Below are 72,089 nucleotides of genomic sequence, written 5' to 3'. Positions count from 1 at the left end.
GATGCATTTACATACAATTTTTTTTATATTTTCGAGTTATTTTAGTATCAAATCAAGTGGAAAGAATATTGAAAAATTAATGTATTAAAATGAACTTAAAAACTCACATATTTGACCGCTTAACTTAATACTAAATAAATTCGAAAAGTTATAAATTTTGTATTTAAACGCACAACTAATGAAGTAGATCGGTTTGAACGGTTTGAATTTACTGTTTGAAATCGATTTGATAGGTTTTAGAATTGGTGTTATATAGATTGAAATGAAACTGATGTTATACTAGCCAAACTCAACTTTTTTTAATTCATTTGCATAAAATCAGAAGTCTATAAAATGACTGACGTTTTATTTTGTGGTTGATTTGACATAATGTTGTAAAATATATAATCCATTCATTTTTTTTTAAATTGCATGTTAGTGATCTTATGCAAAAGAAATTGAAGTAGTTAATATCGATAATTTGAATTTTTGAATATCTGAATTTTAAACTTATAATTGTAAAATAAATTGTAACAATTTATAAATCGTCATCCTAAAACATCCGAGATAATATTGATAATCAATATTTCAAGATAAATGTTACCTACAATATATAATATATCAAAACCGACCAAGTTCGGTTTAACATAATTTCTTTAATAAATTAAGATATGTGGTTGTAATCAAAACTATTAATATATCATTGGTTGTCACTACCAATTTTTCAAAATATATATATAGCAATACAACAGCAACATTTCCAATTCAGTTGTTGAACAGAATATTGATCAATTTGACAATTTCAGCTTTCTGTAGTTTGTATATACCCTCCAAAATTCAGTCAAGCTCAATGAAACCTCTCACACAAAAAAAAAATAAATAAAAGACTCAGAAGTCGGAACATAAAACAATAAGATCTTAGTGACATAAAATAATGCACTCTATATATTGTACCTGTGTTTTCGAAAATAGGAAATTTGCTGGTAGCAAGGTAAAATGAGTTTAAAAAAAAATTAAAATCACAGTAAGTTATGGGAACAGGGTTGTTAACAAAACAAGAGATCAAACCTTAATTAATAAAAACTAGCTCCGTTAAAGGTGAGAATTAAAGGACATAGCAAACACCTAGGTCATATACAAATATCTCGGTGGATAGTTCCTTAACATCAACAATCTATGAACAGCAATAACCAGAAAATGCTACCTGTTAGAAACTAAGCATTTTCATTGAGGCAAATCTGAATTGATAAAAAAATTATATTCAGCAAGCTGCCCAAACTGTTATTGTTCCAAACTACCAGCATATGCAGTTTCGGTGAAATTTAATTGCAGAATTACGTGATATGAACCAGAGGGAATGTGTTCACTGTTCACTCAAAATTTGGGTTCTTCTTAAAAAGCTAGGCATTCATTTCTCAATATAACAGAAGAGGGAATGTGTTCACTGTTCACTCAAAATTTGTAAAGATATTATACATTCATATCTCATTATAACAAATAATGATTGTTACTGCATGAAAATACTCAACTTCTGTAAATTGAGGTGCTAATGTAAATTAGATAGATATTTTACTTTCAGTGTTTTTTTTCCTGGTACACCGATGTAAATTGAGATATTGTACATAATTGTTTTCGATTTAATGTGTTAAGAGGGAATGAGTTCAGTCAAAACTGGTAGAGATATATCTTAACTATACATTCTAAATTATGCATGTTGCTTTTGATGAAACAATACATCACAATCCTAATTAATTAATTATTGACTTTGAAAATCCCAGATAGCATGGCACAAAAGCATTAAACACCAACAATCAAAAGTAACACAAATTCTGACATAACGGAGCAGTATCCATTAAACATCTAAGATAACAAATATAAAAGGATAAACACCAACATACTACAAACAACCTATATTATGGTAAAACATCACCAAAGCAGCACAAGGGACTCAAAAAACTGATCTGCTAGCTGCACTATTTCCTAACAATACTTAGCTTCACTTGAGAACCAAAAGAGACTAGAGTTTTTACCTAATTAAAAAGCTAGCTTGATTAGTATCATTTTCTGATGGCTAAACAAAGTTTGGCTGAAACCACATTGATGGTGGGGGCGGCCAAACTTGCGGCATCTTGCTAACACCCACAACCACCGGGTCAGACCGGCCTTCATCTAGCTTGGCAAAAAATATGCCATAACATGGTTCATGTACATTCCAATATTTGAAAACTAAATAATTCAGCATAATTTCATTATCAACGGATGACGAACACACATACTCCTTGTATATACCACCACCATCAAGTGAGCCCCAATCATCAGTACCAACAGCCAGGTAGTGGTAGTTATCTCCGTAGAAAATAGCAATGTCGCTTGTGTCATTAATCAGTTTGAACTCCATCCGCGACTCTATGACCTGATACAGCTCAATTTTTTGCACAGGAGGCTTCCCAGTGGCCCCCTCTGCTCCCACACATCCTCCATCTTCAGTATTATGAACAGCAACCATATAAAGTCCGGATTTCCCAACCAAAAAAAACTTGGGCACAGCTTGTAACTCAGGCTCGAAAAAACACATTCCCAGATTCTTGTGTTTGTTTAGGTTATATATGTAAATTGCTCCATTATCGAGCAAATAGAAACTCCCATTGTTGTATGCCGCATCTGCCAGCTCTGCGGTCGGAGCCGGAGGCTGGGCAACCTGTGTCCAGCAACAATCTCCGACCTTACAGAAGAATATTCCCTTGAATCTCTGAAAGAACACCATTATGACACAGTTCGGATCGGTCAGATCCGTAGAGAAAGTTACCTTGGTGATCACTTTATCTCCCATCATGGACTTAAACAAATAGTCAACTTTGCGGGGTGGAGGGACTCCCCAGCGCCTAATATCTTCCTCATCACCATCCCAGATATGTTTGACAGGAATAGTAAACGGAGGGAGCTCGACACGAGCCCGAGTTAACGGGTTCAGCAAGAAAAGCTCCGAACCACCACGGGCCACAAGCAGGAGCCAGCCACGGTAAGAGGCGCAGCACACCTTGTCGATGGTCTCCGGGAGGTGAATCTTGCGCATCTTCGCTTCCCAGAGGTCATAGAACAGCCGTATCCCGTCATCCTCTTGGAAGAGTTTTGGGGACGGAACCATCAGCCAAGGGAGTTGGTGAGGGAGGTGGCACGGCTTTGGAAGTGAAGCAGCGCTCCATGGAGAGCAAACAGCGCGAAATTGAACATAGTCAGTGATGCATTTAATCTTTTGTGAAATCAAACGCACCGCTGCTAATGGTAGATGGGCCCAGTAGGGAGATGTTGAATCTTCCATTTTAGAGTGCTTTGTAAAAATAGAAGGGGAAGGAAGAATCCAGAGGACGGGGATGGAGATGGGCCGATGGAGTGAAGAAGTAGAAAAGGAATTTAATAGTAGAGATTCTTGGGAACAGGAGAAGCTTTAAATTAAATATAGGTTCAAATTCAGGCTTACAGCTAGTAAGTAGTTACAGGTATATTCAGACCTTTTCATTTTTCCGAGGACTCGTTATTTCCCGGTATCTGAGAGGATATACAGAGACAGGGGATCGAATCTCCTGCCTCCTGGGGCAGGAATTTTCTATCCTCAGAGTCATTGTTAGTGGGCTTCATCCACCCCAAACTCTAAACCCGGCCCCACCCATTCTAAATCCGACCCCACCCCACAGTGACTGAGGGGGCAGGAAAATCCTGCACCCCGGGGGGCAGGTGATCTGCTCCCCAAAGACAGGGCTTTTCTTTGTTTCAAAAGACCAAAACGCACGCCCTCTCTTGCAGATAGGGGTGCAAACTAGGGGTGGCAACGAGCTAGGCTAGACTCGTACTTGGCTTGTTAGTGTATTAAGCTGAGCGAGCGAGTTTAGATTTTAAGTTCCGAGCTAAAACTATTGCTCAAGACCGACTCGTGATTTGTCCGAGCGAATCGAGCTAGCTCGTTATTAGCTTGACAGATTTATAAATTTATATATTTTCTTTCCTACTATATCTTAAATTTTCATAACACATTTTATCAATTATGGTAAAAACAAAATAATATTTATATGACTAATTACTAATGAATGCTCTTAATTCAATTGTAATTAAGCAAATCAACTATAAATTAAGTTTACATCTAAATTCATACATACAAATATATCAAAATCCTAAATTCATACAAATATATTCACAGAATAAATTCATGCATACCAAATCAAACAAATTCATACAAATTAACTTAATTGCTTATAATTAATTCACACATATTCCATATAAAATTACCAATCAACTTAAACACAGTCCAAAGTGCAATTGCCATAACACTGGCTATAACATGCATAGAACATAATATCCCCAATCTGAAGTGAACAGATCCGATTAAACTATTAAACTATGTATATTAAATAGCTCGTTAACGACCGAGTTAGCTCGTGCCGAGCCAGGCCAAACTCAAACTCATTAATTATGGCTCGAGTATGTAGCGAGTGAGCTAATTTTAACTTGATCCACTAATGAATGAGTTGTTACCGATCAAGTCACGAGCGAATACCAAGCAGGCCACGAGCCACGAGCTTTTTTGCCAGTCCTAGTGCAAACGCATCGGATACGGATTGGTAAAATAATATCTGTATCCATTTTTATTTTTCGAATACGTATACGGATCAGATATTAGACGGATATGGATCAGATATTAATCAGATACGAATACAAATATTCTCATTTTATAATAGTAAATAACATTAATTTTTTCATAATATATATTAAACTATAAAGTATGGTTACTATAACACCAGTGTCATTTCAGTCTATATAACACCAATTCTAAAACCTATCGAATCGACTTCAAATGATGAATTCAAACCGTTCAAACCGATCTACTTCATTAGTTGTGCGTTTACATGTAAAATTTATAACATTTTGAATTTATTTGATATCAAGTCAAGCGGTCAAATGAGTGAATTTTTAAGTTAATTTTAATACATTTATTTTTCAATTTTAAAACCGCTTAATTTGATTCCATTACTTGATATTCAATTCAATTTTAGCGACATATTTTTATTGAGCTTCATTTAAAATTCCATTACTTGATATTCGATTGAATATATTGTAATTGATTTGCATTCCTATATATAATTTGATTGTTAATATCAAACTGCGAGGATTTAATTTTATATATTAATTGATTGTAAGTCTATTGTCCTGAATTGGAATTTCGCAATAGATGTATTATTATTATTTCTTACCAATCACCCTTTTTTTTAATTTATTATACGAATGCGGAGAGACACTTATGAATTGTTTGTTGTGCTACATCGGATAAATCTTGTAAACAATAATGTAATGTTTTATTTCTTTTATAGCTACTTTACATCTATTATGTTTTCATTCGTCCGATTAAAATTTTTATCTCATTTGAAAGAAATAATTTTTACATTTTTTTAATATCCTCATCATTTAAAAATTATAATATATTTGATATCTTTAATATAAATTTTGACACTTCATAAATAAATTGGTAATTCTATAGAATATCATAAAAAATAGTTTAAAGTAGTCCAAAACGATAAGCAATTTTTAGACTATTTTCTGACACTGTTGTCCAATACACTACCAACTTGCATGACTTCACATTATGTTTTTTCGCTTCATGTCATTTCAACCTATTACATCACCTAATAAATGATGCAACCATACAAAACTCAAAAAGAGGCTACTGAAGGAAGGAGATCACTTGCTTTCTCCGTCACTGCGGATCGGGTCAGTCACTGTTAATTTTTAAATTGAGAATCCACTAACAGTGACTCTGAAGGTAGGAAATTCGTGCCTCCAGAGAGACAGAGGATTCAGTCTCGCTACTGAAACTCTATTGTATTTTTCTTAAGCCTATTTGAACTTTAAACATCTCCCACTTTAACTTCTTTTATCGGAATTTTTAAGTTTAAGCTTCTCTTCTCAGGTCTAAATTATAAATTCTAAACTCAATTTTGTTTTAATTAAATCTCCTTAGTCTAGAAAAAACAATTGTTTTTTTAGAACTGACTCCTTAGTCTTACTTAAAATTTAATTATGTATAGGTTGGTGAACAACGACAGACGAATTGGCTCGGACTATAATCAAACGATCCCGATCAAAACTCAAAATTCAAGTTACTTTACCGGCAATCATCCGATTTAAATCAAATTTTGAGTTTATATCAGAATCGTCTGATAATAATTCGAATCAATCTGATCCGGAATAAAATGAACAGAGCTCTTTAATATACGTGCCAAACCAGATCGGACGGTCCGCATGTAAACTCAAAATTTTAGTTAATTAGGTGAAATGAATTCGACAGGTATAGCAACTTGATGAACAGCCCTTGTGGCCTTTATGACAAATGGCTGATTTGCCTTTGCAGATAAATTTTTGTCATCATTTATGACTTTCTTTAATTTGCTTTCAAGTTTTTGTAAGAGAGTAGACGTGCCTTAAAAATGATGCCACGTCATCATTTATGACTTTCTTTAATATGCTTTCGATTTTTTAAAAGAGAGTGGACATCATTTAAGATATGATTGACATTTAGTTTGAAATTTAAATTTAGATGAAACATGACTATGGTTTTATTTTCTTAACAATAAAGATAAATAAAAAGTGGGTACATTTGACCGCAGGAGAACGTCAAAATTTTTGGTCCTGTTCGTGCGTATTATTGTTCGCGTGAGAAGAAAAATAAAACTATATCACTAACCCGTTTCCAATCTCATGTGTATTTTTTTTTTCTCACGAGAACAATAACAGATAGTTCATTTTGATTCATATCTCAAATTCGTTCTCAATTTCATGTGTCCGCCGAACATAGGAGTATTTTTGTTTAGATTTCGACGGTATGATCAGAATTTGCACAAATATTAAAGATGCTCAGTGTATTTTATGTTAGATTGAATTAGTCTGGATTCTGATTAGACGGTTTGGATTTAAACAAAATTATTTTGGACGAGGGTTCAAATGACTTCATTTTTTGTGCCTCCACCATGCCTTCATTTTTTAAAACTTTAATAACTCAAAATTTAAAACATAAAAGTCAAAATAAAACCGTTAGATGTGATCTAAGTTATTTTTTCTATGTGTTTATAAAAAATTATCACATTTCAATTTTGTTTTTATGTGAATTAATAAGTTTAAAAATCAACGTCTAGAAATCATTCACATTAGTGCGTTTTTTACAAGCTCTTGATGACAATCAAAATAAAATTGAAATGCCATAATTTTTTACACGTGCATAAATAAAATGATGTAGACCATATCCAATGGTTTTATTTTGAATTTTAAGTTTTAAATTTTGAATTATTAAAGTTATTAAAAACGAAGACATGAGGGAGGCACAAAAAAATGGAGGCATTTGAACCCTCCTCGTTATTTTGTTACCTAAGAAGATATGGATTCACGGTGTTATTGCTGGTTTTTTTGTTTCTTTGTTATTGTTTTGCATGTAGTTCTAATAATAGATACTTATTAAGGTATTATACTGTTTTGATGATAATAAATATTATTTATAATTTTTAGATTTGAATTTGCAAAATATAATATATGCTTTATTTAACTCTTACATGTAGCAGTAAAGTTTGTTTCAAAATTAAAATACAGATAAGTTATATATATCTCAATCACATCCTCACTAAGACATTTTTAGAATTGTATACACTAAAACGATTAGAAATTAACTTCCTGTTTTCACTTTATATTTCTGTATATAACTTTGAAAATTGTAAATTTCATATTCAGCATGCACATGAGTGATGAGTGATGAGTGGGGTGGATAAAGGAGTTCATATCTCCTCAGGTTACCGGATTGAGTACAATTGAATCGGATGGTCCAAAATTATTCTTTTAAATTTGACACAAATCTCAAAGCACAAATAATACTACCCTGCGCCATTTTGAACAAGTATCGGCTGAGAATAAATATGAGCCATCCGTTGCAATTGTGTTAAGTTAGGTACCTGGCAGGATACGGCTCCAGATAAAGGTACATGCTTAGTATAAGGAAAAAAATTTATCTATAGAAATTATTATATTAGAGTATTTCATTTCCAACAAATCTAGAAATATCTTGCTTAATGAGTCCAATCTAAATATATAGATTGGACTCAATAGTTCAGATCCATTGATATATTTTATTTAAAAAAAAGATGCTGATGGAAAAATCTAAAATATAGATGCCATAGAAAATTAGATTAGAAATGGATCGGTCTCAATAATAAAGATCTAATTCTAGATTGATTAACTGTAACAGCTACTATTTATCTTTTCTATCGAATTAAAATAAAATTATTTGAATCAAACTCATTGAATCAGATTCACTTAGGATTGATGAAATGTGACATACATTTTTTTTATTTTTACAGTTCAAAAATAAAAATATATATATTGATGAGGAGGGTTCAAATGCCTTCATTTTTTGTGCCTCCATCATGCCTCTATTTTTTAAAACTTTAATAACTCAAGATTTAAAACTTAAAAGTCAAAATAAAACCGTTAGATATGATCTATGTTATTTTCTCTATGTGCTCATAAAAAATTATCACATTTCAATTTTGTTTTTATGTGAATTAATAAGTTCAAAAATCAACGTATAGAAATCATCTAAATTAGTACATTTTTTACAAGCTCTTGATGACAATCAAAATAAAATTGAAATGTCATAATTTTTTTACATGTTTATAGGTAAAATGATATATATTATATCTAATGGTTTTATTTTGACTTTAAATTTTAAATTTTAAATTATTAAAATTTTAAAAAATGAAGGCATTTGAACCCTTCTCCTGTACTGATTAATCTAAATCATTGAATTTGATTCGTATATTTGAATAGATCTTTGATAAAAAATTTCGTATTACCAGAGCAGTCCGTCAGTTTGTACTGTTGCATTATATGAATTGATGTAACAGCTTGGGAAATGAAAAGACATGAAGTGAAAGAGCACAGTGTTAAGTAATGCTCTACTTACCCTTTCTGACACTCTGCTTTTTGTTTATCGCTTACGAGACCTGCAATGTGCCTTCACTTGCAAGGTCAGATAGAATTCGTATCCTCCGCATCAACTCAAAAAAGAATCTTTTGAATTAATGTATCTGGAGTTCTGGACTGTTCAATTAGTTTTAAGATTCGTGCTAATGTACATATGTACTAATATCAAGATTCTAAATAATATTTATAACAGCATAGCGGAGAGACAAAAAAAACTTTAGCGAATAGCATAACTATAGCAAAAATTATCATACATAGCGCTTTTTTATTTTTAAAAATTATATTTTATATTTCTTCTAATAATAAATATTTTCTAAAATCTCTTGAAGAAAAAAAAATACCAAATTGATTAAGAAGTTCTAATATTCATTTTTAACCAATACAAAGTTTAAATTTTCATTAAAAATATTCCTAATTCAAAAATATCGATATATTTTATACTCAAAATATCCTACTATCATATATTAAGTATCATTTTACTACATATTCAAATAAGTCGTTCTTTTGACTAGATTTTGATTTAATTTTTGAAGAGCTCAACGCACAATGCATGATACAAATAATTTAATTGATATAGTCCAATCCACAATGTTCAAATTTATTGATATAACTTCTTAATTTAAAAAAAAGCTCATGTAATTTAATTTCGGTTTGAAATTTAAAGCTAATTTATATTGCAAAATAATAATAATAAATTCATATAACATAGCAGACTACTATTACCGCTACGCGCTATAGCGGATTGCTATTATCATTATAGGCGGAGACCGAATGAACTACGTTTACAATCAAACTGCTGATATGCATTACTCAAAAATGCTCCTTTTGAGTTGATGCAGACAATGCGGACTCGGCCACATATATGTGCAAGGGGACGGAGACCGAATGAACTTCGTTTACAATCAAACTGCTGATATGCATTACTCAAAAGATGCTCTTTTTGAGTTAATGCAGACAATGCGGACTCGGCCACATATATGTGCAAGGGGTGTTATACTGTTTTTTTTTTTTTTTTTTTTTTGTCTGGTCTCAGGGACTCTTTGTATAATTATATGGTTGACTGGGGGTTATTAAAATATTTGGGGTGGGGGAGCTTTATGAATAAACCTCTGACATGGACTTAGATGTAACTTTCCTAATGTCAGGTGTCCCTCTCTCTTTAATTTGAGTTGAGGTGTGTGCTGTCAGGTGTCCCGCTCTCGGTGCGCAAGGAGGTGAGCCACTGTTTTTACCGACATTTTTATTTTTACTCAAATTTTAAAATATTTTAATAAAAATAACCAGCCTTTTGAAATTTTTTTAAAAATATCCAAAGTGCGGAAAAATTCCGCACCCCGGAATAAAAATTCAGAAGTGCCGAAAAATTCCGCACCCGGGAATAAAAATTCAGGAGTGCGGGAAAATTCTGCACCCGGGAATAAAAATTCGGAAGTGCGGAAAAATTCCGCATCGGGAATAAAGATTCGGGAGTGCGGAAAAATTCCGCACCCCGGAATAAAAAATTCGGGAGTGCGGATTTTTCTACGGCCCGGCCTTTTTTTTTTTGGTTTTTTGCAATAAATAGGAGTTTTTTTTTCTTGTAAACCCTACAGACCAATCAAATTCGGATAATTATAAAATTAATTTGGACTGGTTATGCATAAATTAAAAAATTAATTTGGACTGGTTAAAATTTCCAGTTAACCATTAACCGGGCATTTTCAACGGATCCAGGAACTGGAGCACCGAAAAGATTGGCTATTTCCTGTTATTGGAGCACCGGGTTGGGTAATTTTTGAAATCTTTTGCAAAAAAAGGTAGAATCCGTAATTTATTACTAATTTTGGGTATTTATAAAAATTTCGTTATGATATATGTACCGGAAACAATATAATTAAAATCGGAAGGTTTAAAGTTAGATTATAATATTTTTTTAATAAATAAAAAATGTGATCTAAGTTGTTGTAAACATTCAAAATTTTTTTTTTCTGTAATCAAACTAATGCCACCTTACGATGTTAAATAATAATGACAGTTTTTTTTTTTGGTAAGTCAATGTAGTGGTAATTTTTTTTATGATTTATTGAGATATTAGATTAAAGTGCCTTAAAGTATTTTACTTAAAACTTAACATACTTGGAGAGTTGGAGTAAAATTAAAACTTAACTTTTGACATTATTTATTCTTACTATTTTACTTAAGAACGTGCTTTATTAGTATAATTTATCTTCTTCTATTTGGTATGTGAACCGGAGGTGCAAAGTTGGGCTAAAAAAAAAAACTCAAAAAAAAAAATTCAAACCGTAAGGAATATTTACAGTTTGAATTTTTAATTGAAACCGTAAATATTCTGTACGGTTTGGGTAAAAATAAAATTTTGACAAAACTGTGGTTATTTATAATAAAATATATATAAATTTGGGTATTTTTAAAAAACTCGGATAGGAGGCACAAAAATTTAGAACCTCCTCATTTATTTGTTAGATTAATCAAAATTTAATCTATGCCTAACTAGTCCAAATTAATTTTATAATTATTCCAATTTGATTGGTCTGTAGGGTTTACAAGAAAAAAAAACACCTATTTATTGCAAAAGACCAAAAAAAAAAAGGCCGGGTCGTAGAAAAATTTCGCACTCCCGAATTTTTATTCTGGGGTGCGGAATTTTTCCGCACTCCTGAATTTTAATTCCGGGGTGCGGAATTTTTCCGAACTCCCGAATTTTTATTCCGGGATGCAGAATTTTTCCGCACTCCCGAATTTTAATTCCCGGGTGCGGAATTTTTCCGCACTCCCGAATTTTTATTCCGGGGTGTGGAATTTTTCCGCATTTTGGGCATTTTTAAATTTTTTTCAAAAATATGGTTATTTTTATTAAAATATTTTAAAATTTGGGTAAAAATAAAAATGTCGGCTGTTTTTAGCATTTTAGTTTTTTATTTCTTTACATACGATTAGGGTTCCAAAAAATAATCGTATTTCTTTACCCTAAATCCTAAACTCTAAACCCTAAACCTGGTATTCTGTGATAAGGGGATATGATATATCTATCCTCGAAAAAAGGAAAAAAAAAGGGATGTGATATTTCTGATCTGCTGTGAGCATCATGCTGTCATGGGGATTGGTGTTTTTTCTTCTACATGGCGCACCACACCAGCTCTTGGGGTATCCCCAACAATAATGATTTGGATGAAAGGTGCAGGTCTGATATCTTCCATCACACTGCAGACAATGTCACCTTAATTGCACCATCTAGGCTGTTCTTTCAAATGCATTCTGCATTGTTGTATTTAGGCCTAGGAAGGCCTCTATTCGCCCCCTTTTACTTTTGTACAAATTGTTCCTTATGAAATACATACTGCCTACGGGCTTCTTGCACAAAAAAAAATTGTTCCTTATATTATTCTATGTTAATAGAATTAGACGGATAGAAATATAGAAAATGTGACTGACGTGAATTAACTTGAGTCGGATTCAGATTCGGATTCAAACTCGCTTTGAAAAACATGCGATTGCTAATAAAGATGGGACCAATTTGAAGATGTTTACAAAGTCATAATGTGATGCATTTCCAAGATAGTCTTTGTTTTTTCATTTCCTAATGGATTAGCAATTTAGCATGCTATTCTACTAATTCAACCAAAAATTAAGTTAGCTCATTATCTCAAATTTGAATTAACTCACTATTTTCATAAATCTAAGCCTTCATGCAAATGCACCCTAAGTTATTTATGTTTACATATTTCTTATAATATTTATGTTTGCATATTTTTTATGTTGCAATTAATGTTTTAGTATTTTCAATGTTGAATGTAATATGTTATATAAGAAGAATGTTGTATGAGAAGAAAAGGAGTTTAAATATATGTTCTTCTAAGGTTTCTATTATTTGCTACTTAGTACAATATTTGTTTCTAATTTCACTAAATTATTTGAAATTAGCAGAGTTGAGATTTGAGATCGAGATTGCATCAAGTGGTATCAGACCAAGTTTTAATCTACAAAATTGTTCACTATTTCACTAAACAAAACAAAATATGTACACACGGAGTAGAATTTGGGACGAGTTTGTGTCGAGTGGTATCTTAGCGTTGATAGGGGTACGTGGACTCTTGGTTTTGTTTATTTTCCCTATGTTAGGTTTATTTAGGGTTTATTAAATGTTAATGTTAAGATGGTTTTGTGATTAGTAAACAATATTCCTTTTGAGTAGTTTACTGCTTCTTTGTTATTTTGTTAGTTATCTTTCTTGTTGACGAATCTCACTCATAAATATATCAAATGTCTTATTTTTTGGCATACATTCTAAACATAAAATTTTTTTTTTTCACAAAATTATTTAAATAAAAAATATTAAGATCTCTCTTAAAAAAATAATAAAAAAATAAGAGGACCGCCCCTGACAGGGGCGGTCTGGTTGGGGTGTGGCCCTTCCCAGGCCCAGGCGGTCCGCTTGATTTTTGGGCCGCCCCAGGCCCAGACGGTCGGGGCATTTTAAAAAAAAAAACCGCATGCATGATTATTTTTAAAATTTTGTTTTTTTTAGGTTATTAATAAAAATGGCCGTTCTATTTGGGTCTTATCTTTCTCGTTGAAGAATTGAATGACTTGTATAGTTGTATTGTTAGTTGCTAAAATCTTATTTCCTGTTCGTTTTGAGTCTTCTCTTTTTTGTGGGGCTTATCAATCCAATGACCGAAATTTGTGGGATACATACAACTACTAGAAAAGAAATTAATTGATTGCTTAGATGATGGATGCAAATGTTGGATAAAGAAGAGTTGGAAAAGGAACAGTACTGAAATGCAAACACCATGTTTTAGATTTCTCTATGCTTAATTGCAATGTTAATTTTGCAGCAAATCTCGAATTTCCATTATTGTACAGTGGCAACATTTGATGATTTTTAACTAAATGAATGGCTGGTTTCTCGCTGTACTTCTGTCACTGTTTAACTATTGCTGTTAATAAATCGTAGATGTTGGGGAATCCAAGATTTAGATCTTTACATGTTAGCTATGTTTTGGATATGATCACCTTAACATATCAGTACAATAATAATGCTTTCAATGAAAACAGAATTATGTATATACCAGAGTTCCTTGTGTATTCTTATGAGCACATGGATGTAATAACAAATTATAAAACAAGAGAAAATTTGAAACTAACAATTATTCGAACCAGGGGATTAACGGCATTAACTTTAATCAAGTTAATTATGGAAAAGTAGTTGTTACAATGATCCAAATAGACAAATCCTGAAGGCTTGCAACACTGCTATTCTTATAACGCCATATTAGACACCTTGCAATTAAAATACACAAGTTGTTTACCCAAAATGTTTCAGTTTATTACACAACTAAAATCTGAGCAATAATGTCTTACAAAGCACCTGATTAAAAATCCTTGAGGGGGCAAAAAAGAATAACAAATCTCTAAACTGGGACATATAAATATCATGTAAAAAAAAAACAAAAGAAATTTCTTATGCAACTAAAGGTGCAGCTTCAGGTTCACTCTCCTCCTGTGTTGCAAAAGGAATTGGTTTTGTTGGTGCAGGGAGACGACCTATGCTATCAACCTTATCTTTTTGTTTTGGAGGCGGCCGAGCTGCTTTTGGTAATAACCGTCCCTTCTTTTCGAACCACTCGGGTTTGAGCAATGCTTTGAACCCTAGTTTGTTGTAGTAGACCTTACGTACTGATCCACCTGCTGCTTCTACCGCTTCCTTTGCCCTAGTTGTGACACGTGAGACCTACATTTGATAGGGTTATTAGGTGAAACATTTTTCTTCTGTTTTAGTCATAGTTTGGCTTATATTCTTTTTGTTATTGGATTGAAAAATCGAGGTGTAATACCAAAATTCTGCCCAGTAACTAAATATAAGTTTGAACCAAAAGAGAAATTTCATATAAGGTATTTTGAATGAGGAATCCGATTATCACAATTCTGAGTTACCACAAAGTTACCACAATCATTTTTTACGTTTTCAAAGTCCAAATTGTCAATCCAAACCGTTCAACATGATCTCCACAATAAAATGTGCTTGCAGATCAAATTTTACATTTTTTTGAATTTTTTTACTATTTATTAAGTATTTTACAAAAACTAGTTAAATTCAAATCATTGAATTTTGTACCCACCTTAATAAATAGTAAAAAAAATTCAAAAAAATGTAAAATTTGATCTGCAAGCACATTTTATTGTGGAGATCTGTTGAACGGTTTGGATCGACGATTTGGACTTTGAAAACGTAAAAAATGGTTGTGGTAACTCAAAATTGTGGTAATCGGATCCCTCCTCATTTTGAATAGTAGCATGTGCTATTCAACACCATAAATTCAGCACCTTGCATTTGTTCACAATGAAAAAGAACCTTCTTACAATGAAGACAGAAATCCTGACTGATTGGACTACAATAAAGTGCATGCACAAGATACTACTACAGTCTACAGCCATGAATAACCATATTTTGAAACGATTCTTAACAAGGATAAAAGTTGATATTGTTAATGTCCAATGCAATGCATAGCTTGTATCTTAGTAAACAAGGGAAAGAGGAGGAATTGCTTGACTCAAAAAATTATGACATTAATATATTCAGAATGAATTTATTGCAGATGCATATGACACTGGAATCCCGTAGGGGCACAAATGAAAATTTATCATTAATACAAAAAATTGCATTGAAAAAAAAATGGGTATACCTCAAGATGGATAGGCCATTTGATTTCTTCAGCGCCACGTCCCATCAATCTAACACCATCCTTTATTTGCTTCCCTATGGCTCCAGTTTCCTACTTTTCACCGAAAGACAACATTAACTTTGATTTTACAAAAAAGATATCACTCATTCTACAATTTCAGAAAGTACCTTTAAGGTTTTCATTGTAATTAGTTCTCCAGAGTCAATCTTCCCTGCATTTATCAGCTTTGCAATTTTACCAAGTCCACATGGCTGTTGTACAATAGTAAAAGAAGAGTAATAATAGTTAGCCAAGAACAAAAACAAGGTCTGAAAAGATTTGAAGCTATTTTTCAATATAAATATCACATTTGAGTTGCACAATTATATTTCTGGTCAGAAAGTAAAATGCTACCTACTAAAAATATTTGGTCAGCACAGTTCAACTCATCAAATAATTGGGAATACTCCAGAGTTTGAAAGGGGTTAGTTAACCGTACTCCCAAGTTCTAATTTAAATATTAAATGGAATAAAATGGAGAGAATCACTCTATTCATCTCTCAACATTTATTCCCTCCCAATTTGGAGGGTAACCATCTTACAATGTTTGTAATGAAAATCTGTATCATGCCAGTAAGTTTCATCAAAATGCACAGCAAGTGATCCTAATATCGTTACATGAAACATAAAATTGGAACGACACACCTCAATTACATTGTTATACTAAAAGAACAGTAAATTAACCAGAAAATATATATAAAAAAAAGCACTAAAGTTCCGCTGAGAGAGATTGATTCTGACCTGAAAAGTGAGGCTGAAGGCGTTTTTAAAACCACGACGCGGAAGCCTTCGTCTAAGCGGAGTCTGACCTCCTTCAAACCCAAACTTCATGGTGCCTCTTGCCTTTTGACCCTTATGCCCTCTCCCGGCAGTCTTTCCCTTGCCCGATCCAATACCCCTCCCCTTGCGAATCTTCTTGTGCGTCGATCCATGGTTATCTCTCAGATCGTTCAATCTCAGTAAACTTACTGTCGAGAAATTGGCGGACACGATCTGCGACTGATGAGGTTTAAAGATTGCCTGTGAGAGAGGAGCACAGAAGGGGTGAGAAGGAGGAGGCGAGAGGAGAGAGGTCTTGAGCTTGGCGGAGAGGAGAGAGAAGCGCCGCAACATGTTTGGGTTTTGTTAAACGGAGAGGTTGGGGTTTAAGCCATTAGTGGAGTCAGAGCTTCGGCCTTCGGATCTGATCCGTTCATTTCATACTAGCTCGTATCTCAAAGGTACATGGCGCATTACAGGCGGGCCGGATTGGCCCGGATTCTGATCGGACGGTCGGAGACTAAACTCAAACGGTGCGTTAATGCAGAGGATTCGACTCGGATTGGAAGGGAAAGAGGCCGCTATGTCTATAGGCCGTTTAATTTTTGTATATTATCCAAGTGGATCGAAACATAGACTATTTGAAGTTTTGGCCCATTAGATAGATGCATCATGCATTGGATTCCGAATTGATCGTTACAACTTCTCTCCAGTCACTAAAACTGGACGATTCCTTGAGAGTAAATATTTCAAATCTCTGTTGTTAAAAAATGGAGAGTAAAAAAAAAAGAATCTAGGGGAGAGAGTAGAGAGGCACTACTACTAACACTTGCACGGAAAAGAAGCAAACCCTTCTTGAGTTCTGACTTAACCCATGTGAATATGTGCTGCTGCTTGGTCCCAGTTACTGTTTCAATTCTCTTTCATTTATGATTTATCCTTTTGATTTTCATTTATTTTCCAGACATTCTATTACTTCTAGTTCCATATCAACCTTTTGTCAGTTCAAATGAGAGAAATTAACTTAGTTTTTCATGACACAGGTACTGAACAAAACTTTGGTTATTCATACAGAGGATGTTCGGCAAGGGTTAACAGCTTAAAATTTAAGTTGCACTAAGGAGAGCATGTTTGATAATAAAGTTGAAGAATCACTTTCTTAAGAAGACCTTAAACTTGAAAAATTGCTTTAAGTCATGTAGAATGAAGGCTTAAAATCTTAGGCAAGCTTAAAAAGTAGGGCAAAAGAAGCACTAAGAAAGTAGTTTTAAGCTTTATAAAAGAACACTTGTTCGGCAAGCTTAAGACTCCTTAGGGTGCTAAGGAGCTCTAAGGAGGTGTAATCTGCCCCTGCCGAATACCCACATAGAGTGTGATATAGTTGTGCAGCCTTTTAAACGCTGTGGCCTTAAGTGTATTGTGTTTTTTTGCGTATTGTTTTTTTTTTTTATGGTAAGATGACAATTGTTGTCTTACAATTTTTCATTGATAATAAAAGAATATTTACATCACAGTTTAAAGCAAAATCCTATTCATATACATAGATTAATGATTAATTACTTGTCCTATTCTCAACCAGATAAAAATAACTCAGCAGTTTTGCATCTATCTCCTTGTATCCCCAATTGTTTCGTCTACCAGTATGTGAACTGATTTCTACCTTTGGTTGAAAATTCTGTTGTTTCTCTCTCGCCATATGGCCCACAGGTCCGATGCTCATGCTATCTTCCATATCATCCTCTTGGCGATGGTTGACATTGATTGTCCCGCATTCCATAGCAAGATATGATTGCACACTCCATCAAGACTTCCTCCCAAGTTCATCGTATGCAGCAATACATCCCAGTAGCCAACTGAGTAGCTACATTCCCAGAACAAGTGAGTTGCTATCTCCAAAGCCTCCCTCCCATAAAATACACACCCCTCAGGCACCTGACATCCCCTTCTCCTAAGTACGGCTCTAGTGAGTAATTTATTTTGTAACAATGCCCAAAGAAAAACTTTAACCTTTGTAGGTGCCTTGGCCTTCCAAATTTATTTTTGGTACCAGCATTTAATTCCCCCATCGTGTAAAATTCTGTATGCGGATGAAGTTGAGAAAAACACTGTGGTCTCCCATTTTCATGTTATCTCCAATGTGACCTGTTGCACATTAACTGAAACTTCATAGAAGGATTTGAACTCTACCAGTTCCCTGAGGAAGAAGGATTGGTCCCCCATGTTCCTATTTGCTCGACCTCACTGATACCGTATAGTAGTCTTAGAACCCTCGCCCAGTTGCTATTTTCGTTGGAATGCATTAGCCAAATTCATTTTGTTAGCCCGCCTCATTTTGTGTCTGTAGGTTTATTATCCGTGATCCTCCACTGTGTTTTAGCGAGCATGTTTTTTCCCAATTGACCAAGCAATTAATTGGCTTGCATGGCTCATTTCCCTTCCACAAAAAATTCCTTCTAATTCTATCTATTTGGTTGAATACCCATTTTGGTATTAGAAGCGCTTGCATAAAATGCAGCGGTAACGCCGATAGCACTGCCCTGATGAGTGTGAGTCTGCCACCAAAAGACAATAGCGCTGACTTCCAACTTTCGACCCTTACTTCCACTGTCGCAATTAGCGGTAGAAAGTCAATTCTTCTTGCTTTCTTTGCAGAAATCCCAGGTACGTGATTGGTAGGTTTGTAGTTGAGCATCTCAATATGGTTTCTACTACAGGGACCAATTGATCTAAAATGGATATTGGCACAAAGCAGCTCTTCGATTTGTTTATTCTTAGCCCCGTTAGGCTCTCATAGATAGATAAGATTAGAGAGATTATCTTTAGTGTTTTTGGATGTGCCTCTGCAATGATAATTGTATCGTTAGCGTATTGTATCAGTTGTGGGGTATGTATATAGTTGGGTGCATTGCAGGCATAGAATTTTTGATCATCCAGTTAAATGAATCGGCCACAATGATGAATAGCATGGGAGATAACGGGTCCCCCTCTCGTGCTTGAAGTATCTCGTGATATTCCCATTTGTATCTTATTTTTGAGTAAGAGGTTTGGAGGTTGAGTAGAACTATTGCAATCCATTTCGGTGGGAAACCTTTCTCTATTAGAATGTTAGTCAAGTAGCACCAGCTAACTGTATTGAACGCTTTCTCGAAGTCAACTTTGAAAAGAATTGATGTAATTTTTCTTTTTGTACAAGACGAAAGGAACTCTCGTGCGACCAAGAACGATTCCATAATCGAACAGCCTTTTAGAAAGGCCGTTTGCTTGTTCGACACCAGTAACTGTAGCCTCGGTTGTGATCTGTTTGCCAGTAGCTTAGTGATTATCTTAATGGATGTGTTTATGACACTGATAGGCCTATAATCCCCAATGACTAGCGGCTGATTTTCTTCTGAATGAGTGTGATAGCAGCCCTGTTGATGCATTTAATGTTCGACTTTCCCGTGTGTAACTGTTTTCCCAAATTTATAAAGTCAGCGGCTATGATATCCTAGAACTCTTGATAGAATTCGATTGGGAAACCATCAGGTCCGCTTGATTTTCGATAGCTGGATTATTGCCTGATGGACCTCCATGGGTATAATATCTTCGTCCATTGTCAGCATTTGCTGATGAAAGTTCGGGCCCACTCTTCTTGTTAGATCAAAAATGGACCCTTGCACTACCTCTCCCATGAGTTGTCTGAAGTGGGAGTGCAATGCCGCCTCTAAGTTATCCGGGTCTATTTGTGTTCCATCTTCTTGGTTCAGCACTCCTATTGAATTCCTGTTTTTCCTTGCATTTGCCGAGGCATGGAAGTACTTTGTGTTTTGATCCCCCAGCTTGAGCCATGTAGTACCCGACCTCTGTTTCCACTTGGCTTCGAGTAATTTTGATAATTAGAATATATATTCCCTCAATTTAATTCTCAATCCAAATTTGAAACCGTTTAGGTTCCTTAATTCCTCTGCCCAATCCAGTTGCCTAACTACCCACTTTGATCTCGATAAGTACGTTTTTGCGTATTGTTTAGTGCGTAAGCGTAACATCAATGTACACAACTTTGGTAATTTACATTCAAATTCCTGAACAAAGATATTTTGGATTTTGGATTTTTTTTCAGTGACCAGAGTTTAATTCCTATATAATTTTTCATACTGCATAAGTGTGTAGTTTGTGTTCGTTTAATCTGAGTGATCGAAATTGTTTGCCATAATTACTTTCACTACTAGAATTTAGATTATTTATATGGGACAAAAAATGCTCATTTGCATGAGATACTCATGCAATTGATGTCAATTGCATGGGTATCCCATGCAAATGGGTTCATATAGTTGACTTCGATGGTAATGACTCCTATTTTCATGGGGCTCATGCAGTTGATCAATTGCATGGGTGCGCAAACTTCTTTTGCATGGGTTACTTAAAGATGCAATTAAAATTAGTTACCCATGCTAATAATCCAAATTCTAGTAGTGTTTGTTATGATCAGTGTTGTAAAAACCGTCTGTTTAGGTCGATTAATCAGTCAATTAGTTGTTAGCGGTGACTAAACTGTTATGAATATTTTCAACTAATAGACTGATTATTTCCAATTATAGCCAGTCATTCTTAATTATTTTGGATTAATCACTTAGCCATACTATGTCTCTCAGAACGACCGCGTACCGTTATTACACCATTGGTTATGACAACCTATGACGGTAGATACAACTGTCTCTTGACTAATCGCCCGGGCTAAATACTTTATTCGAGCGGATGTTGAGTAATTATAGTTGTATTGATATTTTATGCGGCATTCATGTGTAAATACTAAATAGTATAAAAGTTGTTTATTATAATTATAATAATTATGACAGACACTAACCTAGAATGGGTGACTATTTGCAAGTTAAACTCAATTCTTTTTTTAATAAAGCACAATTTTATAAAATTTACCTTATCTTGAAAAGTTAAACTCAATTCTTTTTATAAATTTTTTAACAAAATGTTCTTGTAGCCCATAAACTTGATACCTTTCCTCACTTTCTTTCTCTCAATTTTCTTTTGCAATTCTATTATGTTAATTTGATAATTAGCATTCTTCCATTTTTATGAATGGGATTAAATGATTTGTTTAATTTGAACTTTCTAATATTCAACCTTGTAAAAATTTAAATTTTAGATTTCCATACTTTATAATTTGTTATTTGTTGTAAATATGCAAAATTAATATTTATTTTAATTGTAAAATATGTATAAGTAATCATGTGAAATTATGATAAAACTTGAATTTTATAATTATAAAATCATGAAATTTTACAATTTGAACATATAATTTTGTACATCTTAAATTAGGAAGTTAGCACTAACTTTAGAACTTGGTGCATAAAATTAAATTGAAAGAAGTTGAACCTTGAAATGTGAAAACTTAAAAAGTTTCGAACTATGCATATCATTAATTTAATTCTGAAAAATAGCATGATAACCTCAATTGTGGGTAAAAGATTGAGTTTTCATACTTTGATTTCTTGATATATTGAGTTAAAAATTTACAAATTTGAATGGAGCAGATCAAAATTTTGAAAAATGCTAATTTTGAATAGTACGACTTAAAGATTGAATAATAGTCCCCTACAAATTTTCTACTACAACATTGAATAACAATAAAATTGTATATTGTTAACTATCAAAATTAATATAATTAAAATTGCAGAATAAAAGTAGAGGAAAATTATTGAGTTTATAGGCAAAATGGCATTTTGACCAAAAAGATTTAAAGGAGGATAGTTTATCTTAATTTTTTCAAAAAGAGGGGTAATTTACAAAATTACCCTTATAATAAGGTTTATTATCCACTGGCCACTGTCCCAATGCCGCGTGGCCAGTTTCCCATGACTTTTAGAAGCAGAATATAAAATTCCAAACAAACTGCTGCCTCTGGAAGCAATAGTAAACTTTTTTTTTTTTTGAATCAAGGAAGTAATAGTAAACTACTAAACACCCCAACAGTGTGTCATCACTCCCATAGAAAAGAAAGAAAAGAAAGAAAAGAAAGAAAAGAAAGAAAAGAAAGAAAGAAAGGAGGTTCACTTAATGGTGGAACCAGTACACTCCACCTACTACGTCGGAAGTGGAGGCACCACTGGAGATCTCCAGGACGAGGTGGTGATGGGTTTGGAGACAGCGGTGCAGTCGCTGAACGCGATCGTACAGCTCCATTTTGAGAAGACACTGGAGAAGAAGCGCGCTGTGGATGCCCAAAAGCAGGAGCTCTGGCGTCTCTTCCTCCTCTTCTTTCTCTTCCTCGCCTTGGTGCTCTCCGGTCTTGGACAGACTGGACGGATCCAGTGCCGCCACGTCTGGACCCCACTTGGTCTTCTCTCCCTGGCCCACCTGGCATTCTACGCCGCTGTTGCCCACCACCTCCGCTGCATCAACGGGTATGTTGAGTCATTTGGAGAGCTAAATTTTAAAATAAATGGATATTCCTGCAAAATGAGAAACATATTTCATATTTTCATGTATGCTAACCTAAAAAAAAAAAAAAAAAATTACCAAAGAAGCAGTCTTTAGTCTGAGACTCTGATTTATGTAGAGAGGGAAAAACATGAGAAATAATGTAATTTCTGGTTGGTCGGTTTATGCAAAAACGGAAAGTCAGTGTACATATGTATCTACTTTATTTTTTTATTTTAATATTTTTAATAATTTAATATATCTCATTTGCCAGTGGTTGTGGCTTGCATAGATTCACTTTCCTGAAGTATAAAAATACTTTTAAGCCCAAAAAGCTAATAGATACAAAGAAAGTCACTTTCTAGCTGAAGTAATTGGGGAAGTTTTTACCTACTATTGGATGAGGATCAACTTTTTTATGATAATTTAAAAGAATAACAGTGTTCTTCGAGGAATTATTGGAGGCCTAGTGGCCTACTCTATAAATACATTATGCTAATAGCTATAGGATGTTCATAAAGACGTGTTGATCTTGTGTGTTGTGGAATACATCGATTAAACTCTAGAGGTAATTGAATCCAAGTCTTCTTAAATAATACACTTCCTTTAATTTAATATAGTATAATTATTTGGTATCCTTTCTATTGAGCTTAAGCTAGACATTAATATTGCCTTCAGTCCCATCTAAAATAATGACATTATGTAGGTTTCGGTACCAGAGACGGTGCCACAAATTGACGCTGGCACTAGCAACAGAGAGACTGAAACTGGTACGGTCACGGTATCTTAACTGTGGTGGTGGGGAGGGTGCAGTGATGTCAGCTGCTGAGATTGAGGTGCCATACCAGGAGCCATCTGAGAGCTATCTCAGCAAGTTCAAGCGCAGCTGGGCAATGCATTTTGTATTTCTACTATGTACCTTTGGATTCATGGTGGCATCGTCAGTTGTCATTTTGTGCTTCTAGAATGTTCTAGAAGGTTCATGGCCTAGCGGGCAATGCGCACGACACACGCGTGACTTTGGCATGTAGAGAGTTGTTAGGAAAGGATTTCTTTGGGGGTGTTGTAGAGACTGTTTCCTTGTTGGTTGTAAACTTTTTTTTTTTTTAATTAGTTCATTTTTGGTCAAGTTAGGATTATCTGAATGTAAGATTTGGTTGGTTTTTTAGGCCTGGAGTTGCTGCAATTGAAGCTTAATTACTATTTATTTGATAAAAAATTGTGCTTTGCATGTTTGATATAGTTCCAGGTCATTTGTTCATGCGCTAATATGAATTAAATCAATTGGTAACTAAAAACTTTGAAGGAAGCTTCCAAATGCACTTTGCGAGAATGTTATTACAAATTTGGAGAATACAATCTGAGGAAGCCCCGTTCATTACTAGGGTGAACCCTAAACCCTAAACCTGTGTCAAATTTTAAAAAAAAAAAGAGAAATAAAATAATGTCAAATTAAAAAAAAAAGGTCATCGGTTCTGTTAGAAATTTCTTTAGTTGTGTTAATTTTTGGAGGGTGTCACATTTTAAATGATTTTATTTGTGCCATTTCACTTCCATAGGGTAGCACCTGTATGCAAACTGTGCCGATTTAGCTGGCTCGAAGGTCACTACATAAAGATTGGTACGCGTTTACGCAAAGCTTGAACTTCTCTGCTGCTGTAGCCTGCATATATATCACCATATCGGTTATTTGTCATGATTCCTACCCGTAATGGTACAAAGCAGTATAATTTTCACACTGTCTCTCTCTTTTGTTTTTTGTTTTCTTTTGCTAATTGTGAGATCTGTCTGGGCCTCTGGGGTCTCCTTTTTTGCATGTATCAGACTAGCCTGCTAACACCGGCACTGGTACAAGGATCACATCACATTTCAAGTGCAAACCTAGTACAATTATGTTATTCCCTTAAATTGTTAAAAGATCATAAAGTTCAACCCCATTAAATCCCCATTAAATAGCTTCATAGTAGTCAAGTACCGAGCTGTACAGACCGGTACCAAACTAAGTGCTCTGAACTTTTTTTATTTTCATCTAATTTTTATGGGGTATAAGATGGTGATCACTACACGTGACTACAACTTGAATACCAGCTTGTAAACCTCGGTACAACAACAGTGCATGAATTATCTTGGAGAATGCTGAATACCTGAGAAGGACCAACATGCCTGTCAGGATGCCACTTCAATGCTGCTGCTCGGAATCTACACAAAGTGAATAATCATATTAAAATTTGGGAAAATTTCATATATGCCCCTCAAAAAACTTGAAATTACGTAATTATAAAATATAAATTATAACTTAGAATGAGTTTTAAATAAAAGGGTAAAATGGGTAATGTATAAATTTAGAATGAGTTTTATGAAAATGCAATAAATTGGGTAAACTTGTGAGTTTTTTAAATATAGAAGGGTAAATATGATATTATGAACTTTAAAGGGGTATACATGATATTACGTAATTTCAAGGTTTTTCAGGTTGTATACATGAAATTCCCTCTTAAAATTTCATAGAAAAAGTGGAAGGTGAGGGGGAAGGGTGTTTCTTCGACCTATCTCCTCTTTCTAACATTTTATGCGTTCCAGGGACCATTGGTATGATATGAGATGGTATGAAAGCATTTAACATAAGTTTTGATTGAAGAAAGACAACTTAACATCACAAATAAAATATTTGGTGTGCTTGGTACCGGTACTGGTACATGTAAGAACAATAAAAGTTTGTGTTAGCTGAAATTCATCAAATACAGGGAGAAGAGTGCAAAAATACATACGCAATTTTAACATCCTCAAGCTTCAAAGGCCCAGATGTAGGCAGCTCAAGTGCAGCTCTATTTGCACTTGAACCCACAAAAGGATTAAAATTACTGTCAGACTCGTGCCCATCGCTTTCGCTGAAATAGTCCCTGTTCTGCCATGCTAAAAATAACAAGGACTTTCATATGAGTATGCAAAGTTTTAAAGTGGCACTGATTTGTCAGTAATTAAACAAAACACACTTAGCATCATGCAAAATTCAAAATCAAGACCTATTGTTAGTAAATAATGTAATAAATCAATATTCCAACTCCAAATTTTAACTTTTAACATCATTAATGCCATAAGTTGGCAAAAAATGATTTGAAGCAATTAGTTGATAAAATTTCCTGTACACAATTATATTTGTTATTCCTTATATAAAAAAAAAATATAGGAATGAAACAAAGACAAGATATTTTACTCCTTTTTTGAAGGGCGCCCTAGATGTCCGTAATTATACATTTTAGAATATAACAAAGCGACCAAATGATCTAAAGGGTAAAATTGTGGGCTTTAATTTCTGTTAATTTAGGGGATTTCATGTTCGCCAATATCCTAAATTACGAATCAAAACTTACTTTTTCTCCCACTAGTTTGATCTTTTTGTGATTGCCAGGAATAATGGGGCCTTGATTTTCCAAAAATCCTAAACCTTGAGTTCATACCTTCATCCTAATATTAAAAGAAACACACCGTTGCTATGCAAAATTAAATACATGAAGTTTCTATTATGAAAAAAAAAACAAAGAAATCAAAAGCACAAATAAGGTATAAGGTCGTTTATGTACCTTAAAATTTTTTACTGAAGAAATTATGTACCTCAAAAAATTTAGAAGTTTTTCCATTGTGAAGATAATTTTTGAGAGCTTTCTTCCTTTCTGCCCTATTCTGGCGACCTACATATTTCATGTAGCTCTGTGGCATATTCATACAATTTGTAAGATAAACTTAAAAAAATAATGTTAGAATATCATGTTATTTGGCACCACAAAAAAAGAGAGTGCTACCACTAAGTCTCAATACCGATAATTACTCAAGCGAGCCACACTTAGTGGGGTTGTTCAGCAGTGAGGATTAAGTGGTCGAGGATTAAAAGCTTAAGCTCTCAAAATTCAATGATTTTCAGTAATTCTTTTACTGTAATTTAAATGTTAAAAAGGTAGATTCAAGCAAAGCTTGGTATTGGTACATACCACTGGCAATTGGTACCGATAACAAACAACCATAAGCTAAGCCAGAAAATTCTAAACTAAAACTAACCTTGGATGGTTTTTTATCTCTTTCACCATACTGCAAAAAGGATACATTCCATAGCAAAAAGACATGTTAGTACCAAGTGTTATAATGTTACTTGTAATTCAGTAATGTAGACCTAATGATTTATGCATGAACTAGAACAATGACATCTCAATGTGAATTTGGTCTATACATGCTATTTACCATAATTTGGGGGATTTAGGAGAAACGAACAGAACCTGTTCGACAAAATGCCTGACAGGACATTGTGTGTCAAATATTCTAACCTTGCATTCATCCCATTTTCTCCTCCCTTTCGCAGACAAAACCGGTGTAGAATGAAATTGTGCGGAATACACAGTGTTAAACAGATGATTTCTTAACCGACATGTACTCCTCCATGGAATCGATTGCATAATTTTCCCTCTCAAAATCGGAATATTTTAGAACGATTGAAGAAGGCTCGGGCGCGGGGAAATGAAACAATACAACCCCTAGCTTCTAGAGATAAAAAAGAATTTTAAAAATTTAGTATAAGTGCTCTTCGTGCAATCTCCAATTAGCTGTTAGAAAGAGTCAAAGAGAAGAATTTTAGCAAGAATCAAAGGGAATCTCTTTCTTCATTTCAGCCCAGCTCGCCGCTCCGCCTCTCTCCTTCGCACTGAACTATAATTTCTCCCTGTTTTGCGGGTCCCAACTGTCAGTAAAACCCGCAAATTGTAGAACAGGTTTAGTTACCAAATTTCGATTATTTGGGCTGGGCCGGATTGGATTTTTACAAGCTATTGGATCGGGAGTCTTTCTCGGACTGTTTGGTTCTCTCTCCAATCTGGGATTTTCCAGGCCGCATCTCCTGAGGGAATAAAATATTTGAGTTTAGATTCGGATCGTCCGATCAAAATCTTGACTAATTTCACTTGGTGATTACTATGGTTGGCCTTTCTTCATGATCGCTGCTTTCTTTGCATAGCATCACTTGTATTATAACTTTTTTTAATATCTGCCTACGGGCCTTTTCAGAAAAGAAAAAAAGAAGAAGAAAATCTTGACTAATCAAGTTCAAGATAGATTTTACCTTTTAATATTCGAATCAATACAAATTGGATGGTCGAGATCTAAAGTTAAAATTTATGTTACCTCAGGTGATATGAATTCGGATTTTCGATACCCTTATCCTTTTATTTATTGGTGATGATTTTTGCCTACACTTTTTCGGCCTTTTCAGTGTAGCGGTTTCTGTAAGATTCTTTTTTATTTTTAACCCAAATGAATTTCTTTTGATACATAACCATATGATTCAAATTTACATAGTTAAAAAAAAAACATTAATGTTTTTCTATTATTACCATAGAAAATTAATCTTTGATCTAGTGACAAAATGCAATGTTTATCGGGTATGAGAGGTTACAGCTTAGAAATCTAGATAGAGCGAGATTCATTTTTTTTTAATATGAGACATATTTTTAAATTTTTGAATTGCAAGTATATTTGTACAATTTTGTTTTAAAAAGTCATATTAAAAATTCGAATAGTTTAAAAAAAAAAAAAAATAACAGGAAGACAAAGTGGCCCCCGTGGTCTTATTTGGAACCGAATCTTCTGCCCCCAGAGTCACTGCGTGTGGGTCTTAGGTGGGCCTCCAGTTCAAAAATTAAAAGTGACCGGCCCTCTTTAACAGTGACCGGCTCTACACGCAATAACTGAGGGTGCAGGAAATTCCTACACCCAGAGAGGCAGAGGATTCGGAGTTGTCTTATTTGACCCTCATCCCGACTATTTTATGAAATCGTATACACAAACACGCAGAGAAATAGGCAAATATACGAAGACGGTCTAGTGAAATATTGATGATATATCAAGGGTAAACTATCACATTAAATGTTGTCTCATCATGTTTGATAAATTTCAGTATTGATATAATTAATAAGAGGGTTATTTCGCCCGCTAACTTTTATAATTAATAAGAGGGTTATTTACTAACAATAGGTCTTGATTTTGAATTTTGCATGATGCTAAGTGTGTTTTAAGTAATTACTGACAAATCAGGTGCCACTTTTAAACTTCGCATATTCATATGAAAGTCCTTGTTATTTTTAGCTTGGCAAAACAGGGACTATTTCAGTGAAACTGTGAAAGCAATGGGCACGAGTCTGACAGTAATTTTAATCCTTTTGTGGGTTCAAGTGCAAATAGAGCTGCACTGCACTTGAGCTGCCTACATCTGGGCCTTTGAAGCTTGAGGATGTTAAAATTGCGCATGTATTTTTGCACTCTTCTCCATGTATTTGATGAATTTCAGCTAACACAAACTTTTATTGTTCTTACTTGTACCAGTACCGGTACCAGGCACACCAAATATTTTATTTGTGATGTTAAGCTGTCTTTATTCAATCAATACTTATGTTAAATGCTTTCATACCATCTCAAATATTTTACTATTTTTTTACATATGTACAATATCACTTTTTCGGATACAGAATATGCTTAAAACATTGATTTTGTACCTATCTAAAAAAATAATAAAAATTTCAAAAAAAATTAAATTTTGGTCTCGAAGCATTTTTATTATGAAGAGCATGTTGAGCGGTTCGGATCGATTGTCCGGACTTTAAAAATAGAGATAAAAGATGTGGAGCATATTGATGCACAAAATCATGATGCATTTGAACCAGTGTTATCAGAATCGGACCGAATCGATCGGTTGGATCGGAAAAAACCGGAACCAGCCAACTCTTCGGTTTGGTTCTCTTAAGAGACCGTTTATATTACTAGACCAGTGAAAACTGGTTCAACCGGCCGAGTCTGTATTAAAAAACCGTTGAACCAATCACATGAAAAATCGGTTCAAAACATATGCAGAGGCGCTCCCTCTCTCTCATTTAACCCACGTGATCTTCCAGTCTTTTGATACTTTCAACATAAGCCTGGTCCACAAAGTTTCCTTACAAACTCACTTTAAGGCTCATGTACACCAGGTCTAAACAAAGTAAAGAGATCATTTTTCTCAGAAAATCAAAAGATAAATCGAAAAAAACAGAGAAGGGGCTGAGATAAATAGAAGGAAGAGGAATTGATCTTCGTATACATTGCCTTTTCTCGATGGAAAAAGGAAGTAGGGAGAATCTGGTTATGATGTCAAATCATGGCCTAGTTGCCGTATATTGGTGTTTAGATTATGGACTTGTTGGCTGTGGAAGGAAAGCCAACAAACTTCTCGCCTTGACAGGGTCAAGCATTCTGTCAAGCACACCAAGGCTAGAACTTTGATTTGAAAGGCTAATATTTGATTTACATTTAAATAATAGTTAATGTTCTCAAGGTGTTTGATAAAATATTCAAATCAAATGTTTATTTTTTGTTTAATGGAATAACAGTACAATTGAGTACAAAGTTGAGGTTAATTTTGAAAATAAATAAATTTGTGATCCTCTGGTTGAATTCTTGTTTGTATGTGTAGAAAACAAAATAACTCATGTACAAATATAGTTATTTTGATATATAAGTTTGATATCTGATTAATATAACAATTTTAAAATATTAGCAATTGAACCGGTTGAACCATCGATCCGACCAGTGGACCGTTGAACCGAAGCTTTAGCGGTTCAATGTCCGATCCGGTTCTGATAACATTGATTTGATGAACCCTTCTCAATAAAGATATATTTGTCACGGAATATATACTAGAGCAATAGTATATGGAGATTTCATGGTTAAAATAATAATTAACAATTAACATTTGTAAAGTAAAATAAAAACAATTTGAAAACAATATACCAGAAATCAGAAATCCGGTCATTTTTTAATTTTTAATTTGCAAATATTAATTTTGATTTTATTTTTTTAAGCACAATTATCTTTTTATGATATATATCAAAGTAATGCCGTATGTTATCTTTTAGTACGTAAAAGCAGACTTGATTAAATAAAATCATGCGGTTTTCTACTGAGTTCAGTGCCTGGGTGGGGGAAGGGAACGCTATTTTCTGCGGAGTTTTTCTGTGCGGAGCTTTTAATCTGGTCTGTTCGTTTTGGATTAGACGGACTGGATTAAGGGTTCACCAAATTTTGAGTTTTTTAAAATTCGGGTAAGATCTGATCTGGTCCGTCCGATTCGAAACGAACGGATCAAATTAAAAACTCCGCACAGAAAAACTCCACAGAGAATATTTTCCCAGGAGGAAGAGCAGCAAAGCAGACTCACCAAAGTGGGGATACCAAAACATATTTACACCGCACATGCGCAACTTTTTTTTAAAGAACAGAATATATAATAGACACGTGGTATAACTTAATTAAGTTTAGTAGAAAGATGCAATATATTTGAAAATGATAACTCATGCCTTTAGAAATAAAATTAGAACATATGAACGAATTGAATGCCCTTTTATGGGAAAAGATGATATGCTACGTGGATTCAGATCGGATTCGACCATCGGCAAATTAAAGTTTACTTAGTCTTCTTCTTAAGTTCTAAAAGCACCTTGTAGGAAGGAGACAGAAAAAGTGATTGCATGTTTGCTTTGACACATTAAAAGGAATATTCATATCTACTTTTACTACTGGACACTAATTTAGAAAAAAGTTTCTTCTTGAGACATTTTAATTGACGCGTGACTACATAGGTTTATAATTATATATTTTCTCCGTCCATCTTAATTTCATTCGTTAAAATATTTTTAATTAGTGTTATTTCTAGATTTAAACTCAATATGAACACAGGACGATTTTGCCTAAGATAAAAATTATTATTTCTCTAATAAAACTTAGATAATGGGAAAGTATTGAGATAATGTTAATATGACACTCATTTGATAATGTGTGTGATATTGACATTAAACTCATCTTTTGATGAACTAGCATTTGGTCTAGTGGTAAAGACACATGGTCTCTATGTGAGAGGTTATGTGTTTGAAACTCAGATTAAAAAAATCATTTGTTGTAATAACAAGGACATTAAATAGTTGGGTGGCTTGATCTCCAACTTTACTCAAAAAAAAAAAGCTCATCTTTTGATGTGTTAAGTACTATCAAATGAAGCATCAAAATATATAGTTGGATCATATGTGCAATTGTAATGGGGGAACTTATTGAATCAGCTACAAGAATGAGACAGTACATGCGAGAGTATACCGACATAAATGTTATTTTTCTATTTGCTACAGTAGTATCTACGATGGTATACTGATAGTAACTCTCGCAGATACTCTCACGGTATACCGATATAGTAACTCTCGCGGATACTCTCATGGTATACGATAGTAACTCTCGCGGATACTGCCCCATTTTTGGTGTTTTATTTTGTAAGTTGATGCGCGCTTGTATTGTACAAATTGTTGCTCCAATAAAAACTTAGTTTAAGCTTAACTAATCTTTTTATTGGAACAACAATTTTGTACAGTGTTTTGGTTTATTCCGTATTATTCTGTTTTATATTAGAATTATGAACCATTGTTTTGTCAAAAAGAAACTTGTACTAGAATTACGAACCATTATTCTTTTAACAGTCTAATAAAAAAGAAGTTTGTCAGAGACGGACAGATCTACACTATATCTAATAAGTCACTTTATGATTTTGAAATTTAACTAATATATTTTTTAAAGTTTTTATATAATTTAGCCTCCTCATAAAATATTATTGTAGTTTAGTGATTAAGTGTCTATTTTGTATTTGAGTAGTCGTGGGTTTAAACTCCACTAACCTTAAATTATTTTAGCCCATTAAACTAAACTTTCTAGTTCCACCACTGGTCAGGTCAGGGAGGCTACATATGCAAATGCAAGGAAAATATGAATAAGTTACATTTCTACGTTTTACAACTTCGGGTCTCATCAACGACTAGAAAGTTGAAGAAATGGTTTAGAGTGATATATATCTTTTGTAAAGTAGATAATGCTAAGAACTCAATTTGGTTGCATTTTTTGACACATCAAAAGGGAACTCTCAATCTATGCTGGTCAAACATCAAAATTAAGCTTCTTTCCCACAAAAATGAAAAATGTTGGAAAGAATGAAAAATGTTTACCTCAAGGGAAAGAATGAAAAATGTTTACCTCATGAATCTTGATGGAAATTTGGAAAATGACAAGCACGAGTTTAAAAGACGACATATAACACGTAATCAATATAACAATAACATCAACAACAACAATAACCAAGCCTTTCGTCTCAAACAAGTTGGAGTAGGCTAGAAAAGAAATTCAATTACAATCATAAAATAAAGATAAGTAGTATTAAAGTAGTAATAAAAATAAAAATAAAAAATAATAGAGGAGGGTTGTGATAGGCGTGGCGAGCCAACGTAAAAAAAACAACCATTCTCTTATGAAATGAAACTCATAGATAACACGTAATCAATATATTCCCGTAATTATGGATAATTTATTCTGGCCAAAATTTATTAAATTTAAATGTGTTAATTTAAGCACAGTGCAAATATTAGTATAATAATTTGGCATAATATACAAAGTATACAATTCTCTTTTCATTTTATCACGAGGAATTAACGAGGGTCAAAATAACGGCACTTGCCTCGTCTAATTTTTTTTTTTTCAAAAGTATGCACATATTAATTATGATTTTTTGAAACAAAATTGTACAAATATGCTTGCAATTCAAAACGTTACAAGATTGTCTCAATTTAATGATATTTTATATTCTTCCCTTATAAATAGCAATGCTATTTAAAACATTAATGTTTCCTTTGATTGTTTCCAAAAAAAAAAAAAAAAAATAACAAAAAGTTAAAAGTAGTCTGGGCCTCTTAACCAATCCTTAATTTAAAAATCAAGTTGAAAGTTAATTTCCTCCAATTCGGAGGATAGTCTCCCCTTTTGCTCCTTTCATTTTCTCTCTTTCTTTTTCAAATTCTAAATTCTAAATTTTGTATATAAGTTTCTAACACAAATTTGTTTAACATATATATATATGATATTGTAGTATAAACTTGATGTGATATTTTCTATCGTCGAGTAAAAGCCAGAAACTTAATGAATTTCTCAAAATCCATAATATCCAATAAAAAATAATAGTTTGGTAAAAAGTGAATATATCATCACTTGTCCTAAGAACCAAATTGTTCGATAGCTATCTTTATAAAATTTTTAGTAAAGCAAATTCCTTGATATCGATGAAAACAATATCTTAAATATTTAATTATTTATGTATTTAAATAGTCATATTCGTAATATTGTTAGCTAATTAATTAGTATCTAAGTTGGGTATGATCTTGCGTTAACCACACGGTAAGAAACACGGAAAATCCTGAGCATGTGTGGGCCCCAGGTAGAACCAGGCCTGGAAGAGGAATTCGTATCCTCTACATGCTTTAAGATTCGTGTAGATTAAATCCGCACTAATATTAAAGAACCTCTATATCATAAACAAGGACTGGATTAGCTCCGGTTGAGATTTATTAACTCAAAAGAACCGAATTAGCTCCAGTTAATTTAGGCAGCTTGGGATTGAGGCAGAATATGCCTTTTTTTAGAAAATAAATATTTCATAAATAATCGAAAAGATTGAAGTAACCACCTCTAGTGTTGAGGGCGTCAATTAATCTTTATTTATTATAAATATACATTAAACTTGTATTATAATATAATATTAAAGATAAAATTGTTATACGTATATCAAATTTGACCTCCATTTATTTTTTAAAATTTTAATTTAGATTGATCCTCATACCATTTTTAAAGAATAACAAATTGAGCTCTATAAATATATTATATGGACTCATATATTAAAATTCTGTCTCCGCTCCTGTTTAGTGTACAATTTTGTTTAGAAATTTTTATTAGGAAACCTTAAATTTGATACGAATCTGTAGTATGCCACAAAATTAATAATGAAGTAACCATATAAAATAATATACGGTTCCTTAATTAGTGAATTCTAAATATAATTGCATATTTTGTTTTGCTCTGTTTCATTCCATAAAAAAAAATACCATCTTTCTACTTTTTTAAAAACTTTTATTTTTTTTCTAAAAATAAAACTCAGCAGAATATGAGTCATGGATACAGTAGAAATTTGACGCTAGAATTTCTAGTCACATTTGATGTTAACTTTACCAACAATTACTAGTGGATGGAAAAAAGAGAGAAGTCAAGGAGCTAAAAAGGTAATTAAATTATTGAAAAGTGAAGCTTAAATGGGGTCAGAAGAGATGTACAAATGAGAAGTGTTAACCTCTTATATTGCATGTATAGGAGATGTGGCATCACTGCTCACATCAAATTCCTTTATCCTCATCTTTTTTAAAGATATTTATTAGAAATGATTCTTGACAACATATATATGCTCCTCCTACACGCTGGCATGACATGCAATTTAACTTAACATGTTTTTCTTGACATATTGTTACAATTATAATATTTTTGGTATTGTTTTCGTGATTTTTTTTGTCTTGTTCAGACATTGTATTGAGGTAAGAAAATACTTTCCATGGCACAATTTGCACAGGTCTCCATCTTAAAATTTCATTATATATATAATAATGTACGAATTTGTATTTAAAATTCCAGCGTTTTTATCATGAGTCATTAATCATTCCAATTATGTAAGCTCTAGTAAAATTAATAGAAGCAATTTTTTCTTTTTTGCTAACTCCCTTTTTAAAGAATTGATAATTTGCTAAGAAGTTTATAATAACATCTATAATATAGGTAGAATTTCATGCATATCTTTCTTAAAATTTAAAATTAAGAATTTATCCCTCTAATTAAACATATCATAAATTATCTTTTTATAACACTAAATTAAACTTTCATATCTATCCGTCTAATGCTTCAAAAATATGTTTGTCCTACCAAAATGGCGCCAATAAAATTTTGGGGAAAGAAATATGGAAATTTAAAATTTTAGAATGTTACGTTTTAAAAAAAAAAAAAAATCAAAGAGGGTTTGTATTTTCAAAAGTATCCAAACCGGATTTTTTTTTTCCGGTTTTAGCATCAATTACCGGAAATTTTTTTTCCGGAAACTCATGTCTAAAATCGGAAAAAGAAATTTCGGTATCCAATTCCGGAAATTTTTTTTCCAGTTTTTAGTTCCAAAACCGGAAATTTTTTTTTTTCCGGAAATGAGATTTCCCGGTCTCCAATTTTTTTTTTATAAACTCATTTTTTTATACATATACATATATTATATATGAGGAGAGTTCAAGTTACAACAATTTTTGAGTTACAACAAGTTACCACAACCATTTTCTACATTTTCAAAGTCCAAATCATCAATCCAAACCGTTACATGTGATCTCCACAATAAAATGTGCTTGGAGACCAAATTTTACATTTTTTGAATTTTTTTTACTATTTATTAAGATGGGTACAAAATTCAATGGTCTGAATTTGACTAGTTTTTGTACCCATCTTAATAAATAGTAAAAAAAAATTCAAAAAATGTAAAATTTGGTCTCCAAGCACATTTTATTGTGGAGATCACATCTAACAGTTTAGATTGACGATTTGGACTTTGAAAATGTAGAAAATGGTTGTAGTAACTTGTTGTAACTCAAAAATTGTTTTAACTTGATCCCTCCTCATTATACATATATTATAAAAAATGAGTTTATAAAAAAAAATTGGAGACCGTCTCATTTTTGGAATTTTTTTTCCGGTTTTGGGACTAAAAACTGAAATTTTTTTTTCCGGAATTGGATACCAAATTTTTTTTTCCAGTTTTAGACATGAGTTTCCGGAATTTTTTTTTCCGGTAATTGATGCTAAAACCGGAATTTTTTTCTTCTGATTTGGGTACTTTTGAAAATACAGCCCCTCTTTGGTTATTTTTTTAATTTTTTTTTTTGGATATAAATAAAAAAAATCGGGTGTAAGTTTGAAGTTTTAGAAGGATGTATGCAGTTTCGTGAATAAAATTGTATTTCTTTGCTGGTAAACCTATCAATTGTTTTTTCGTTTTAATGATGGTGCAAGATTGCATACATTAGTTATCCTTTTGAAATTATAGTTAATTAAAGATTGTACCTGTTCAACGACCGAAATTTTTAAAAATATTATTTTTCCAAAAATGATAAACCAAAAGACCACGATTATGTGAAATTTTAAAAAATACAATGGTTGCATCTAGAAAATGCGGCCACTTTTGCGGCCACCTTTTTTTTTTTTTTGGTCTTCTCGTGTTGTAGTTCAACTTGAAGAAAAAAAAAGGGGTGGCCGCACCTAGAGGATGCGGCTATGCTATTTTTTGAAATTTCGCAGAATCATAATATTTTGGTTTATCATTTTTGGAAAAATGATATTTTTAAAAATTTCGGGTTCAACGAGGAACACATATTTTTTAGAAGTTCTCTAACTTTGAATTTCTTATTTGCATCATTGCATGTGCAAAAACTTGTACTTGTAGTTTCCTATTTTCTTTTAATTATATTTTTGTAGCTTGAGTGAGGTTATGGATCCAAATTTCTATTTTTAAAGTTCAAACAGCCCATCATAACTGTTATACATGATTTTCATATGAAAATATACTTGAAAATCAAAATTTATATATTTTGAAACTTTTTTATACTATATTTTAGATAGGTACGTTGAATGTTTCTTTGAAAAATAAAAATATGAATCCATAATACTGATTCCGTACGTAATATAATATATTACCATGCATAACCTCACTCTTATTTGTCAATTAATTAATATCATCATTTTCTGGCTTTGAAATACAATATGAATATAGAGTGCATTTTGGAGCGTCATAAATTAACAAAGCCCAACTAAGCTTTTTAGTCCTTTTTATTCTCCATGATCCAAAGCAAATATATATGCGAATTAACTAGTGCTCTCTCACAAAACACAACTATATAGTGAATCTTATACCCCTATATATATCTTGTCTTGTAAGAGGAACAGTGCAATCAGGAAAAAAATAACAGTGCAGCCGCTTACGTACCCAGCTGCATAAGCAGCATATATAGATGCCCTTTCATGGTACGCAGAATATTTGTGATCTTATACAAGAGCAGTGACGTCTAAAACTATACTTCTAAAAGCATCTACATTCCTGAAACTATTAGAGTTTCTAATCTGACGTGGCAGTTTCTAATCCAGTTTCAGAGATGTGAGAGAGTTTCTTATTTAGAAACTATGCATGAAAGTTTCTTATTAAGAAACTGTTTATAAACTCTATGTTGGCCAAATGATTGGCTCAAATTGTTTCTCCTTTTTAATTTGTTGCTGACGTGGCTTAATATAAACTCTAAAATGAGTTTCAGGGATGTGAGAGTTAGAAACTTTAAAGACCATAATTTCTAAAAAGTAGTTAACAGTTATTTAGAAATCCTTTTGAGTTTTAGGGATGTAGATGCTCTAAGTTCTAAATAACAAAAATGTAAAAAGTTGCTTGATTAAAAGTTATGCTTCATTGTACAAAAAGATTATCAAATGTTTCCCTAAAACTATATACTTCTAAAAGAATTATTTTTATCTATATATACTAATAGGAGTATAATGTTTTTTTTCTTCTTCTAACTGTTATAGTAAACAGAAATAGAAAAAAAATAATAATATTTTTAGTCAGGCATCTAAATAGGAAACATATATATATGTTACAAAAAAAAATTAAATATAATAGCAATTACAATATTAATCAAAATAAATAAGAAGTCAAAATAATAGAAATGAACATAAAAAAAATTGTAACTCAATCAAATATTTATAACAAATATTTTTTTACATATCACAAATCAGTGTCAAATTTAAATTAAACAACAGAGCCACATAAGCATTACAATAAATTAGATGTTTTTCAAATGATTTTGTAATTTATAACTCATCTATAATTTAGACTAGATGAAAAAAAGAACAAAATATATCCTTCTTTTATAAAAGAGATATATTTATCCAATGTAAACAACTAATTTGAAGTTAATTCATATCTAAGCCCCTTCTTTATTTTTCTTCTCATCTATTTTCTTTGCAAACACAATTGTTGTTTTTATTTGAAAAACAAAACAAATTGGAAGGATTTCTTGTTTAGGTTATCTTTGAGCTTTGCTAAGTTCCAGTTAGATCAAAGTCATTCATGGATGTAGAAATTATACATGGAATTGGTATAAAGTTCAAAAGTGTACCAGTACCAATCACGGGCTCATGGTCATTCGTGAATGTAAAAATTAGAGTTATCTTTGAGCTTTGCTAAACTCCCTTTAGATCAAGTCATTCATGAATGTACAAATTATACATGTTAAATTCTATTATTATCTAATTTCCCAAAAAAAAATTAGGGTTAAGAGCAAAGAGGCGGTACCATAACAAGTATGTGATAATATGCGGCCATATGCAGTAATATGCGGTAATATGAGGTATCATACAAACAAATACGCGGTAATATGCGGCCGAATATGCGTTAGTAATATATGGCCGCATATATTGACCGCATACAAATTTCTATGCAGATTACAACCGAATAGGCATATGTGGCCGCATAGACCACATTTTATTACACTGCTCCGCTATTTATAAATTAAAAGGGTAGCATGCTAGCGAGTTGGTTAAGTTAGCGGGTTAGAACTTAGAATAGTAGCGGATAGCGCTAATTAAAATTTTTGAAAAGACAGATTTAATTGAGCTGGACTGGTCAGAGGTAGGCAAGATTCATTTTTTAACCTGGTCTAAATTAAACTTTTTTTTTCAGGGGTAGGCAACTAACTACCTACCCCTATTGTATGCTACCTTCGCCACTGTGTAATCTTGATATATATATGATGAGGGTTCAAATGCACCCAAATTTTTGTGTACCCAAATGCACCCTATCTTTCAAATCATTTTTCTCTGTTTTCAAAGTCCAAATAGTTAATCCGAACCGTTAGATGCGATCTATATATTCAGATGTGCTTGGAGACCAAATTTTACATTTTTTGGATTTTTTTTACTATTTATTAAACTACTTTGAAAATCGCTGATCCATGGTCCAGAAAATGTAAAATCAACGATTTTCAAAGTGGCTTAATAAACAGTAAAAAAATTCCAAAAAGTATAAAATTTGGTCTCCAAGCACATCTTAATATATATATCACATCTAACAGATCGGATTGACTATTCGGACTTTGAAAATGAAGAAAAAGGATTTGAAAGATAGGGTGCATTTGAACCCTCCTCTCTCTCTCTCTATATATATATATATATAGGGTCTGTCTAAATTGCTGCTGGCAGCATTTCAGCAGAGGTGCTGCCGGGGCTATATTTAGCCGTGTGATGTCCAAACAACAAATCCAAACTGTTAGATGTTTAATCTATATTATAATCTACTTGGAGACCAAATTTTACATTTTTTGGAATTTTTTTACTATATATTAAGCTGGTTTGAAAACCGCTGATTTCAGTAAATTTCTGCAGCATTGAAATCAGCGGTTTTCAAACCAGCTTAATATATAGTAAAAAAATTCCAAAAAATGTAAAATTTGGTCTCCAAATATATTATAATATAGATTAAACATCTAACGGTTTAGATTTGTCGTTTGAACAACAAAAAATAGAAAAAACAGTGGCAGCACCGCCGGCAGAAATGCTGCCGGCAGCAAATTAGCCACAGCCTATATATATATATATATATATATCCATTCTTATATTATGCACGTAGTTGTCCTGATCTACCAACAGTTGGGATTGAATGATGAACTTTCAAATTGAATATCAGCCCTTCAATCACATAATCTATTTGCTTTTGATTAAATATATTTATTTTATATGTAGAAGTCTAAATTTAGTTTAAAAAAAAACTCGTCACAAGAACTGCTACATGAGTTTGTCACCATTAAAATTTGAATGAATCTGTAGTGATTCATTTTCTTATTTCTCTTTACAACTATCTTCAGTTCTTGCAATTAAATTATTTCCTTATTTTTTTTGTTTCCTCCATTTCATTTCTCCTCTTCATCCATAGTTTCAACAATGAAAATGAAAATTATCATATCTTTCCGAATTTTGTTTAGGGCTACTATATCTTTGTGAATAGATGAATAACAAATCTTGTGCTGATGAAAACAATCGTATCTTTCCGATTTGAATATAAATGTAGAGAATATCCTTATTTAAATCATTTAATCATATCTTTCCCAATTTTGTTTATTTACATATTATTTCTCCTCTAAATCGTTTAATAACATATCTTGCTTGTGGAAATTAGATATTAAATCGCAATGATACTTCAAGAATTTTTTTCATATTATATTTGATCTTTTTTTTTTTTCATTTGTTGTTATTTCTTTAATGTTATTTATTATTTGGAGATCTATTTTTTTCTCATTTGTGTCTTTTATTTTCATTTAAATATATTTTTTTCTTAATTTTGTGTGAATGTCAAACAAAAAGGTCTATTTATATTATATTCTATTCAATCTTATAATATGTTCCTGTTGCAACACAACACTAGTATATATATATATATATATATATATATAGGAATATGCTAGCATGCGAACCGTTCATCTTGGATTTTGACTTTTATAACAATGCCTTGGATTTCGACTTGGAATATGCTAGCATAGCATAGAGCCCCTCCATGCAACGCCTTGGATTTCGACTTTTCAAAATCCTAACAGTCGATCCGAACCGTTCATGTTGTTCTCCATATTAATATGTGTCTGGGAGCCAAATTTTACATTTTTTGGAATTTTTTTTACTATTTCTTTAGATTTATTGAAAATCGCTGTTTTTTATGGTCCAGATTTGCTGAAAACAGCGATTTTCAATAAATCTAAAGAAATAGTAAAAAAATTCCAAAAAATATAAAATTTGGTCCCCAAACACATATTAATATGGAGAACAAGATGAACGGTTCGGATCGACCGTTAGGATTTTGAAAAGTCGAAATCCAAGGCGTTGCATGGAGGGACTCTATGCTATGCATAGCATGCTAGCATATTCCTATATATATATATATATATATGAGTAAAGCTAGGGTGTGATGTGCTCACCAAGAGAGTTTGGTGAGCACAACTCTAAAAGTTCATCGGATCGACTTCATATGTCGAATCCAAACCGTTAAAATCCATGTACTTTTATGAGTGATGCATATACATGTAAAATTTTGAAAGTTTCGAGTTTATTTGCTACACGGTCAAGTGGTCAAAGAAATGAACATTTTATAAGTTAATTTATATATTCAATTTTTATTATTTTTTTGACCGCTTGACCTTGTAGCAAATAAACTCGAAACTTTCAAAATTTTGCATGTATATGCATCACTCATGAAGTACATGGATTTCAACGGTTTGGATTCGACATTTGATATCGATCAAATATACTTTTGGAGTTGTGCTCACCAAACTTTCTTGGTGAACACATCACACCATAGCTTTACTCATACACACACACCATGCATGTTGTTCAGTCATTGCCGCTCGTTATAATTTAGTTAAAAGTTTTCAGAAAGAAAACATGCATGGAAAGCTAATAATCATATTTAATTTGTTGAATTTATTGGGAAGAGTTTATATATGTACATGCATTGTATATATAGATACTTTGCTAAAACAAATATTCGCACATGCAGAATGTAGTAATATATGCTAGTCAAATATATCAATGAATGGTGAACAGAGAAGAAGCATAAGCATCTTTTAGATTTAGATAGATAGCTAAAAGATGAACCCATTCCTAAAATGTAGATACAGTGTGCAGTGTGCTTCTTGTTGTAAATTATCTTTTTCTTTTTTTGAGAAGTAGAATGTGCTTGTTGATGTTGTTAACTTTTTCTTTTTTGAGAATTGGAGTGTGCTTGTTGTTAATCTAAAAAATAAACTAACATAATAATAGAAATAGAAAATATGAAACAACATAAACACATACATAGTTGTAAATCATAAAAAATAAGTAATTCTGTTAAATCCATTTTTTTAGTTTTAGAAATATATTAAATATTTTGTCGGAAAGGAGATAAATAAAAAAAATTCAATCCATACAATGACTTGAATCATTTATTTGATTTCTTTTAGGTACTTTTTAGAAATTGAATTATTAATTCGGTTCCTTTAGATATTTCTTCAAGTTGGTCATACAAAATCTGAAATTTAAAGGAACCGGCGCATTGCTTTGATTCCTTAATTTATCATCTATGCGGAAAAGGAGATACATATTAATGCATATAGGAATCAAATCATTGATTTGATTTCTTCTATAACATAAAAATATTTGTTATTAATTTTCTTTCTGACAAAATATTTATTATATTTCTAAAAATAAAAATTCTGGTTATCAATTAGAAAAGGATCGCTGAACAAAAATACTAGTGCCTAGCTAGGCATTACCGCACTAGAGACAGTAATAACCTACTTCGTATCCTCTGCAATAACTCAAAAAGGAATCTTTTGAGTTAATACATCTGGACTGTCCGAAGAGATTTAATAGTCGTGCGAATTAAATCCGCACTAATATTAAAGACCCTCATATGTTTTAAGTCGGAACCGGATGGACTCCGTTTATAATCGGACGGTCCATATGTATTAACTCAAAAGATACTCTTTGAGTTAATGCAGACGATGCGGACCTGTGGTAACTAGCTTTATCATAGGATCCATTACACAGAGCCGTGCACCCTGCAGCAAATTAAATAATCTGTGGATCTTCTGTGTTGCTATATTTGCAGTCTCTTGTTCTCTCCTCCTGAGTTGTACCAAACATTTTTTGATGTGTTATATATTTCAAGTTGTTATCTATTCATATTATAATTTTTTACTATTTCACTAAATAAAGAGATCTACTAGTGGTAAACAAATATAATTATTATATGTTCGTTTGCATTGAAATGTGTGTATAATTCTACATGTGCTGTTAGGCAGTTGAAAAAGCCAGACAATTCCTCAAGAGTAAAAAGTAAAAAGTTTTACATATAGTTTTTCTTGTTGATTCAAACTAAGCTATCAAGCATTGGTTTTTCAAAAATCTAACTTTTTTGTGGCTTTATTGTCTAGACGAAAATGCGAAATAAAGAAAATGAATAATAAATACAACAATTATTCAATTCACTTCTATATCAATATATTTTTCAAAATCCAGCGAAAGTCAATTGTCAACACTTAAATAAACGTTGTTCATTGCATGTTGTTAACTCTATTAAGTTCATAATGTGACAAAAAGTAAGACAAGTTCATACTATTTTTAGTTTCAGGAGCAAAGACGTGTGGTGTGGGGTCAATTGATCCCATTAATATTCAATTTTTTTTGTATTTCTAGCTATATGATTTTTTATATATTTTAGAGTAAAATGTTAGAAGTATTGTAAAATTGATCCCATTAATTTTTTTTTATATAATTAACTCTCAATATGTATTTAACTCTCACAACCTAAAAGCCTGATTCTGCTCCTACTTAGTTCTTCTGATCTCAAATATCAAAAGATATAACACAAAAATTAAGTTTCGAATCATAATTAATTTTGCTGGTTTCTTTCATCATATGAAAATACTACGGTATGTATGTATATATCTATGTATGCATGCAATCTATGAGTTTATAATGGTTGTTGGTTACATAAATTATTGGATTTGACAGGCAGATTCGAGAGAGATAGAGCGAAGCCTTGTTCTTAGTACCTTTTGCTCAGCCACGTGGCATCGTCGGAGCGGAGAGACGCAACCGGTGACGCACTAGAAATACACGTGTCACCCCTTCAACACATGCAAGCTTTGCTTCCTTGAAGCTTTTCTCACCTGACCAAATTTCTGATGGACAGCGGTCTACTTTACAAATGTATACACCATGAGGGAGATGCTCAGAATTTTCTCAGACTCTTAGAGCATCTCCAATCCAGCAATTGAAATTAATTGCTAAATTAGCAATTATGAAAATTTTAAAAATTAAGCAATCCACTCTTACATTGGTGCAATCAATCAAACAATTGAGAATTAAATATTTGACCAATAAGAATTAAATATTTGGCCAACTCATCTTTAGAAAATGATTTCTTATTAAACAATTCTTTCCAACAATTGCTAAATAAGCAATAGCCATACAATCCAGCAATTACAAAAACAATTGACACATCAGCATAAGCAATCCATAAGCAATCACTGTTGGAGATGCTCTTACAGCGAAAATAAACAATCAATTAAATTATATATTTAATTTTATTAATATTAATTCTTGTGTTTACACTTAAACTTTTATTAAAAGAAAAATAGTAGGTAATGCCATAAATAATTTAAAACCTTTATTAAATATTCTGACATTCAACATTAGAGAGGTGCAATGAAGGCATAAAATGATAACTCTTATCTTCTTGTTTCTCTATTTAATCTATCTTTCTATCAGACATGGCTGGTGAGGATACCATTAATTGCATGGCATGCATGCTTAGAGTTGGATAACAGAAGTGTGAAGAACAAGTTATATGTGCTTTGTATATGCGGACAAGATTGACTCATATCACTTGGAAAATGATCAACAAATTTAATCAAATGCATGTACTATTATATTATATCTTTTGATAACCTAGATATGATTATTTCTTTGAAATGAAGCTATTCTAACTTAAAATTCTATGAAGCATATTTTCTGTAGGACACAAATACATAATAATAACAATATACATGACATGATTGAGCCAACTACTTTATTCACTAGCTGAATAAAGGAAAAAAAAAGGACAATATTGATGCTTGAGATATTATTTGGTATCATTTTTTAGTTTGATTGATGCTTGAAATTATTAAATGACAATGATCGTATGTAAAAGTTTCAACTGTTTTGAAATTTTGTTGAACAAATATTTAAATTATGTCTCATGGTGCTCAAACTTTTCCAATTAATTTTCAGTATATACATCTCTTTGCAATATGTATTTTGAAAGAGTGTTCAATTTTCATTAACTATAGAAATCTTCATAATTTTCAAAACTTCTTCATTGTTAAAAAAAAAGAACCTATATTTCAATAATGAGGAGGGTTCAAATGCCTCCATGTTTTTGTGCCTCCATCATGCCTCCATCTCCCTCCATAATTTTCAAAGTTCAAACAGTTGATCCGAACCGCTCAACCTAACCTCCATACTAAAATATGTTTGGAGACCAAATTTTATATTTTTAGGAATTTTTTTACTATTTTTTTAGATAGGTACAAAATCAGTAAATCTGAACCATCTAAAAACAGTATTTTTCTACCTATCTAAAAAAATAGTAAAAAAATTCCTAAAAATATAAAATTTGGTCTCCAAACATATTTTAGTATGGAGTTTAGGTTGAGCGGTTCGGATCGACTATTTGAACTTTGAAAATGATGGAGGGAGATGGAGGCATGATGGAGGCACAAAAACATGGAGGCATTTGAACCCTCCTCTTCAATAATAAATGCAATAAAAATATCACGCAATTTTGTAATAATGAAGTTCTATAAGATAATTAAATTAAGAAAGAAACTAAATACAAAGCTAGAATATAAGTATTACAAAGAGATTTAAAATTCTAACTCAACAAAACTCATGAATAGAAACTAAAAAAAATTACAATTTAATTCTTGCTTAAAATGATTTGTGAAATGATATTATGTTCCATTATGTTACAATTATTCTTCTTTCTAAAAAAAGGAAAAAAAAAGAAAAAAAATTGTCTTCATCGAATGACCTTCTGTTTTAATTAAATTCAACTAGAAAAGGCAACTTTCATCTTATTTTCTGAAAGGCAACTAGTGTGCATTGCTTCTGAAGTACTGTAAATAAATACCAAATTTCCAAAATATAATTTTGCTTGTAATTAATATATTTTCTAACACACATAATCTGTCAATACATTGGATCATAGCATCGTGGTACGCAAGTTTAATAAGCCAGGTCTATATATAGAATTACTTGTCTCTGTCTAAAACACAGGAACGTTCCAAAATGCTTCTCTCTCTTCCATGCAAAAGCAAAGGCGGTTTGTGTCACCTCCTATAAATAAAACCTCTCACCTTCTCTCTCTCACACTTGTATCTCTTAACAAAACAAACACCTCTCTCTCCCATACAAACTCCACCCAAACACTATGAAGTTTGTATCAACCAACATGGGTGGAGCACAGCAAGAGAACGGTACCGGAGGAGGGTCCATGGAGGGGCTGAAACCGGTACTAGGGATGATACTGGTACAAACGGTGTTTGCTGGGATGAATATTATCTACAAATTGGCCATAGATGATGGGATGGATTTGAGGATTTTAACCGCTTATAGACATGCCTTTGCCACTGTTTTTTTGGTTCCTGTCGCTTTTATCTTAGAAAGGTACTTAGGCATTGATTTCTCGTGTTTCTTTCTTTCAAGAAAATATCTCGTGTTAATTTAATGACATTTTTTTTTTCTCTTTTTCTATATTTTTTTAGGTGAAGTTTTCTAACTTATACTTTACAAAGATTTTTTTTTTTTAAACTGTGCAACAACAACAACACTCTCGTCTATTATATTTTATCTTTCTCCTTATTAAATGTAATTAAAAAATTCATCTTTTCTCCCCTCTTCACATTTAATAAGAGAGATAATATATATTTCTTCGTTGAACTTTTTATAAGGTTAATCGTCTGATTAATTTTTCATTATATAAATTTATAATATTTTAAAATATTATTTATTTATTTATGTGCAAAATTTATTGCACTATAATATTTTTTTATATATTCTAAAATATATATATTATTTTTTCAAAACTAAGTTTGAAAGACAAGTCTGTTATAATGAGTGACTCTTACCCTTTTCTAACCATAAGTGTATCTTCATGCTGACAAAGAATTTTTTTTTTTTTTGGTCTTCTCTAAAGGTTACAGGTTCAATTAAGTTAACTTGTGGAATAATGATTTAAGAATTTTGCATTGCATGCGCAGTAGTAAATCTAAGAAATAGTTCAAACATTTAAAAAATTTACTTAAACGCATTTTAAAAAGATTTAATTTAAATAAAAAAATAAAAACCAATTTTTTCGGTTACTTTACATGTGTGTCCAAGCACTTAAAAGTTACAATTTCACTGAAGATGAAACCCCCAAGAACTTTTGTACTGAGATTAAAAATTGCATTTCTGATTCAGTGCAATGAATGAGCTACTAATTAATTGAATGTCTGACTATGTATCAATTGTAGGAATAGTTGGAGAGAGATTACATGGAAGGTGGTGATGTTTTCTTTCCTATGCGGCCTCTTCGGGTGAGTGTCACATTATTTCATCAGTAACTATACTAAAATTAGCTTTTCTAATATCACTAAAATTAGTTGATTTGTATTAAATGTATGGTCAAAATGTTTACACTAAATAAGTAAATACTCTAACAGCTTTTTGTCTTTTTTTTTTTTTTCTTTTTTTTGTCCAAGAAGCTCTAAGCAAAAGCACCCCCTATGGAAAGATTGATTTATACACTTTTTTTCTTTATCAGAAATAAAGTTCTTAATTGAAAAAAAATTAGTGCTTTCTCTCTCATACTTTTTTTTCCTTGAAAGAATATCTGATATTGAAAGTAGATTTTCATCCGAAAGTAAGATTTACGTTACAAAATATCTGAGACAATATTTTTCGCACAATTATTATAATTTATTTTAATTTTTATCGCTTTCTTTTGAAGAATGAAAATTAAGTAGGTGCAAAACTATGAAAAGAGAGAGAGAAAGAAATTGGTTTAGACTATTAATTAAAGCTTTGCATGCTCACGAGGAGCCTGCTTGAAAGGATCAAAAACTTAATTTGAAAGAGCACTAAAAGTTTTTCTTTTGTCTAGAATTAATTGGGCGACAGACAGAGAAAGTGATATTAAACTTGTTTTCTTTCTGTTTGGTGCATTTAATTGACTTGTTTTCCCAATGTGATAATTTATATGCTTCCCAACGAGACACAACTATTAAGTAGTTATGGAATAAGATTTGACTTCTTTTACAAATTAAATTGAAATGAGACAAGAAAAGACTAAAAGTGATAAGATAGTGCTGTAGACTGTCAAGATTTTCCAAAAAAAAGATAAGATAGTGCTGTAAAAAGATAATTGAAGGACACAAGGGCAATTTTTTTCTAACAGAATTGAAGGTGGAACCGTGGAAGGAGGAGAAAAGGAAATTGGAACCAAGTCTGTAAAGAATAAAGATATATAATGTTGTCAAGGCTAAACAATTTCTAAATCATGAAAAGAAACCAAAAGAAAAAAAATTAATTCCTTAATTAATTGAGTACAGCAAGCTTGTACACCTATATACAAATCTCTATCAAAAAGAGTACACAATGACAAAATGATGAACGTGTAGCTTTTTTCCCCAATAATATAGCTGTCAAAAAGATTCCAAAGATTTTTTTTTTAAAAAGAAATTAAATAGTGCGTTTCAGATGGAAAAAGAAACAGTTCAACCAATTTTCCTTTGCTATTGCCTTGCTTTTAGTTCAGTGTTTTGGTGTTGTGTGAAGTGCTATTGCATGTTCAAAATTAAATTCCCTTTTTTTTTTTTTATTTTAAATTTGGTGACTTGACATTTTTGTTATAAAAGTTTGCTATACTATTGAGGTTCATTTTACGCCTTTCTCATTAATTAAGTTCACAATAATATTAGGTATACAAGCCATGAAATTAGAAGTACGTAGTTCTCCTTTAAAGAAATGAATGGAGGATGCAATATATATAGGAGTAAATGCATTGTTAATTATAACTATGAAAACAAAGTTCTAAGGTAAAAACTTTGAAAAATCATTATTTTATGGTGTGCAAAAAATGATTTTAATTAGGGGATTATGAAGCAAATAAGAAAGTGTTGTTCAGGAAAAGGGCATGTTGTTGGTGTCTTGCTTGTAAGGTGTAACTTTTCTAAGAGAAGTCTTATGTGAAACTTACATTATGCAAATATTTCTATCTCAGGGGTACATTGGCACAAAATTTATATATAGTTAGCTTAAAGCTTACTTCTGCCACCTTTGCTGCTGCCATGACAAACCTTGTACCAGCAATGACATTCATTCTTGCTGCATTATTCAGGTGTGCATGAAAACTCAAAAATTAATATTTCAATTTATCATTATGCTATTAGTATCTGTTACACTGGGGTTTTTATTGTTGTCCAAACTGTAAATTTTGTAATTTTTATATCGAGTTATTTTTGGTAAATTTTCAGATTGGAGACCTTTACAGTACGCACACTTTCAGGCCAAGCAAAGATTTTGGGCACAATTCTAGGAGTCGGGGGTGCGATGGTCCTCACATTTTACAAAGGAATCCCTTTAGAAATATGGGAAACACATGTTAATCTTGTGGAACACAACACCACAGTGCAACAACAGCAAATTGAAGGAAACCAAGCATTAGGTTCATTGCTGGCAGTCTGTTGTTGCTTGTGCTATGCTATCTTTTTAACCATTCAGGTACTTATTTTGTGGTAGGCAAAACTAGCTTATGGGCTATGGCCTTATGCTATGCTATCTTTCAAGTACACACGCACACACACAAATAATAGTTTATCAGGGGCCACAACAAGTTGATACTTGATACTGAGTTAACTCTAGATGATCAGTACCAAATCCTAGGAATAGTTGTAATGAAAATCTTCATTGACTAAGAACAAAGAGACATTTTCATTTTGTGGTAGGCAAAACTAAGCAAATCGTTTCCGTATCATACTTCCAGCACGGCCATGTTGTGCTTCATGGCAATGATCCAGTCATTCTTGTTCGCACTTATCATGCAGAGGGATTGGACCCAGTGGCGGTTCGGTTGGGATATTAGGCTCCTCTGTGTATCTTACTCAGTAAGCTTTTCTTTTCCCAGTATATATAGCTCAATATAGCCCAGAGGCGGATCCAGTTGAGAGAACTTGAGGTCAATTGACCTTATATATCTCTCAAATAATAGTGTTTCTATGTGTTATTTTATATATTTTTGGGAAAATATTATAGTTTCAACCATGATCGAGGCTCCGTATTATTTACTAAACATCCACTGTTGACCTGGCCCTATATTATATAGTTTCTGTCTCAATTTGAAAACTTGCTAAAATTGATTCCCGAATGAAAAATTTCTGCCTCTGCCACTGATATAGCCTTCATATATTTTACCAATGTGCTAGCTTGTAGCTAGCTTAAAATCATATATATAATTTTTCAAAAATAACTGAAAACCAGGACAATATTAGGTTAGTCACACTCGCATATATGTCAGTGTACATTATCATATTTCTTCACGCTATATTAGGACTATTTAGTATTTACAAATTTTGTTATAAATTAAGGGCTAGATTTTGTGAGTTCATATGATTATTGATCTTACCAATCCTAAAGTAATTATGTGCCATGGTTAAACTTAATCGCAGGGAATACTGAGTTCTGGTATGATGTTCACAGTAATGGCATGGTGTATAAGGAAGAAGGGACCATTATTTGCATCGGTGTTCAATCCACTGATGCTAGTAATAGTTGCAATCCTTAGTTCACTTCTTCTCAATGAAAAACTACATCTTGGAAGGTACATTTTTTTTTCCTTTTTTGGGTAAAATCTAAGCTTCCTCAATTGTTTTCTCTCTTTGAACAGAAAACAAGGAACAAAATTACGATGTTGTATTAATCGCAGACACACTACCTTATTGTATCATGATAAAGTGCAAAATGCTAAATTGCTACCTTTTTAACTCAAAATCGTGAATTTTTCATGCGCAGCGTTCTGGGGACATTGCTTATAGTGCTAGGACTCTATATGGTGCTATGGGGCAAAGGGAGAGAGCCGGCTAAAGTCGGAGAAATGCCAAGCAATGAGCACGAAGGAGACGAGCAGATAAATGTTGTCATTGATTCCAACCATCAAAGCGCCCGGAATAGTGTCTCGGCGATTATTGATTCTCCGCGAGGAACAAATCTTAATCTTAGAGTTATCCCCCCTATAATTTAGAAAAATCTAGAGTACTGACAGTAGCATATCTGAATTCTCAATAAATCAGCGAGTAGAGAGATAGTGGGGCTAGGTTCATATGTTCTTCTGATTTCGACGTAGATAAATTAGAGATTTAATTAGCACCAAAAAGATTTTGCATTAGGATTTCGGGGGAATTTGATTATTTCTTCTCTTTCATGATTAGCGATTCGAAGTCCCTATTCATAAAGTTAACAGAATCAATGTAAGTGATGAGAATTGTAAGCATATACATTCAAGTAAATTTACATTGATTTATTTAGTGAACTAGCGAAAGTTCTCTTGCTACATACTTGTCTTAATTTGCATTTTCTTTCACAACTGTTACAATTTTTTTTCCTTTCATTTTTCTGTTTTGTAAAGTGGATCTCTAACATTCTTTTTATTTTGGTCAATTTTGAAGTACCAAGGTACGTATGTTGCAACTTGCAAGAGCGAGTGGATATTTTGTATGGGGAAATGTACGTTAGCTTAGCGTATATACCGTTTTCTTGTAAAATGTTTTTCTGAGCTTGTTGAAGTTTTGTATATTTTCGGTTTGATAATTTTTTTTTTTATAATAGGCTATGGCCTACTTCCTAAAATAAATAAAAAAGCTATTTTTCCACCAACCTGGAGACGAAAGCATCTTTTAATTAGTACTTTAAAATAAGAAATTAGGAGGTACAAGATCAATTCATCCTGGTACTAAGTACCTTGGTTTTGAATCTTTTCATTACGCTGTAGATTCATGTTTGGTAGTTGTGGAGTAAAGCTAATGATCATATTTGGTTGTGGAGTAGGAGGTGGAGTAAATCTCTTACTCCACAGTTAAGGAGTCAAATGAGGAGTAAAATAGGAGTAAGAGGTGAGTTAATCCAGAGTGAATTACTCCTCTCTAAGTGGATTAACTTACTCCATGCTTACTTTATATGTGAGGCCCATTGTCATAGACATGGATTCATTTCCCAACAATTTACTCCATATGAATTACGACTTAAGTTACCAAATAAGATATAAAATTTGAGTAAGATGGAGTAAGCAGTTTAATCTTTATTTACTTTACTTCACAACCAAACACGATCAATGTGAGTAAATTGCTTATATTATCTTACTCTTTACATTTTATATCTCGTTTGGTAGTTTATGTTATAGCTTAAATTAATCTGTTTCAAGGAGTAAGATGTTGAAAAAATAAACTTTTGTTTATAGGAGTAAATCCTACAGACTGAGTAAGTGTGAAATAAATTAATCCATCTGAAAGAGATAAAATATCTTACTCCAAATTAATTAACCTCTTACTTCATCTTACTTTTCCACTTTACTCTTCAATCTTCATTTGACAACATAAATAGAGTAATATATTTACTTTACCTATTACTTCACAATCAAACATGGTGGATATCCCACACTCTGCATTGGGACTAAGAGGGAGTAATCCAATTTTAGTCATTTTTGCACTTATGTACAATAGTTTATCTTCTAATTATACATTATTTTGTTATGAAAATGATTGAAATTCATACACTAGAATTTCATCCAATTTAAGGAGGTCCTATACTCCTATTAAGTCCGACACAATTTGGGCTGTTTCTGGGCCTGGTATATGGAAAGGAAACCATTTTTCTTATATTTATGGAGGTCCTATTAAGCCCGTCAATTTGGGCTGTATCTGGGCCTTGTATATGGAAAGGAAGCCTTTCAGTTTTTAGTTAATAATAGAAGCTGACTCTAGCAATTGTCTATTTGTCTGTACAGTTAACAGGTGAAGAATTTGACCGTCGACGACCAGTGCTGGTTACTGTTTTCAAGAAGCTAATAATGAAATCAATGTTTCAGGTGCAGATTTCATTGTGCTCCTTATAGCTAGACATAATGTTAGGAGGCACCAAGAATAAGTCATAATCGAGTAAAAAAAATTTTGAATATTTTTTTAGTTTACTTTAAAATAATTTAAATTAAACAGTTCGTATCTAACGTGACAAATTAGGTAACTTATATGATCCAAACTCAAGACACAGGCATTACAACAAAAATCGTGGCTTTTCGAGAAAATTGCCATGCGAACCTGTTAGGCGACTTATTATATGGGTAAATCTCGGTTTTTTTTTTTAGAATAGAACAATTAGATCCATCATAGGCCCATATTTTGAAGCAAACTAAATTATGTTAAGGAATTATTGGGCCAAGATGAACATACTCTTAACTAAGTTGGATTATGTTTTAAAATGCGAGTTCACAAAAAATGGGAGATGGTTATATGGCTCGCTAAATTAAAAATTAATAAGGAGGGTTTAAATGTTTCTATTCTACCTCTATTTTTTATTTTTAAATAATATATATTTTTTAAATTTATATGTCAAAATATATAAAGCTGTTAGATGTGATATATATTATTTTTTCTACATACCCATAAAAATTATTATTTTCTATTTTGTTTTTATATGAATTAATAAGTTGAAATCGATGTCTAAAATTTATACATATCAATGTATTTTTCAAGCTCTTGATACTAATAAGAACAAAATCAAAATATCGTAATTAATTTGTATATATGTATTGAGAAAATGATTTAGATCAAATCTAATGACTAACGTCTTTATATTAATATTGAGTTTTAATTTTTAAGTTATTAACGTCTAAAAGTTCTTGTAAATAACTTTTTTTTATTATTAATGAAATTATTGGTTGAACTATGCTCACTGACCTAAAAAAATGTTTAAAAAATAAAGGTCCAATCGAGACAATTTGAACCCTCCTCATTAAAAATTCAGAACACATATAATGATATTGGACTTAACGGATAATCCTACATAAAAAACTTCATATTGTGTTATGCTAGAGAATAATTTGTTTCATTTAGCTTATTTTATAAAATTTCCATGAAAATTCATTTATGAGCTTAAAAGAGAACCAAATAAAAAGTAGGAAGATATAGTATGAGAATATAAGATCTTAAGACCAATTCCCAATTCTAACCATTCAATGCCCACAATTTGATCCCTTCCTCTTGCGTTACTTAAAAAAAAAAAAAAAATACAATAATACAAACTACACGAGTCAAATAATAAGATATATATGAAGACAAGTTCAAACCTCACCAAGTTCATTCAAATCGATACAAGAAAAATTCAACAAACATATTGTTAGTTAGATATATATTAGGTAGGGCCTAAGGATTCAAAATAATCATCAAACTTTGTCAACACAATCATCAAATTTTGTCAACACAGAATAATGTATCGTTACAACAGTTGTTTTTTAAACAATAAATTTATTGATTCTTTAAATAAGCTTTAAAAATCAAAATAATTTAAGGGAACAATTAAAGGTGTAAATAAAACAAGTGCACTCTTGATTGAATTTTTCCTCATTTTGCCTCAACAAATATGGAGGTTGGAAGGAAGATGATGCGGCTTCGAAAGGATATTGAGCGTCCTTAAAGATTATAGTGCATATAAACGAATGTAATCTCTGACGAGCATTCATTACTTGTGTTGCTTATATTAATATGATATGAATCAATTTCCTCCATTATCTTGTATCTTTTTTAACATTTTGTTATAATAAAATTTAACAACTAGTAACTCTAACCAAATGACAAACAAAATGCATTTCTTAATCAATTACGTTGAACCACTAGTAACATGCACATACCAAATAAAAATATTTTCAAGTTTAAGAAAAATTGAGCTTGTTCTCTTTCAACTGCAAATATATATAAGACTTTTTTTATTTTTTCTGCCACTAATAAGGTGTGTCTTCAAGAATAGCTAGGTCTTTTCGTAGATATATATACTTCATACCATAAGTATGTCACTAATTTCTTTAAAAAAAATGAAAATTAAATATAAATTTTCTATTATCACAAATTATCACAATATTTTGAAATATTGAAAATTAATAATTCAAACAATAAATATGAATAATAAATCTTTTATCTCAATTAACGCATTTCAATTTTATATTGATGGTACCAAGTGTACGAAAAAATAATGTCAAGAAATTAATAGTCCATATTAACGTATTTTTTACAAATTCTGTATGTGTTATCAATGCAAAGCTATGTTGCATGGATATGGATACGAGTATCATATCGGATACGGTGGCAATTTAAAAAAATCTAAGATACGATACATCTATTATATATATGAGGAGGGATCAAGTTACAACAATTTTTGAGTTACAACAAGCATTTTTTACATTTTCAAAGTCCAAATCGTCGATCCAAACTGTTAGATGTGATCTCTACACTTTGAAAATCTGAAAATATGGATGAACAGTAAAAACAGTAAAAATTTCTGGACCACCGGATCAGCGATTTTCAAAGTGGCTTAATAAATAGTAAAACAAATTCCAAAATAATGTAAAATTTGGTCCCCAAGCACATATTAATATGAAGAACAAGATGAACGGTTTGGATCGGTCATTTAGACTTTGAATCCGTGATTTATGGTCCAATGCACAAGGGTGCCTATGCATTGCAATGCACCATAGCCCATCTCTATATGTATATATAAAGATGGATCAAGTTACAACAATTTTTGAGTTACAACAAATTACTACAACCATTTTTTACATTTTCAAATTCCAAATCGTCGATCTAAACCGTTAGATGTGATCTATACAATAAAATGTGCTTTGAAACCGAAATAATATTAATTATTTGGAATTTGTTTACTTTTTATTAAGATGGGTACAAAAACTAGTCAAATTCAGATCATTGAATTTTGTACCCATCTTAATAAATAGTAACAAAATTTCAAAAAATGTAAAATTTGGTCTCCAAACACATTTTATTGTAGAGATCACATTTTATGATTTGGATCGACGATTTGAACTTTGAAAATGTAGAAAATAGTTGTGGTAATTTGTTGTAACTAAAAAATTGTTGTAACTTGATCCCTCCTCTCTCTCTCTCTCTCTCTCTCTATATATATATATATATATATATATATGCATATGCCAAGAGGATTAAATGCACGTCTTTTGCACACAAACGATCGTGGCAACAAGTTTATTTAAGTGTTAAATTATTGAGCTTATGCAAATTTATACCGGGTCTAATTAATCTTGGCTAGCTATTAAGTATATCCATGTGACAATAAGGTGCCCCTTGGCAGCTTCTGTTTAGCTTTTAAAAAAAAGGACAATAAGGTACAAAAGGAAATTATTAAAATAATTTAATAGTGCAATGTTTATTCTGAATTTTTTTTTTTAGAAAAAGTCGAAGTTCGATATTCCTTCTAACTATCAACTTTTATAATAATTAACATTCTTTTCTTTTTTATTGAAATTAATTTTTTATTTGAGTTTTAAACTTACGATCTCCTATATATACGGAAAGTGTTATTTTTTCTAAATAAATTAAAGATTAATGTAGATGATCTTACTTAATAGATAAGATTTTGTTCTATTTTTTTTAAAGAAAGCATCATAACCTAAGCAAGATTTAAATTAAGCGTCCACTTTGCATTAAAATTCGCATATATGGACTGTTTAAATTAGCAGAACCGTTTAAATTAATTAGGTTCAAATCGTTCGCACAGATTTAACAAAATTCAGATAGCTAGTTTGAATCCGATTTTAGATAAATTTGTTCAAAGTTATTTGGACAGAATCCAATTCCATACTTAATTCTTCAATTTGTCAATTGTGCGTCGGTTGGGACCAAACAATATATATATAATAATAATGTAGGTTTGTTGGGTAGCTAATTTACTAGTTGTTTATCAGGGATATTTATAATCAATTGGTTCATCCAGGATCGGACAAACATGTATATCTCGGGCTCTGATTGGCATGCCATCGATCCCTAAATGAAGACAAGAACGTACACTTAATTAATTTAGGGTCAACTCTATCTACAAAAAGTTTGTTAGCTTCTCAAAGTTAATTTGTTTTATTAGTCTGATATACGCGTGGAATGGAATTTTTTTTGTAAACCATAAATAATTAAATATGCGTGGAATGGAATTTTTTTTGTAAACCATAAATAATTAAATAAATTTTACGGAACCAATACGATGATTTTTTTTTTAAAAAAAACCATAAGGACCGTGGAATTCCCACGGTCTCAAAGTTTTTTTTTTTTTTTCCAATTTTCCCAATCTTTTGCATGCTGCACAATTTTTTCTGCCGCAGAAGATCGACACAATTTTTTCACAATCCTTCCAGACCGTCCGCTCCCCACGGTCTCCTTTTCCCTTTTCCCCAGACCGTGAGAGCCCCACGGTCCCTTTTTTTTTTCTTTTAGTAAAAATCTATGTATGTATATATACAAATTTTGAATAAAAAATAATCTTAATATTGATATATAACTTAGAGTAGAACTAATAGGGTGTTTCTAAGTTCATTAAGTCTATTTGTGAACTCAATTATAAAATATATCATAATGACTTCAAATGACGAATTTGAACTGTTGAAATCCATCTATCTTATGAATAATGTATCTAAATACAAAGTTTTTAAATTTTTGAATAATTTTGTATAGAGTCAAGTGGTAAAGAAACATTCAAAAAATGAATGCATTAAAATTAATTTATAAAGTTTCTAATTTTGACCAATGACTTTATACTAAATTAATTTAAAAGATAAATTTTTTTGTATGTAGACGCATCACTTATAAAATAGATGTGTTTCAACATTTCAAATTTGTCATTTAAAATTAATCTGATAAATTTTAGAATTGAGTTCACAAAAATATTTTATTAACTTAAGAACACACTAGTTATACTCTAAGTTATATATCAATATTCAATTTATTTTTTTATTCAAAATTTGTAGAGTAGAACTAGGGTGCTCTTAAGCTCACCAAAGTTTTGGTGAGCTTAACTCTAAAACTCATCAAATTGATTTCAAATGACAAATCCGAACCGTTCAAACCCGCCTACCTTACGTGTGATGCATTTGCATGTGAAATTTTTAAACATTCGAATTAATTTAGTATAAAGTCAAGCGGTCAAAATTAGAAGGTTAATAAATTAATTTTAGTGCATTCATTTTTTGAACGTTTTTGACCGCTTGACTTTATACTAAATTAATTCGAATGTTTAAAAATTTCACATGCAAATGCATCACACGTAAGGTAGATGGGTTTCAACGGTTCGGATTCGTCATTTGAAATTGATTTGATGAGTTTTAGAGTTAAGCTCACCAAAACTTTGGTAAGCTTAAGAGCATCCTAGTTCTACTCAAATTTGTATATATACATACATAGATTTTTACTAAAAAAAAAAAGGAGACCGTGGGGCTCTCACGGTTTGGGGAAAAGGGAAAAGGAGACCGTGGGGAGCGGACGGTCTGTAGAGATTGTGAAAAAATTGTGTCGACCTTCTGCGGCAGAAAAAGTTGTGCAGCATGCGAAGGATTGGAAAAACTGGAAAAAAAAGTTTGATACCGTGGGAACCCCACAGTCTGGAGAAAAGAGAATTTGGAGACCGTGATAACTCCACGGTCCTTATGGTTTTTTCTAAAAAAAAACCATCGTATTGGTTCCGTAAAATTCATTTAATTATTTATGGTTTACAAAAAAAAATTCTGTGGAATGAACGAGACTATAGCTAGCTGTGAATTAAATCTTCTAAATAGGGGTCTCAATGGCACCCTTTTACCCGTTTATCCGATCCGTATCGTATCCGAAAACATGGGTAAGAGTAAGATTTTTATTCCGTTAGCTAATTGGGTACGGATAAGGGTAATGATTTTTTTTCGTTATCTTACCCGTTTTAGTATAAGATAATTTAAAAAAAATAAAATTACATATATACATATATATTTGTATGAAGATGATACATGATACAATAAAGTTTTTGTATTTTATTAAATTTTCATAATACAAATTAGTTGTATTCATTATTATTTTTTCTTATTTAAAAAATTATTTTATCGAAAACACAAATTGAAATGTTAATGGCGCTTTTTTATCCGTTTACCCGATCTGTACCGTATTCGAAAATACGGGTAAGGGTAAATATTTTTTTTCGTTATCATAACGGGTACGGGTATGAAAATGTCTCCATCCGACCCGTATCGTACTCGTTGACACCCCTACTTCTAAAGTACAGATAACTATTGCCACTTGTCAGGGAGGCCCAAACATGAATTACTAATTACTTAATTGCTAGCTGTACAATGTACATATTAGGCTAGGAATACAAGGATAAATATTGAGAAAGTTCATGGAGTATTTTTATCAATATATATATTTTTATGGTAGTGTTTGGGTGCTGGGTTTTCGGATACCACTTTTGGGGTTTTGCGGTAACCAAAACCCTTTTAGGCTTAAGCTGCGGAAAGAACGTAAAACAAAATTTTTTACTTCTAACTCAAGCCGTGAATTAAAAGGGATATGCCGGAAAGACCAAAGCAGAGTTCCTTCTGAAGTCTTTCATTGCAAGGACCCTTTTAATCCTTTTTACAGATCTACTCCATGATTGATTTCTAAAACTTTAATCTACTTACAAATTAAATAGATTAATATAACATATTTATACCTTGTTTCCAAATCACAGTTGGAATGCAGACCGAGCGAGTAGAGCCTCACCAGGGAAGGAGTCGACTCGGAGTATCACACGTGTGATACCTCTATCAGTAATCCACCAGGACTAACCGGAGAGCGGTTTATTTCTTCTGCCAGAAATACCGTAAACCGCGGAATTATGCAAAAACACTATTCACAGGAATAAGACGAAAACCCGTAATCACGAATTTTCGGTTGCTCAGTTTCATCAATATGCAAAACTGACATACCGCGAAATTCGATAAAACACTATTCATCAATCCCGTAAATATTCTCCACAACAACCCGCAAGATTATACGTCAACTACGTATAACTTTCTTTTCTCAACCGAAACACTATTTGGGAGAGAAACCGGGAAAGAGAGAAAATACCGATTCGTTTCTGCACGAAAAGATACATGTGAATGTGCATATGTATATATGTGAATATATCTTTCTCTCTCTACCCCTCCACCCCTATTTATAGTGTTTAGATTCGGTTGCAAAAGACCAAAATGCCCTCCAAGTTCGGCCTATTTACAAGATATGCCATTGACACCTCATCCTTTTATATGTGAAATGACCAAAATACCCCTTCCACACCCTTCCACATCCTTCTCCATGCTTCTACACATGCAAGGTGGCATAGGTGTGAAATGACCATTTTGCCCTTGTGGATAGGATTGATGACATGTCATCTGGATAGGATCAATGACGTGTCATGCGGATAAGCTCGAATCTGAAAAGACCCGAATGCCCTCGGCCCGAACACAAATAATATTCGTATAATTATTCTGAACAATTATATATATATTTTTCTTTCGGTTATTTGTTTCGGTATCGATGACGTGTCATCTGGATAGGATCGATGACATGTCATGCGGATAAGGACGAATCTGAAAAGACTCGAATGCCCTCGGCCCGAACACAAATAATATTCGTATAATTATTCTGAACAATTATATATATATTTTTCTTTCGGTTATTTGTTTCGGTATCGATGACATGTCATCTGGATAGGATCGATGACATGTCATGCGGATAAGGACGAATCTGAAAAGACTCGAATGCCCTCGGCCCGAACACAAATAATATTCGTATAATTATTCTGAATAATTATATATATTTTTCTTGCGGTTGTTGTTTCGGCAATTTATACAATGTGTCCTGCACATTTATAAATTAACCGGTTAACTTTTATACAACGTGTCATACACGCTTATAAATTAACCAATGTTTTTGCTTGTTATTTTTACATAACATTTATAATTTAATTATAACACGTATAATTAATTATAACCATCTTATCATTGATCATAACCAATTTATAATCAATCAAAAATAAGATTCTCCGATTAACTCCTATATGGTGTGACCCAATAGGATCTGTGTTATGTTGGTAAATAGAGTTAAAACTGTTTTAACTTCTATAATCATGGGTGGCGTCTGGCAACACATCACGACCATCCAATTACACAGATGATGCTGTACTGTACAATATCACGATCCAGTAAACAATTTACTTGTGTCTGTTCTTCTGTCTCATAGCTATCAGATCAGTTTCAAGGTAGATGTGTGTCATCCTTGCTAACTGAATCTTTTCTTGATCTTGAGCAGATTATCAAATATAATTACTCTTGTAATTATACCGCGCGCTGATAATCTTACTCTATCAAGGGGCCCAGTGATGCTATAACTCGTATAGAGATACGAGGGACAAGTAGTATTCTTGGCAGACTATCACTTCCTCAGCTAAGCTATATATATCGAAATGCTACCGTTATGACTGCTTTTTACGGACAGTGTTAGATAACACTCACACATATATATTTCTTAGTGGGAACGATAAATACCTCATACTTTAGAACGTGACACTGAATGATAAACATTAATGACACGAACACAATTTTATTTAATGTCTCATTCGGGGTCTGTCAAATACCATGTTCCTAGAACATGTATCTATGTGATTAAAATGACATCTCGTGTCAAATGGTTTGTAAAACTTAACCATCTTTTAATCCACATACTAACCTTATAGCGGTAATTAGTGTTCCTGCTAATTACCTTGGTTAGTGACCTTTTAAGATTAAGAGTATATATCATCTATATTATGGAGTTTCACAATTTCAGTCATGAACTCGAAATGATCCATAAATTCAATAATACTCAAGGCAACAAAATGATATTAATCATCCAATTCATGAACAAAGCTTTATGATAAATTATCGTATTATTGACTTCTAGATTATTACAAACTAACATTGGGGTCTAGGGGTACTATTATTTTTACCTTTTTTGTTATAGTAGGTCGACTATCACGGTTATTTGAATAATTATTTTAGTACCCGCGTTACGGTACTCGTACTACAGTATCCGCACTTAGAGAAATAATGTATTATAGTCCCCACTAATTATATTGTGTCCATTAATTATTATTTAAAAAAATATTATATAGTCTCAACTAATTATTATTCTAAAATCTCAGCAACACCCTTTCTCTATGGTCCCCACTAATTATATGGTCCCCTTTCAAAGTTCATGCACTAATCCACGTCAATCTTTGTCTAACAAAAATAATTGACCTCATAAAAATAAATACTTCAGTGTATAGATATAAATACTTTCAGTGTCATATGTAAAAAATACTTAGATATTTATATCTTCGTTGATATAAATACTTAGAAAATAAGATATTAGTACTTAAAAAAATAAGATATTAATACTTTGATGCGTAACTTGTTATGATAATTTCTTTTCGAGTTTTCCAATAATTCCCGCGTCAACCTTCCTCTAACAAACATAGTTGACCTCATAGGTATAAATACTTTAGTGTATAAGTATAAATACTTTCTTTACTTAGATATTAATACTTTTAGTGTCGTATGTAAAAAATATTTGCAAGTGTAGGTATATATACTTGTACGGTGAGGTATAAACACTTGCGTGACGACGAGCCTGAAGTGCGTCATCATGGATCTCATTTGAAAGAGAAAATTGCATATATATTAATATTTTAGAAAAAAAATTCAAATTGTGAAGTTTTTGTGGTCCCTGTAGGAAGTTATATTTATTCATTTAATTTTCAGTAGTCCCCGGATACTGTAGCGCGGGTACAGTGCGGGTACTGTAGCGTGGGTATTATTATCTTCGCACTTTAAGAATCCACGCAATAAATAATTGTTTACATCAAAGGTATAAATACTTTCGTTCATAGGTATTAATACTTTAGGAAAAAAATTCTAATTCTGCAGTTTTTGCTATTCCCACAAGAAGTTATTATTTTCACATTTAATTTTTGGTGGCCCCCCCTGCGGGTACAGTGCGGGTACTATTATCAGCTCCCCAATTATTTATGATATAATTATTCGCATTTAATATGTTTTCCAATAATCAATTCATTAATTTCTAATATCTACTAGTAACCATATCATTATCTTAATAAATTTTGCAAAAATAAAGCTAAAATGTTAATTGTCAATAACTCAATATAATTCAATATATAATGTTCATAGACTTTCATCAATATAATAAAAATATTTCAATATTATAATTTATTTAAAAAATCTTAAAAAAATATTATGAAACAAATATGAATATGGAATAATATAGAATTTTCTTAAAAAATAAATTAAAAGAAAGAAACCATATAACTTTGTATAAGAGAGAAGCAACTTTTAAACAAAAATTTTTATAAACATAACTTAAGGAAATAAATAATATAATATAATAATATATGAGAAAGAAGCAACTTTAATTTAAAGAATATAACTGATGAAAAATAAAATTATCTATATTTTATAAAATATATAGGTAATATTTTGTTCATAAAAAGACTAATAGTGTAAATATCATAATTACCTATTAAGCATTAATTTAACAGATTTTGCACATGCTATATTAAGGATCTATGGACTTTAATGCTTAACACTAATTATCATGTATGTTTTAATTTATGAAATGGGCCAAAAATATCGTATGGAACCCAACTCTTTCGGTAGTCAAATGTAACAAAACATGTTTTTATTAATCGAACAAAAATAAGCTTTTCTTATTCTACATAAAATATTGTTGTTCAATATTTTCGGTTTAAAAACTATTGAAAAAATATTGAGTAAAAAACAATAATTCATGGTTTACAAATCATTATATATATCGGTTCGGAACTCTTAAATGAGAACAAGGTTTATTTAGTAAAAGCAGAAGGATAGAGGATTAACTGATTGCCCCCCACAACCACAATATTGGAAAGGAGAGAGGCAGTGTAAAAAGTTTTATCTCTTTTACATTTTGATGCGAGGGTCACAAAATTTGAATAATGAATATATAAAATTTACATTTTCTCTACTCTCTTCTTTTCTCAAAATTTAGTGTTCTGAGTATGTTGGATAATTAAGCATATATATGTGATATAATTATAAATTGTATACTATAATGTATGATTGTCTAATTAAAGTGATCTAATATAGAATAAGAATATTTGACAATTTATGTATTTGTTAGAGTGCAGTCCATAAATGTGTAGACCAATACATGTAAAGTCCAAATTATTGATGACTAATTATGTGACTTGCAATTTAGGAGAATTGCCTTCCAATTGATTTTTTGTGGCTGCATGAATTGTCATGGCAGGCCGCAAAATATAATTGGAAGTTACAGCATAATCCAAACAATTAACTGAGAATTATGCAGGCCGTTGAAATTGTCTTCGCAAGCCGCAGGAAATGTGTTAATTCAGGACACTTGGTTCTCAAAATGTGCATGGGACTTTCTGCGGGATGCTAAAAGGTTTTGGCAGGTCGCAGGCATGTAATTAAAAATGTTTCCTTATTTAATTAAGTGGACTGGTCACCAAAACACTAGACATCCACAAGCACATAATTTGAACATTTATTCTTTAGACAAAAATACATATCTGTGTCTTCTCTTCTTTTTTAACTATAAAAAAAAAATAGAGAGCAGAGATCCATTAAGAAATTGAAAATGATATTTCAAGGTCAAATCTAATTACCATCTTGGAAGACCTATTTCCACGACCCAACGACAATAAACCAGTGAGAAGTGACTTCTTGCCATTAAAGTCTTGTCTTATTATCACGGAAACAAATGTTGCTCTTTCAAGAGATTAGATATTTTATATCAAACGTTATGGAATTAGATATTATGTCCGCATCTCAGATTTAAGTTTTGGATCGGCTTTAGCATATAATGTTTTTTATGATTAAAATAGAGAATTGTTTCTCCTTCTCCGAGTGTAAGAGTTTAATTTTACACTTAAATAAGATATAATTGTTTGATCTCGCTCCAATAAAGTAAACAAAGAATCAATCGTATATGATCATCTTTCTCTCATCTTTCTTTTCCTTGTGTATCCTCTTCTGAGACACACTCTTAACACAATATGTTTTTTGTCCACTACAAATATTGTTTCATACTAAATAAGTAGTATTCTACACGTATTGAAGCAGAGTTATGTTCACCAAAAACCTTGCAATGACCGGTTCATTCATCCACTGGCCACTGCGCATTATAAGGAAGTCGAACGTGCCTTAAAGGCTTAAACCAATATATAATGAAAGAATATTTTCAGGATAGTTTATTAATTTGAATGATCTTGTCCCACCAATTAAGGTATTTACCAACTTTAATAATTCTTTATTATTTGTAAACAAAAAATGTCATAACCGGGATATAACTGGGTCTACTCTCCAAGGTGTATGCGACATTGTAACAACTAATTAATAATTCCTGAAAATAATAAATTACACTATCGACATTGCTATAGTGCCACACACGTATAATCAAAATAATAATTACACATTCAACGAAAATATAATTAAAGTTTGAAAATCATTATAAACCAGATAAAAGTGCTGAATATTTAACAATTCATTGTAATTAATTTTGATGTAATTTTTTTTTTCCTTTGATATATTAAACCAGAACATGCAATGAACGGTTATATATTTTAAGTCATTTTAGTATGAATTTATCTTAATGTACAAGAAAGCTAATTGTTGACATTTTTGATTAATTTGATGTTTCATTTATTTAATCATTGAACACTGATGAATTGGCATACACATTTGATTCTTTTAATTAGGGCATATATTCAATTAATGACGCGCCAACTGCTATGTCATGTTATGAAATAAAATAAAATTTAGATCTTTTGTTTCCAAAAGTCTTTCTATTAAAAAAAAATAATTTCTTCTTTCTTTCTAATCTTTTATCATATTCATATGAATGTGTTATTTTAAACTCTTTTTTAATTAGCCAGAGGAGCCAGCGGAACCAGAGGAACCAGAGGAGCCAAAACTCATAAACATGGCTCAAATAATATAACTTGTACTTCAAGCTGTAAGCTATTACATTTACATATATATCCGAAATTTTTAAATATACCATGGTTCAAAAAAAGATAAACCCAAACACTATTTTTTTGAAAAATTTCGAATTTTGACACGGCCCCATCCCGAGGGAGCGGCCACCCTGTTTTCAGTTCAAAATCACATGAGAAAAAAAAAAAATGGGCCGCTGCCCCTAGATGCGGCCCGCAGAAAAGTGACCGCATCTAGGGGATGCGGTCATGTCAAAATTCGAAAATTTTCAAAACCGGGGTGTTTGGGTTTATCTTTTTTGGGATGATGGTATATTTAAAAATTTCGGCATATATATAAGAGGTTTTAGATTCACATCCAGTGGACATCCTATGGCGAGAGATTTCTGAGCCTTGTTTATTTCCTACAAAGTAATTAATTAATGTTAAATTTTTTTTATTACTTGTGCACGCATCAATGTTAAAAAATATTAAATAAATAATTTTATACAAATAAACGTGCATCGACTCCTGGTTCTAACTAAAAAAAAAAGATCTGAGATCGAGCTGCATTTGCTCTATCAGTTAATAGGCGCTCGCCCTTTTGACTGCATTATAAGATACTAATGGGATTTATAATTAGGAACAACACTATTATTTAGAACATTTTACTGACAGTTCGGGTGAAGCCAACTGATGACTTTGATGGGCCACTCCTTTGCTATCGGTTAATTTTTTTTTCCTATAGTTAGTTTTGAATTATTCTGCAACACCGGTCGGTCTCAGAGAATATTTTACGAACAGTAAAATTAATATTATGGTAACTTGCAAGATGCTGATAACTACATCATTGTCTCGAAAGAACTTGAAAGTAGACTCAAAAGTGGTTAGAACTTAAAACCATTAAAGTAATACACACACACACACTCATCATGAATGTTTCCACGACACATTGTCTATAAATACTCAACACATCCCTTCAATTCTTCCTCATCAGCTCTCCTTAATTCTTTCTCTTTCAACTATCCTGTAATATATACTTTGCCATTAAGATGGAAAGCAAGACTTCCATTTTGATCACATGCCTTATATTTGCTACAGCATTCCAGCTCCTGCTTCCGGTATCAGAAGCATCTGGATGTGGTAGTACCACTACCAGTGATCTTAAGATCGGCTATTACAAAGACAAATGTGCAAAGGCGGAGTCAATTGTGAAGAGTACCGTCAGTTATCATGTTAAAAACAATCCCGGTTTAGGCGCTGGTCTCATCCGCTTGTTCTTTCATGACTGTTTTGTCAGGGTAACATTATTGCTTTTAAATTATTTATTCCCAGTACTTTTTAATTTGTTCCAACATATTATTTCATTTTATTGTGAAATACTGAAATCGCCATATGGAAAGTGGTCGTCAATATGTAGAACCAGTTCGCCATATTATTTCCTTTTCATATACGACACACATGAGTATTGTTGCAAGAAGTTGATATTTATTATTGTATATAAGGTCTTTTTTTCATATATATGTAGGGATGCTACCAAGTGCTGAACTGTTAATTAATTTGTTCTTGTAAATAGTCAGATTTAGTGTACTATATACATTTTTGATCGATATGGCCTCCACATGCATCCGACAGAACCTCCCAATGCAAGTGCTGTGCATGATTAAAAATAATTTAACAATCTAAGTTCAAACACAAAACTGACCATGACCTATGGGTAATTTGGAAGATGCATCATTGTTATATATAAGACCATTATTTAATTGAAATTAAAGAAAGCGAATGACATATTGACATAACTACATATTCTTTTGCACTCACTAGGGCTGTGATGCTTCAGTCCTCCTGGACCCAACTCCAGAGAACAATCAAACAGAAAAGCAAGCCATTCCAAACTTCCCGAGCCTCCGAGGCTTTGAAGTGATCGACGCAGCCAAGGCTGAGCTAGAAAAGGAGTGCAAAGGAACCGTTTCATGTGCTGACATCATAGCATTGGCTGCCCGTGATGCGACATACCTCCTAGGCAATATCTCCTACGAAATCCCGACAGGTAGGCTCGATGGTAGGGTTACCAACAGTACCGAGGCATTGCTAAATCTCCCCCCACCCTTTTTCAATCTCACTGAACTTGTGGCCAGCTTTGCAAGGAAGGGGCTCTCCACTGCCGAAATGGTCGCTCTTTCTGGGTCCCACTCCATCGGAAGATCGCATTGCTCGTCCTTCACCAGCCGCCTCTACCCCACCATTGACCCCACCATGGACCCAAAGTTTGGCGCCTCTTTGAGAAAGCTTTGTCCTGATCCCCAGAATACAACCACCGATGGTGTCGTTCCACAGGACTTTGTGACGCCGGGTAAACTAGATATACAGTACTACAAAAATGTTGAATCACTAACTGCGCTTTTCTTCTCTGATTGGTCCTTGCTCACCAGCACTGAAACTAGAAACCAGGTAGAGACCTACACTAAGGAGCCTGAGAAATTTAACCAAGATTTCATAAACGCCATGGTGAAAATGGGGAACATTGAGGTGCTCACAGGGTCACCAGGCGAGGTCAGGGGGCCCACATGTCGTTTCGTCAATTGAGATTGTTTTGCAGTTATCTGGTTTGAAATTCGATTGCTTTTATTTTCTGCCTTTTATGCTTTTATTATGTACCGGCTATTCCATTAATTTCTATTGTATTAATTGTTACTGTGTGTTTCCTTTTTTTTAATTTCCTATTCTTCCAATCTTAATTTGCATAATTATGTAAACTGTAAAAAGAATAAAAGCATCTTTTATTATAAGCTCGAGTTTAGTTTTTCTTGAACTAATTGAATGATTCACGTGAAATAAGATATTATAAAGACAGGTATACTTCATTCAGTGTGACATTACCAACAAAAATGAAAAATTGTAAAATATAACCAAATCAACCGCTTGGAAAATTTGTTACCTGGCAGTCTTAATGAAGTTGTGCCCCTTAAGAAGGCCCTATTATTTTAGGTTGAATAATTTATTTTTGAGAAAAAATGCGGGTAATTCCTCATTTAATTTCATTCAACGAGTTACAAAGATTTTGTAACAACAATGATAACAATTAACAAAAATAAAAACAGTTGAGCTGTAGAGATATAGAAAATACGAAAACAGTAAGGTACAATATGAAATGAGAGAAGTAAATCAGCAATGTAAAAAAAAATGATTTAGGGTATAAGCCTATGCACATAAGTATTTATAATTATGAGGTAAACAATTTTTACGTAAATAATTGTCTCCCCAACCAAAATTTTCAAACATCCCCGCACCATAAATACCTAGGGAGACCACTCAAACGGCCATTTTTTTTAATACCCTTAAAAAAAAGAAAATTTTAAAAATACCCTCTGATTTAATTTTTTTTATAAATGCCCCGATCGCCTGGCCCACGGGCGGCCCAAACACAAGCGGACCGCCTGGCCCACGGGCGGGTCACAGCACTAGCGGACTGCTCGTGGGACGGGCGATCCTTTTTTTTTAAAGAGATCTTAGTATTTTGATTTAAATAATTTTGTATGCCAAAAAATAAGACATTTGATATATTTATAAAGTGATGTCGTAACTTTTTATAATTTTAATTTTTTTTATTCTTTTATGTTTTTGGTGAACTTTTATTTTATTTGTCAGTTGGATATCACAAGTCTAAATATAACACTAATTAAGGACTTGACCCTTATTCAAAAATTTCTAAGCTCTGACAGCTTGTTGATCTTCTTCTCTTTATTTATGGTACTAAAACAGTAGTTTAGAACTACTAAAATATGTTCAAACATCAAATTAGATCTCTGTCCATGCACAAAGTATCCTAGACTGACCTCTGGTATGGTACCAAGTCCAAACTCAATAGCCAAGCACTAGGCAAAGGCCACTGGTATAGTGCAATGCACTAAAAATATCAAATTTGACCTTTGCTGGTAAATCAGCAAGTATGGATTGATACATTAACTAAACTGCAAAAGTGATTGCACCAGCATGTAGAGCATTCAAAAATACATATAATTGATATAAATTTCAACTTATTTGGATTTTTCTACAGTTAGTTATGAATTTTCAAAGTTTAATTTTCGAAAAAAACTTTAAACAGCTATAACTTTAGCTAGGAAAGTCGGATTTACGCGTATGAACACTTTTCGGAAAGGGGAGTTACGACATCACTTCACAAAATTATTTAAATCAAAATACTAAGATCTCTAAAAAGAAAAAAAAAAAGAGGACCGCCCGTCTCACGGGCGGTCCGCTAGTGCTGTGACCCGCCCGTGGGCCAGACGGTCCTCTTGTGTTTTGGGCCGCCCATGGGCCAAGCGGTCGGGGCATTTATAAAAAAAAATTAAATCGGAGGGCATTTTTAAAATTTTCTTTTTTTTAAGGGTATTAAAAAAAATGGCCGCCACTCATTACATAGGGGGACCATACACGTTCGTAAAATTATTAATATTGCCATAACTATCTGGGGGGACTGCAAAACTTGATATTTTTTTACATTTGACGCTGTATGACATCTAAAATTATTATTGTCAAGTATTGCTAGTATATATGCCTATGCACTATAGTATTTATATTGTATATACATTGTACAAAGTTTAATCTTTAGGTGTTTGATCATATCAAGTTACACATGAAAGTATTAATTTCTTATTTTTCGAGTATTAATACCTTAGTTTTCGAGTATTAATACCTTATTTTTCAAGTATTCAAACATATGCACTGAAGTATTTATACCTATGAGTTAAACTATTTTTGTTAGAGGAATGTTGATGTGGGGATACAGGGTCCCCCACTACTTCATTAGAGGAAAGTTGACGCAGGGACTACTTGGGGGACTAGAAAAGGGTGATGATTATATCAAATCAGGGGCGGATCTTAAGCCAATCATATGATTTTTAAATATTTGTTATATATACTAAGATTTAATTAAATTTTATTTTTTTTGGAACATTTTATATAGTCCACCTCCCCCCCCACATAAATGACCACATGTTAACTTTAGTCTAGTGGTATGACCTTATGTAGTGTTGGGAATAGCTTAAGTTCAATTCTTACTAGCCACAATTTTTGTATTTTAATTTTTAGCCCCCCTATTAAGATTTTTTAGTTCCGCCCCTGTATCAAATTACACATGCAAGTATTAATATCTTACTTTTCAAATACTTATACCAATGAAGTTTGACATGTGGATGAGTGCGGGGACTCAGAAAGAGTGGATCATATAATTAGTGAGAACCATAGTACATCATTAGAGTAATATTGCTGCGGGGATTTTGGAAGGACTGGAAATGAGGGATTCATATAATTATTCTAAATTTTTTGAGCCAATAAAAAAAATAATTATTGATGTTTTATTTCTCCTTGAATATGAAAAATTATTCTTTCTCTTTCAACTTTGTGTATTGAGATAAATTATTCTTTTGAGCCTATATAAAAAATACAAAAGATTTAACAAAAAATATTTATATCGGTTCAACTAAATAAACTTAAATTTATTTCTGTTTGTTTGATTCAATTTTAATTTGGTTGATA

At 32.2% G+C, this 72,089-nt stretch overlaps 6 protein-coding genes across 8 annotated transcripts; 3 read left to right on the top strand and 3 right to left on the bottom strand.

The window, feature by feature from the left end:
* Positions 1 to 2,050: 2,050 nt before the first annotated feature.
* Positions 2,051 to 3,298, bottom strand: LOC144560142 (F-box protein SKIP23-like). The gene has a single exon (XM_078309348.1). The coding sequence runs from the start codon at positions 3,296 to 3,298 to the stop codon at positions 2,051 to 2,053; it is 1,248 nt and encodes a 415-aa protein (XP_078165474.1).
* Positions 3,299 to 14,281: 10,983 nt separating this feature from the next.
* LOC144559028 (Ribosomal protein L18e/L15 superfamily protein) lies at positions 14,282 to 16,881 on the bottom strand. The gene is made up of 4 exons (XM_078307941.1): positions 16,458 to 16,881; positions 15,845 to 15,928; positions 15,678 to 15,767; positions 14,282 to 14,725 (listed from the first exon to the last, which is right to left on the bottom strand). Exons 1-4 carry the CDS (start codon positions 16,827 to 16,829, stop codon positions 14,456 to 14,458), a joined length of 816 nt encoding a protein of 271 aa, XP_078164067.1. The 5' UTR covers positions 16,830 to 16,881; the 3' UTR covers positions 14,282 to 14,455.
* Positions 16,882 to 22,476: 5,595 nt separating this feature from the next.
* Positions 22,477 to 24,152, top strand: LOC144559021 (uncharacterized). Its single transcript, XM_078307928.1, has 2 exons — positions 22,477 to 22,873; positions 23,596 to 24,152. Exons 1-2 carry the CDS (start codon positions 22,527 to 22,529, stop codon positions 23,852 to 23,854), a joined length of 606 nt encoding a protein of 201 aa, XP_078164054.1. The 5' UTR covers positions 22,477 to 22,526; the 3' UTR covers positions 23,855 to 24,152.
* A 32-nt stretch (positions 24,153 to 24,184) lies between these two features.
* LOC144559008 (uncharacterized) lies at positions 24,185 to 27,591 on the bottom strand. Of its 2 annotated transcripts, XM_078307908.1 has the most exons (6): positions 27,206 to 27,565; positions 26,943 to 26,972; positions 26,502 to 26,597; positions 25,658 to 25,802; positions 25,034 to 25,088; positions 24,185 to 24,552 (listed from the first exon to the last, which is right to left on the bottom strand). In XM_078307908.1, the coding sequence occupies exons 1-4, from the start codon at positions 27,332 to 27,334 to the stop codon at positions 25,680 to 25,682; spliced, it is 378 nt and encodes a 125-aa protein (XP_078164034.1). In that variant the 5' UTR covers positions 27,335 to 27,565; the 3' UTR covers positions 24,185 to 24,552; positions 25,034 to 25,088; positions 25,658 to 25,679. The 2 variants fall into 2 exon arrangements, with proteins under 2 accessions (XP_078164034.1, XP_078164043.1); XM_078307917.1 differs by lacking the exons at positions 24,185 to 24,552; positions 25,034 to 25,088; positions 25,658 to 25,802 and adding an exon at positions 25,815 to 26,354 and having other exon boundaries at positions 27,206 to 27,591.
* Positions 27,592 to 46,806: 19,215 nt separating this feature from the next.
* On the top strand, positions 46,807 to 52,043 carry LOC144558996 (WAT1-related protein At1g25270-like). Of its 2 annotated transcripts, XM_078307887.1 has the most exons (7): positions 46,811 to 47,120; positions 47,969 to 48,031; positions 49,717 to 49,833; positions 49,970 to 50,216; positions 50,441 to 50,599; positions 51,161 to 51,312; positions 51,504 to 52,043. In XM_078307887.1, the coding sequence occupies exons 1-7, from the start codon at positions 46,885 to 46,887 to the stop codon at positions 51,730 to 51,732; spliced, it is 1,203 nt and encodes a 400-aa protein (XP_078164013.1). In that variant the 5' UTR covers positions 46,811 to 46,884; the 3' UTR covers positions 51,733 to 52,043. The 2 variants fall into 2 exon arrangements, with proteins under 2 accessions (XP_078164022.1, XP_078164013.1); XM_078307896.1 differs by lacking the exon at positions 50,441 to 50,599 and having other exon boundaries at positions 46,807 to 47,120.
* A 15,453-nt stretch (positions 52,044 to 67,496) lies between these two features.
* On the top strand, positions 67,497 to 69,332 carry LOC144566494 (peroxidase 2-like). The gene is made up of 2 exons (XM_078316530.1): positions 67,497 to 67,852; positions 68,376 to 69,332. Exons 1-2 carry the CDS (start codon positions 67,604 to 67,606, stop codon positions 69,135 to 69,137), a joined length of 1,011 nt encoding a protein of 336 aa, XP_078172656.1. The 5' UTR covers positions 67,497 to 67,603; the 3' UTR covers positions 69,138 to 69,332.
* Positions 69,333 to 72,089: the final 2,757 nt, after the last annotated feature.

This window comes from Carex rostrata, chromosome 1 (genome assembly GCF_964058835.1).
Source record: "Carex rostrata chromosome 1, lpCarRost1.2, whole genome shotgun sequence".
Taxonomy (NCBI): domain Eukaryota; kingdom Viridiplantae; phylum Streptophyta; class Magnoliopsida; order Poales; family Cyperaceae; genus Carex; species Carex rostrata.
The sequence above is the reverse complement of the archived record's forward strand: the minus strand, read 5'-3'. Positions and strand labels throughout refer to the sequence as shown.

Coding starts and splice junctions, on each gene's coding strand:
- LOC144566494 (XM_078316530.1), top strand. CDS start 67,604: ATGGAAAGCAAGACTTCCATTTTGATCACATGCCTTATATTTGCTACA. Junction 67,853..68,375: donor TTCATGACTGTTTTGTCAGG/GTAACATTATTG, acceptor TGCACTCACTAG/GGCTGTGATGCTTCAGTCCT.
- LOC144559021 (XM_078307928.1), top strand. CDS start 22,527: ATGGTGGAACCAGTACACTCCACCTACTACGTCGGAAGTGGAGGCACC. Junction 22,874..23,595: donor CACCTCCGCTGCATCAACGG/GTATGTTGAGTC, acceptor GACATTATGTAG/GTTTCGGTACCAGAGACGGT.
- LOC144558996 (XM_078307887.1), top strand. CDS start 46,885: ATGAAGTTTGTATCAACCAACATGGGTGGAGCACAGCAAGAGAACGGT. Junction 47,121..47,968: donor GTCGCTTTTATCTTAGAAAG/GTACTTAGGCAT, acceptor TATCAATTGTAG/GAATAGTTGGAGAGAGATTA. Junction 51,313..51,503: donor GAAAAACTACATCTTGGAAG/GTACATTTTTTT, acceptor TTTCATGCGCAG/CGTTCTGGGGACATTGCTTA.
- LOC144560142 (XM_078309348.1), bottom strand. CDS start 3,298: ATGGAAGATTCAACATCTCCCTACTGGGCCCATCTACCATTAGCAGCG.
- LOC144559028 (XM_078307941.1), bottom strand. CDS start 16,829: ATGTTGCGGCGCTTCTCTCTCCTCTCCGCCAAGCTCAAGACCTCTCTC. Junction 15,929..16,457: donor CCTTCAGCCTCACTTTTCAG/GTCAGAATCAAT, acceptor ATTGTACAACAG/CCATGTGGACTTGGTAAAAT. Junction 15,768..15,844: donor TTACAATGAAAACCTTAAAG/GTACTTTCTGAA, acceptor GGTGAAAAGTAG/GAAACTGGAGCCATAGGGAA.
- LOC144559008 (XM_078307908.1), bottom strand. CDS start 27,334: ATGCAATCGATTCCATGGAGGAGTACATGTCGGTTAAGAAATCATCTG. Junction 26,973..27,205: donor GAAAATGGGATGAATGCAAG/GTTAGAATATTT, acceptor TCCTTTTTGCAG/TATGGTGAAAGAGATAAAAA. Junction 25,803..26,501: donor AAACTTCTAAATTTTTTGAG/GTACATAATTTC, acceptor TGTTATTTTTAG/CATGGCAGAACAGGGACTAT.